Raw genomic sequence first — 71,125 nt, 5'->3', positions numbered from 1 at the left:
GAAGAAGAAGAAAAGCTGCTTATGGCGTGCATGGATACTAATCCAAGAAAAGGTGACTTATGGTTTGTTGATAGCGGATGCTCGAACCATATGACAGGCACCAAATCCTTATTCAAAGAGCTGGATGAGACACAAAAAATTAAGGTGCAACTGGGAAACACAAAAGAGATGCAAGTTGAGGGAAAAGGTACGGTGAAAGTCGAAACCAGTCATGGTAAGATAAAACAATTAGACAATGTTCAATTTGTACCTGATTTAGGGTATAACTTATTGAGTGTTGGACAATTGATGACTAGAGGACATTCAGTTCTATTTGATGACAACACATGTGTCATTACACATAAAAAATCAGGTCATAAAGTTCAAATTGCCATGACTTCAAATAAGATGTTTCCACTTGATATTTCTAACATGGAGGATTTTGCTCTTGCTGCTAGCACGAAAGATGACTCAACATTATGGCATCTCAGATATGGACATCTTCATATGAACGGCCTGAAAATACTCAGAAATAAAGGTATGGTTTTCGGATTACCAAGAATTGACTCAACTAATTTATGTGAAGGATGCATTTATGGCAAGCAGACTAGGAAGTCCTTTCCTGTTGGAAAAGCTAGAAGAGCTTCACACTGTCTAGAACTAATTCATGCTGATTTATGTGGGCCAATGCAAACGAATTCCTTGGGTGGGAGTATATATTTTTTACTATTCATTGATGATTATAGTCGCATGAGCTGGGTCTACTTCCTACAACATAAGTCAGAAACTTTTCAGAAGTTCCAGATGTTTAAAGCTTTGGTAGAGAACCAAAGTGGCTGTCACATTAAAGTTCTTCGAACAGACAGAGGTGGCGAGTTCATATCTAAAGAGTTCAATCTGTTTTGTGAAGAAGAGGGCATCCAAAGGGAATTAACAGCTCCCTACACTCCAGAACAAAATGGAATCGCTGAACGGAAAAATCGAACTATTGTGGAGATGGCAAGAAGTATGTTACAAGCAAGGAGACTTCCAGACCAATTTTGGGCAGAAGCCGTAGCAACATCTGTTTATCTATTAAACATCTCACCAACAAAGGCGGTTATGAATCGAACTCCCTATGAAGCATGGCATAGAAGGAAACCATCTGTAAGTCATTTACGAATCTTTGGTTGTGTTACTTATGCTTTGAAACGTCCTCAAGTTCGTCAAAAGCTTGATGAAAAATCTGAAAAATGCATTTTCATTGGCTATTGTACTCAATCAAAGGCATATAAATTATACAACCCCATCAGTGAAAAGATTTTAGATAGAAGGGATGTAATATTTAATGAAAATGTGAGTTGGGATTGGAGTAAAGAACAGGAGCAGCAAAAGATTACAGTTGAAGTTTCCCCAAATGAAGAAACAAGGGTCAACTCCAGTGCATCTCCTAGTGTCTCCACTGCAACACAAAATGTGTCAAATTCATCATCTTCAGCATCACTAAACAGCGATTCTTCTCTTGAAGAACTTTCAGATGAGACACCTCCAAAGAAGTATAAATCTTTAACTGACATATATGCATCATGTCAATTTGCTCTTACTGTTTCAGATCCTATGTGTTATGACGAAGCAGCTGAAAGAGAAGAGTGGAAGAAAGCCATGGTAGAAGAAATGCAGTCCATTGAGAAAAATGGAACATGGGAGATGGTTGACTTACCAAACGGAAAAAATGCAATCAATTTGAAATAGGTGTTCAAGACAAAATTTGCACCAGATGGAAGCATACAAAAGCATAAGGCCCGTCTTGTAGCAAAAGGGTATGCACAACAACAAGGTATAGATTTTGAAGAAACTTTTTCTCCAGTAGCTCGTTTTGAAACTGTAAGAACTATTCTAGCATTAGCAGCAGAATTGCGGTGGCCAGTTTATCAGTTTGATGTTAAGTCAGCATTTCTTAACGGAGATTTACAAGAAGAGGTTTATGTAGCACAACCAGAAGGATTCATAAAGAAGGACAAAGAAACAAAGATATACAAGTTGAGAAAGGCACTATACGGATTAAAGCAGGCCCCTCGAGCTTGGTACAGCAAGATTGATGGGTATTTTCAAAAGAAAGGATACATGAGAAGTGAGAATGAGCCTACTTTATATGTGAAGAAGGAAGGTAAAAGTGATTTCATCATTATTTGCCTCTATGTTGACGATATTATTTACACTAGCTCTTCTAACTCTCTTTTGGATAAATTTAAGTCTCAAATGATGAGTGAATTTGAGATGTCAGATATGGGTCTATTGCACTATTTTCTTGGTCTTGAAGTATATCAAGTTGAAGATGGAATTTTTATTTCACAAAGAAAATATGCCAAAGATATTATGAGTAATTTTGGTATGCTTAATTGTAAGCCTGCAGCTACACCTATGAATATTAATGAGAAATTACAACATGATGATGGAGCAGAAATGACAGATGCTAGAAGGTTCAGGAGCTTGGTTGGGGGACTGATTTACTTAACTCACACACGACCCGACATTGCATTTCCTGTTGGTATTATTTCTAAGTTTATGCAACATCCTTCAAAGGTTCATTATGGAGCAGCAAAAAGAGTCTTACGTTACATTGCCGGAACTATGGAGTATGGAATTTGGTATTCTAAATCCTCTCATTTCAAACTATATGGATTCACTGATAGTGATTGGGCAGGATCATTAGATGATAGACGAAGCATTTCAGCCAATGTTTTCACTTTAGGGTCAGGAGCGATCACTTGGAGCTCAAAGAAACAAGCAACAGTGGCGTTGTCAACATCAGAAGCAGAATATGTTGCAGCAACTTCAGCAGCGTGTCAAGCCATTTGGCTAAGAAGAATGTTAGCTGACCTTCAACAAGAGCAAAAAGGGGCAACAAAGATATTTTGTGATAATAAAGCAACTATTTCTATGACAAAGAACCCAGCGTTTCACAGTAGAACAAAACATATTGAACTTCGACATCACTATATTCGTGATCTTGTTGCAGACGAAGAAATTGTCTTGGAATATTGTAACACCGATGAACAGCTAGCAGACATACTTACCAAGGCTTTGTCAAAAGAAAAGTTTTGCTACTTCAGACGATTACTTGGCATTTGCAACTTTGAATCAAGGGGGAGTGTTGAGATATGATTCAAAATGAAGATATGATTCAGAGTAGTAGAGATATGATTCAAATATTCAAACTATGAGATTTTTAGGAGATTGTTAGTAGATTTAAATTCTTTCTAGATTTCGATGATTTACTATTTCTGGTCCAGTGTATAAGCTATAAATACTGGAATTGTGTAAGCCTCTTAGCATTGAGTCGGTAGACAATAATAGAGCATCGCAGCATTCATCTATTCTTATCTCTTTCACTATCCCTCTTTCCAACACTAGGGAGATCCAAAAATCTGAGGTTCTGTCTTTCTCTTCCGACGGCGTACAACGTGTGAGAAGCGCCGGAGTTCGTTCCCGGCATGTAGGTAAGCTTTTGGGAGGTATTCCGTGGCGTAAGTCGAGGTTTCAACGTCGGGTTCGTATGGTTTAGCTTCACCGGAGTTTCATCGATTTTCTCATTGTCTTTCTTTCTTGCAGGTAGGTGGTTTGGAGATGGCTGAGGATCGAGTTTTGGCATTGCGGTCATCCACAAGTCGGGCTGAGTTCGTGGGTCGTGTGAGAATGAAAACTCCAACGTTCACCCGAGTTTTTGAGTCTCGCGGGCGACCACAGACGCCTCTGACTTTTTTTTTTTTTTTTTTTTCTTCTTCATAGGATTAGTGAAAGTTTGATTTAAACTAACCTGGAAAAATACAACTCAACTTAAATTAACCTATACTACTAAAGAAAATGCAAATCTATCCTATGCATATGCCACGGTCTCGAGGTTACGATGCATCCGACAGCCTTACAAGGGTGCCTTACCTTTATCTGAAAAATGTAGTAGCACGAGACTTGAGTAATTTAAAAATACTCAGTAAGCGACCCCCTATCAGGGTTATAATGCAAGAACATGTGAATGCAATGAAGGGACCTATCATAACAATCTATTTTCCTACAGTACTATCATAACGAACAACTTGGATGTTTAATTCATTTTCTACACACAGTCCATACGTGTGAGTATGGACCCACCAGTTGGTTCGCACACCGCTGGGTTCCTTTCCTTGCCGGGCGAGCATACTCTAGGTGCTCTCTATACCGAACACTCGTTAGAAGTAGTAGCCATCACAACAGCATTATGTAAAACATAATGGTCGCTCCTCCAGCCTAGTAGTGTACACATCCGTACCATCGTGAAAAAATAGGGATATCCCCCAATGCATGAGTACACATTAATGCCTGAGGTCCCAACATTTTTCAATTTTCATCATAATTAAATATAACCCCCGCTATCATTTTATTCATATGATAACGTTTCTCGTATAATTCATCATATCATTCATGCATCTTCATGTTGGGATTTATGTCCTAAAGCCTTGTAATTAATTATTTAGTTTCTAACACTAATTTTTATTATTTTATTTGTAATTTAATTGTTATCCATGGTATGAAAATCCAAAGTTATTAATGTAATCTTGAACCGTATGTGTTGACATACAAGAAGATCATGTTCAAATAATAACCTAAAGCGTCTATAGTATATGGATAAGGTTGGGTGTCTTATCCTGGTAACACTGTTAATACGGCCCACTTTGTAATTGTTACAAATGATTTGATCCAAATCACTCATGTGAAGACATGTAAGTGGGGTATCCTGTACAATGAGTTTGTATAAGACAGGACAAAAAAATATTTAAACTCTCTTTATAAATCCGTTAATTGAGAAGATTAATATTTCACATGGTGATCATATGCGACTCGATTTTAATCTTGAGTGAGTTATGAATTCCTGTTTGTGATGGCTTGTCCTTTAATTTACATGGGTGAGAATTGCTTTTTTAGCCGATTCAATATGCCTACCATTATAAGGAATTGACGAAACAGAGAGTTGCGAACATAATACCATGAGATGAAATTCACTACTTTCCATATAAGGAAAGTAGATGAGTTGTTCAAGTATTGATATCGGGACTTGAATAATGGGGCTTCACCGTCTCATTGGCCCAAGAGGGACTTATTTTATGATTGGATTATAAACAAATTTTTCATTAGAGAATTCGTGGTACTTTGAGGTGAAAGATGTAATTATAAGGGTAAAACAGACTTTTGATCTAACTGTAATTATGAGCAACTTGCCACTTACTTGTAATAATTATATCAATGGACATAACTTGTCCTGCAGTGCATAAGAGTGCAACTCTAGGTCTATAATGGTGGATTGGGTCACGGGTTATTCCGACCCGTCATCTTCTTCACCCGTTTTCCAATTATTTTTCGACATTTTCTCTCTCCACAATCTGACAACGTTTTCGGCAATTTCCTTGATTGTTGTGGCTCAATTTTGACGTATTTCGCACCCTGACGATGTCATTGATTTGGTTGAATGGTTAAGGACGTAAATCCGCCCCATTTCCTCAACCTCTCTAACTCTCGAATCTCGCCGACATTAACGCAGTTTTTTCTCTCTCCTTCTCGTTCTCTGTCTCTCGTACTTTTCTCTTATTTTTTCGCATATAAGTTCTAGGGCATGTGGTAGGAGGTTTGGTGGTTGTTTGGGGCGGTGTAAGCGTCGAATTTCTCTGGTTTGGGCTAGTTGGAGTTTCGTCGATTTCGTTTTTTTCTCTCTCTCTCTCGTTTCTGTGTTTTCCCCTCTTTTGCAGGTCGTTGGCGTTATGACAGAGGCTGGGATGGAGCGTGGGTGAGGAGCGACGATTCGTGAAGGTCGGGACGCGTTGGACCGAAAATAGACTGATAGGATAGTGTCGTAGGAAAAGAGTCAGATATGATAGGTCCCGTCATTGCATTCACATGTTCTTGCATTTAACCACTAATAGTAGGGTCACTTACTGAGTATTTCTTAAAATACTCGAGCCATGTGATACCTCTATTTTAGGTTAAGGCAAGACATTTATGCATGGCTGGCGACGACATCACAACTCAAGACCATGACACATGCATAGGGTAGTCGTATTTATTTCTTTAGACTTAGGCTAGGATAGGATGTTTTTAATTTAAACATTTATTTATTTTATTTAATCTTTTGTTGTGTCGTTTTTAAAGATGTTTTCAAAACACGTAAGTCCATAGTTGTGTTTTAAGCTAAAGGTTATATTTTATGAAAGTTTAAATAAAGTATTTCTACATTCAATAATTATGATATATATACAGTAGCGACCTTAAATTAAGTAGAAAATTTCGAATCGTTACACATATACCGCTCAAGCTCTTGAGACCCACCATGAAAGTTTCTATATAAAACTCGTACTCTGTAAACCCACCGTGAGAGGAGTGGGGAAACCACATGGACACGTAGAAACTGAACGGATCAATATTGTCCGTGAAAATGGGCATGGACTTCCATATACCTCTCAAGCTCTCTAGATCCACCCCGAGAAGGGTGAGGGACTATGGTACATAAAACTAGGATTTAGGTATAGGCATATATCTCAAGTCAAGGATTGTGGTACTTTAGCTATACTCATGAGTACGATCAAGATCGTACAAGTAGACTATTTATTTATACTCACCTTATTTAGTCTTGTTTTTGTGCGTTGTGTTCCATGATATAATACATATTCAGTTATATTTAAATATTATAAAATATCTCTTTATGTTCTAACTAATTTGAATTTCATTCAAAATTTAAATATATATTTTTATTTAATATATTTAATCCATATTAATTATTTAAATATTTAAGGTAAAATACAATTAGCATCTTTTATATTAAATATTAATTTTTATCTCTCAAATTAAATAAATAAATAAATAAATAATCTCTTTTTTATATTTAATATTAAATAATTTTCTTTTGAACCATGTATATATTTCTCATTTATATTTAATAAAACTAATATATTAAATATTAATTTAAACACTTCAATTTTTATTTCAACTTTTTTTAAAATCAATTTTTATTCATAAATTATAGGTTTGTTCACTGTGAACATAGAGTTGCACTTTTATGTACGGTAGATAAGTTGTGTCCATGAATGTAACCATTACAAGCAAGTCAATTTTTTACGAGTTATTCATAATTACAATAGAGTCAAAAATATGTTTTATCTCTATACTTACATCTGAAACCTTATGTACCATTGATTTTATAATGAAAAATTTCTCTATAATCATATCATAAATTAAGTTCATCTCGAGTTAGTGAGAGGGCAGGGTTCTATTGTTCAAGTCTCGACCATAGATTTATACTTAATCTAAAGTCGTTACTATATACATATCATAGACCTTTTAAGCAAAAATACTTCATTCAAAACTTTATCGTAAAAACATAATCTTCGCCTTACATGTTTTTTAGAAAGCTTTTAAATAAAATAATAAAAATTGAAAATAACATAAGGTAAAAATGCCTTATACTAACCTACGTGCTTCTAAATGGAAATGCAACTAACTTATACTAACCTATATACTAAATTCAAATTGAAACTATCCTATGCATGCGCCATGATCTCTTAAGTTGCGATGCGGGTCAATCGTACATGGGAGCCTTGCCTTTACCTGGAAAATAAGAATAGCATAAGGCCTGAATATTTTGAAAAAAATACTTAGTACGTGACCTCGATATTGGAGTTAGATGCAAGCACATACAATCATGAGTGAGACCTATCACTCCTATGGTGGCTACCTTAAGCGGGTAATTGGATGTGTATTTACTATTCTACACACGATTCATATGTGCGAGTATGGACCCACTAGTCAGTTTGCATACCTCCTATACCTCTTTCTTGTTGGGCAAGCATTCTATGGTAGCTGTTGATGCCGGACACCTGTTAGGAATAGCGGCCATCATAGCAACATTATAGTAAACATAATGATCGTTTTCCTGTCTCGTAACGTACGCGTCCTTTCCATCGTAAAAGGAATAAGGGTATCCCCCAATGCATGAACACACAATGATGCATGAGGTCCCAACATTTTTCCTTTCATTTTCATGTATAACAATCCCTTAACATCTTCCTCTATATCATATCATTTTACCATAACTTCCATGTGTATATCGGGGGGTCAATTCATCACATTGCATGTCAATCATATCATATATTGTCATGTCGAACATATATCATATTATAAACTTATCATGTCTTCTGACGTACCAAATCATATCATGTATCATTAACAGGAGTAGGTCTTCAAACATATCCTATCTTAACACATCATATTGTAAACATACCATTTCATCACATACAATACGTCATGAACATATCATAACGTACACATATCATCTCATAACCGTTTAACTATATGAGCATATGACACATGCGAAGTCATGGACACGTGTCATCATACAACACACAATTATAACCTAACCAATAGTAAGACCACTTACTTGGTTGGCCTAGAAGCTACTACGACCCCTTGATACTAGCTTAACATTGCTCTCTGAAATTTAATTCTACTTAAGGAGTTCCACAATTATAAATTAAGGAGTTCCACAATTATAAATTAGCATTCTACTGTGGGAATTGGCTCACCTAATCTAGCATAAGATAATTTAAACTTAATTTTGCATAAATAATTTAAACTAACTCCAAAAATTTAAAATAGCTAAGAGGGGATCATACTGAGCTTAAACACTTCTGAAGAGTTGAAACTAGAGAAAAGGGCCCGAGCATATCAGAACCAAGTCAGATCAGCCAAAATGTTGGCCTTGAGCCATCAAAAGAGTGTACTCTCCAATTGGCTCAAACAGTTTAAGTGGGATGATAAAATGAAGTTAGCCTCCCTTTTATAGCGGAGACAAACTCTCCACTTCTCAACTTAAGGCAATGTTGGACAATTTCCCTTTTTTCTTCTTCTAATTTTTAGGTTATTATAGCCTGTGGCACGTCTTTTCAGGAAGAAACAATATGTTGTCTTTCTACGCCATTATTGGGTAGAACAGTATAAAGCCATGACTCACTACTAGGCATAACTAAAGTTACCTAAATCGTATATCCTATGTGATTTTTGGGACTCCATTTGGGTGGTAATTGAACTCTTTGTATCAAATAGATCCTAACTCCTCTTTACTAGTTCACGAATAAGGGTTACGACCTAAATGTCTCTATGAGATACTTGGTCAACCCGATGTTCTATGAATCTAAAACTAGGTTCTATGACCATAATAACGTAAAACAGTAGCTTATAGTCTATTATAAACATAACATGCATTCCAGGGCAATATCATCCTCCAATAACATAATTGACTATATACAAGTTTCTAATCCTAAATCAAGCATTTATAAATGTGAATATACATACAACATGCTCAAACAATAGATGATAAATCAACCAAGGTATGTCGGAAAACTTATAAGTATTTCTTGAAACTTTCTCCATTTGGCTACTTACTTGTTCTGGTGTGTTCGAGATCACTATTCACAACCTTTCCCAAACTAATTTTTTTTCAAATTCTTTAAGTAGGTGCCAAATTGAGTCTATTTTTTTGAACAATGAACATTTTTATGAAAACCGATTTAAAAATATGTAAACCAGCCCAAACATTGAGCAAAGGTCATTCTATTAGATGCTTACATGTTCGAACGTGTTTGGGTTCACTTTTCACGACCTTCCCAAAGTTGATGTTTCCTCAAATTTCTTGAGTAGGTTAGAAATTGAGTATATTCCTTGGAACACAAAAAATTATTATGAGAACCAGTCTAAGCCTAGGTGAACCGATCCAAATAGTGAGCATAGGTCTAGAAAATCTAAAGGGGACGACGTGGCCAATATTGGAGTTACCACATCATCTTTATCTACCTCTAGCCAACAAATGACTCGCAAAGATGGTTCTCGACCCCTCTAAAACTCACATCTTTTTCACTGATCTAGGGACTATATCAACTAAGTTTCTTTATGAATATTATAGTCTTACACACCATGAATCATTTGAGATAGGTTTAAGCTATTATGGTTAAAAAATGACTAAGGTAGGTTGAGCGAAAATAGGCTACTCGATACTGACCTACCCAGAAAATCCAACTCCAAGTTGTTCTCGATTTGGGCAATTGAGAGTTTATCTCCTCTCAACTTCTTCACCAACCTTGTTCCTTGATTTAATCTAAAGTTAATGGTATAAGACCCATATCGAACTTGACCCATATCAACTTTTTTGGTTCTTGGGTTCTGGCTACTTCTAGCCTTCGGTTTCTTCACCAAAGTTGCTCCTCTCCTTGCTATGAAACTTTACAAATAAGCTTTAAGGAATGAGATTCACAGTGGAGGAGAAATTTCTCAATTTTCGGAAACTTAGATCGAAACTTGCCTAAAGAAATTGAGAACCCCTTTGCTTATTTTTATTCGAGCTATTTATGAAAAACTTCCTATTTGTGTCCCGTAAACTTTTGAGACCGATAAACATGCTAATTCTTCCTCAATAAAAAAAAATGCCCTTGCTAAGTGGATCGAATTTACCACCTTTAGGCCATTTTTACAATTTGCCACTTTTTAGGATTATCTTGGTAAATTTAGTTTATTACAAGATACCTTTTGCAAATTGTATTTCATGTGGTTTAAATTTCCAATTAACTCTTTTAGGGTTATTTTTCCACAAATACCCTTTTCGGGTTATTTTTCTAATTTACACATATTAAATATTTAATTTCAATTTTTACCTTTAACCCTTTTTCATTCCTTACCTCATTTGTATTTTGTACCTAATGTAGGTGCTATATTGAGTCGCATATAATAATCCTGTGAAATGTTAATCTTCTCGAATTATAAAGAGAAATGAAATATTTTATATTTCAGTATTATACAAATTTATTGTATAAAATATCCTCACTCACATATCTCCACATTAACGAATTTGAATTAAATTATTTGTAACAATTATAAAGTTGACTGTATAAATAGTGTTAGCAGAATAAAGAACCAAACTTTATCATAACTCCTTTGTTATTATCATTTTATTTGTCAACCACGTAGGTTAATATATATTTTTAAAATCAAATAATAATATTCATAGTCTCATTCATTTTCAGTAACTGAACCTCCGGCATAGACGAGCCAGAGAAGGGAGAGAGAAATGGAGATGGAGATGAGAGCAATGGAAGACATAGAAATGGCGGAAGACATTACTCCGCCGTTGCCTCCTCTCACCGCCGCTCTCCACGATGCCTTCTTCCTCACTCACTGCTCCTCCTGTTTCTCCCCTCTCCCAAATTCCTCAATTTCTCACTCTAATCTCCTCCGCTACTGCTCCCCTATATGCTCCCGTTCCGATTCCCTCACCGCCGCCGTCTTCTCCACCGATCACTTCCCCTTCTCCGACACATCCGACCTCCGCGCCTCCCTCCGCCTCCTCCACCTCCTCCTCTCCGATTCCTCCGCTTGGCGCTCTGCTCCTCCCGAGCGTATCTTTGGCCTTCTCACCAATCGGGAGAAATTGATGCTTGCTGAAGACGATTCCGAGGTTTTCGTCAAGATTCGGAAAGGGGCCGACGCCATGGCCGCTTCCAGACGGACGAACTCTGCCGATATTCGCTATGACAACGCCTTGGAAGAGGCTATCCTGTGCCTCGTATTGACCAACGCCGTCGAGGTTCAGGATTCGGTTGGCCAAACCATTGGGATTGCTGTGTACCATCCAACCTTCTGCTGGATCAATCACAGTTGTTCTCCCAATGCTTGTTACAGATTTGAAACTCCGTCGGATTCCATCAATACGAGGCTACGGATTTCCCCCTTCTGTACTGACATTGGGACTGGTGAAGGAAGTTGTAATCAAGTAATTGTTTCAACTACGAATGATTTTCCTTCTCTTTATGGGCGTTTCTCTCCCTTTCTCGTGAAATTAGTGAGAGCTTTTGCATGATTGTTTATGGCAGATGAGTACTGTTCGTAGAAACTTTTCGCATTTCATTACAAAAGGTGTGTTTCTTCACGTTTGCAATCAATTAAGTGCTGTTGTTGTTGTCCCTGTTTGTATATATTCATGTGAATTTTGATGAAGATTTTCAGGGTTATGGTCCAAGAGTCATGGTTAGGAGTATAAAGAGTATGAGGAAAGGAGAAGCAGTCACGATTGCATACTGTGACTTGTTGCAACCTAAGGTATTATATATTATTTTTGTTATCTTCCCTTCATAATATTTCACAAGTAACTCACGTATGGAACAAAATGGTATGCAAAGTTTGCCTTTTTGAAACAAAAATCCATCTAACAACGAGTAATTATCCACAATGAGTCTTTTTTCACAAGATTCAACAAAAGGAGCAATGTCATGTTGGTACAAATCCTTTATGTGTTCAAAACCCAACAACTTAGCATTCAAAGTATCGAGGAGGACATACCTTCGTGATAAAAGCATCTGCAACAATGTTCTCCTTACCTTGTTTATATTTTATGATGTGAGAGAATGTTTCAATAAATTCCAACCACTTAGCATGTGGTCTATTGAGTTTATTTTGTGCTCTCAAATGCTTTAAACTTTCATGATCCGTATGAATAATGAACTCCTCAGGCTAAAGATAATGTTGCCAGGTTTGCATTGCACGCAACAAAGAATAAAGCTCTTTGTCATAAATTGGATACCTCAAAGATGCACCTGTCAACTTCTCATAAGTTCTACATAAGCATGCCAAATTTCATTATGACCTTGGTATATATTTCAACTCAAAGATTTGCAGAGTAAATGAATGTGGTGCTTGTGGAATATCGTTGTTAATTTCATCTTCTTGTTGAGGGATTATGCTGAAATGACTAGCTATAGATTTGTGAGAAATTTGTTGATTTTGTCTCAGGCAGTGAGGCAGTCAGAGTTGCTGTCAAGATATAAATTTGTCTGTAGTTGCCAGCGATGTAGTGCCAAGCCCCCAACTTATGTGGACCATGCTTTGCAAGTAAGAAAAACTATCAAAATATATACATAAACTTGCTTTTGTTTTGGAAATTTGGTTATGAATTAAAATTTTTCTTTTAACAAAGATTAAAACAATGTAAAGAACATGTGAGAAAACAAGCACATTTTTCAAAAACCAAAAATCAAAAGCTAAAAAACTATGTAGTTATCCTTAGCGATTAGGAGGAGTTTGGTATCACTTTCAAGATGTTTATGTAAGGTATCTCCTTGTAGTGATATGCGAAGGAAGAAAAGCCTTAAGGCAATATAAAATAATCCCTACCTATTTGACAGGGTTGGTAATCACTCCTTCCTCAGCTTCTTTGCTAAGAAATACGATTCGAAAAACATATAAAGAAAGCTATCGTCCTTTCCAAACAAGTATACTACTCAACATTCCCCCAATGGTCCCCTTTCCTTGTGTAACAAACTCGTAAACTGCCCTCATGTGACTAACTTGCAGGCTCCGTGTCTTTCTTGCCCCTCCTAGTGTACTAATTAGTAATTGGTGGCCTAATGTCACCCGCCGGGTCGGAGACATTGTTGAGTTGCTCCCATGTTGCTCCCAAGTTGCTTCATGATCTAGCAAGTTCTTCCAACTGACTAATAACTTAGTCATGCCCGTGGTGCTATTCTTTTGATAACTGAAAATTTCCTCACGGTCAACTTTCCATTCAAAATCACTGGTCTACACAGGCAGCTTGGGCTGTACTTGATGGTTTTGTTCCCAGAGCCTTCTCATCTGAGAATCATGGAATACTTGATGTATTGTTGCCCCAAGTGGAAGTTGGAGTTTATAAGCCACTGTCCCAATCTTGTATTCGATGAAATAAGGTTCAAAAAACTTCAGGGCTAACTTCTCATTACATTTCTTTGCTAGTGATGCCTGTCTATAAGGACGAATTTTGAAGAAAATCCAATCACCTACTGCAAATTCCACTTCCCTTTGTTTCATCCGAGGAGTTGTTAGGTGTTTTTTTGGATTCCATACAATAGCTAAGGAGGAGGTGCCCTGCCATTCACCACTTTGAAGATATGGAACGTGGTGTTATGCCTGCCCAACACAACTATTGTATAACGTTCACCATGAAAACACCTTAGGTAATTTTCTACACATTTATTTTATTTATTTTCCTTTGTTCATTTGCCTGAGGGTGGTATGGAGTGCTTTGCCAGAGTTGAGTCCCCTGTATCTGAAGAAGTTCAGTCCAGAAATGACTGATAAAGATCTTATCATAGTCTGAAATGATTGAGTTTGGAAACCTATGTAACTCTACTACCTTTCTAATAAATAGGGATGCTTATGTCTTAGCTGTAAATCGATGTTTGATGGCAAAAAAGTGAGCATATTTACCGAAATGGTCCACGACTACTAAGATGGTATCATGTCCTTCTGATCGTAGTAATCCTTCAATGAACCCCATAGCTGATTTGTTTCGTTGACAGACTACACAATCCTTCAATAAACCGCATGCCTTAACAATACAACTCACTAGTCAAATGTTTGTAGGACTGTAGGAAACCAGAGTGTCCTTCAATTACAGAGTCATGGTACATGTGTAGAGTAGATGGGATCAAAGTGGAAGTGTTTGATAATGGTAACCTCCCCTTGCATTTCAATGTTCCTTGATGAAAGGAGAATTTGGATAGCTTTTCCCTTTCGTCTTGCAACTGTTGGATGATCTTGCCGAGCTCGGGGTCATTTGCAACCTCTTCTTTAATCGTATCTATATCCAATATGGCAGGGGACAAATGGGTGAGACTCACTAATACGAGCTGAGATTTAGTGTTGGGAACTCAGTGGGTTGCATACGATCATGAAGAGGCCCAATTGGTGAAGGGACCGGAACAATCCTAAGCTGATGCAGGTAAGCAACCACTAAAATGGCCTGGTGTGTTAACCCTAAGGGGAACTCATCTTCATCAAAGGATAATAGCTAGGTGGCGAACTTGATCCCCACATGTACCATCACGATACAGAGTGAAGCAATGTAGCAATAGATACGTCAAGAATAGCCAACGAAAAGATTGCCGAAATTGAAATTTTTAGCTCAAAAGAAAAAGGACCTAGTTTTCAGTCGCATTAGTCATGCTAGGGTATTGTAAGTACTAAGCCTTTGCCATGGTATAGAGAGCCAAATTAGTGAGGGAAGAGGAGTATTCAAATCTCTAAGAATCAAAGCCAAATTAGTGAGGGAAGAGGAGTATTCAATCTCTAAGAATCAAAGGTTGAATGCAGGAAGAAGATGAGAAATTAAGAGGAATTTGGAGTATGTGATGACTGGGAGAATAACCCTTGTGTTTCAGGTGGTAAGACGCGGGAAATGCAGTAAGTCCATTGACAAGTTTGGGTGCTTAATCATACAAAAGATTCCAAAGAAAATTTTATATCAACAACCTGACGTCTTTATTAAAGACACTCTAATAATGAATAAAATGACAAACGAAGATTGACAACTTGTCGGCCACACAATGAAGGCTCACATGTGAATTATTAATCTTTTGTCTGGGTGAATTATTAGTCTTTTGTCCTTATGAATTATTAGTTTGCTTTAGGTCTTTTCTTAATTTTAGACTTTTGGAAAAACAAATCTGAAGTCTATAAAAAGACTTCTTGAAGGTATAGAGAGACATTGGTCGATAGCTATCTCTAAAATCAATCAGAAACCAAGAGAAGAAACCTTTCTACTCCACTTATCTTTTTTATTTTCGACATTTTAATGAATGAGTTCTTAAAAAAGTTTACCAAATCAAATCGTTTCAAATGTTCTAACCAAGCAGAAGAAAGTTCAGATGGGAGAGGGAAACCTCCACCATCTTGAATACTGTCAATCTAGAATACCATACTTCAAGAATTGAAGAAAAACTTCAAAATTGGACTCTTCCGAAGGTAGATCCTAATACTATTTGCCAATTTTCAACTTCAATTTTGCTTAAAGATCATGCATCAAATTTTCGGAGAAAAATATCTCAATTTATAGCAATAGGGAATCTCTGAATCTTTTTTCAAAATCTCTTGTACTGACTTGGGCTAGATAGCCCTGTCCTTATCTCCTTTCGAGATAAGAGACATGAAGATTTCTCAAATTCCTTCCTGGGAATGGTTCAATCTAATTTAGAGAATGTACCTGTCTATTTCAATTGCTATCTAAATTTTACTTTGTCACTCAAAGATTCGCATATATTATCATCCCTTATGCTGGACCTATAATAAAAAAAACTTGAACATCAAGGCTGAAACACATTCTTCAGTCGTTATATTCAGAGTTTATTACAAGTTCATGAATACAAATATCTCTCCAAGAGCATTAAGATCCTCACCAAAAGGATCAACTATGCTCATAGAAGCAAATATTGGAAAGTCGTGACTGTTCCAAAACCCTCCCTTAGGATCAAATAACTAAAAATAATCTCTGGAAAATAGAAGATGCCCATTTTTTCAAAAGAAAAGAGTCTCGAAACCCTGTTCAAATCATCGAACATGATAACGGAAGCGTTGAAATAAAGTTCAGCGAAGAACCTTCGTCAAATCCAAAAGTGAAAAAATTCCTAAGTTCGAGACCGAGTATTTCAGGAATTTCAAGCTCAATATATGACCCTTTAAAAGTAAAGGATGTCAACTACGATCAAAGAAGAGCCTCGATCCACTATGAAGATGGCTCAAGATCTCCAACTCATACTGATATGGATACTCAATCTGTCTACAAAAGTCGCTAAACGTCATTAGATTGAATGATTGAACCATTCCCAGTAAGGAATTTGAGAAATCTTCATGTCTCTTGTCTTGAAAGGAGATAAAGACGGGGATATCTTCAGAGATTCCCTATTGCTATGAATTGGGATATTTTTCTCCGAGAATTTGATGCATGATCTTTGAGTAAAATTGAAGGTTGAAAATTGGTAAATAGTTTTAGTATCTACTTTCGGAATAGTCCAATTTGAAGTTTTTCTTCAATTCTGGCCATATGGTATTCTTGATTGACAGTATGGTGAGGCCTTTGTGCCCACTCTGTGTCCATCTGAACTTTCTTCTGCTGGGTTCGAAGATTTGAGACGATTTTATTTGGGGAACATTTTTAAGAACTTGTTCATTAAAGTGTCAAAAATAAGAAAGATAAGGGGAGTAGAGAGGTTTATTCTCTTGGTTTCTGATTGGTTTTAGAGAGACCTATCGACCAATGCCTCTCTATACATTCAAGAAGTCTTTTTATAGACTTCAGATTTGAAAATAAACGTAAACTAAGAGATAAAGATTAAACCTACCAGGATAGGACCCCTGCGAGATTTGTTTTTCTAAAAGTCTTAAATTAAGAAAAAACCTAAAACAAACTAATAATTTATCGAGACAAAAGACTAATAATTCACAAAGACGAGATTAATAATTCACATGTGAGCCTTTACTGTGTGGCCTGTTGTCAATCTTCGTTTGTCATTTTCTTCTTTATTGAAGTGTCTTTAATAAAAATGTCAGGTTGTTGATATAAAATTTTCTTTGAAATCTTTCGTATGATTGAGTACCCAAACTTGCCAACGACTTACTGCACTTCCCGCGTCTTACCATATGGAACACAAGGGTTATTCTCTCAGCTATCACATACTCCAAATTCCTCTAAATTTCTCTTATCTTCTTCCTACATTCAACCTTGACTCTCAGCTATCACATACTCCAAATTCCTCTAAATTTCTCTTATCTTCTTCCTACATTCAACCTTGATTCTTAGAGATTGAATACTCCTCTTCCTTTCACTAATTTGGCTCTGATACCACAGCGAAGGCTTAGTATTTACAATACCCTAGCATAACTAATGCGATTGAACATGACTTAAACTTGCCAACGACTTACTGCACTTCCCGCGTCTTACCATATGGAACACAAGATTGAACATGACTTAAACTTGCCAACGACTTACTGCACTTCCCGCGTCTTACCATATGGAACACAAGGGTTATTCTCTCAGCTATCACATACTCCAAATTCCTCTAAATTTCTCTTATCTTCTTCCTACATTCAACCTTGACTCTCAGCTATCACATACTCCAAATTCCTCTAAATTTCTCTTATCTTCTTCCTACATTCAACCTTGATTCTTAGAGATTGAATACTCCTCTTCCTTTCACTAATTTGGCTCTGATACCACAGCGAAGGCTTAGTATTTACAATACCCTAGCATAACTAATGCGATTGAACATGACTTAAACTTGCCAACGACTTACTGCACTTCCCGCGTCTTACCATATGGAACACAAGATTGAACATGACTTAAACTTGCCAACGACTTACTGCACTTCCCGCGTCTTACCATATGGAACACAAGGTTCTCTCAGCTATCACATACTCCAAATTCCTCTAAATTTCTCTTATCTTCTTCCTACATTCAACCTTGACTCTCAGCTATCACATACTCCAAATTCCTCTAAATTTCTCTTATCTTCTTCCTACATTCAACCTTGATTCTTAGAGATTGAATACTCCTCTTCCTTTCACTAATTTGGCTCTGATACCACAGCGAAGGCTTAGTATTTACAATACCCTAGCATAACTAATGCGATTGAACATGACTTAAACTTGCCAACGACTTACTGCACTTCCCGCGTCTTACCATATGGAACACAAGATTGAACATGACTTAAACTTGCCAACGACTTACTGCACTTCCCGCGTCTTACCATATGGAACACAAGGGTTATTCTCTCAGCTATCACATACTCCAAATTCCTCTAAATTTCTCTTATCTTCTTCCTACATTCAACCTTGATTCTTAGAGATTGAATACTCCTCTTCCTTTCACTAATTTGGCTCTGATACCACAGCGAAGGCTTAGTATTTACAATACCCTAGCATAACTAATGCGATTGAACATGACTTAAACTTGCCAACGACTTACTGCACTTCCCGCGTCTTACCATATGGAACACAAAGGTTATTCTCTCAGCTATCACATACTTCAAATTCCTCTAAATTTCTCTTATCTTCTTCCTACATTCAACCTTGATTTTTAGAGATTGAATACTCCTCTTCCTTTCACTAATTTGGCTCTTATACCACAGCGAAGGCTTAGTATTTACAATACCCTAGCATAACTAATGCAATTGAACATGACTTAAACTTGCCAACGACTTACTGCACTTCCCGCGTCTTACCATATGGAACACAAGGTTCTCTCAGCTATCACATACTCCAAATTCCTCTAAATTTCTTTTATCTTCTTCCTACATTCAACCTTGATTCTTAGAGATTGAATACTCCTCTTCCTTTCACTAATTTGGCTCTGATACCACAGCGAAGGCCTAGTATTTACAATACCCTAGCATAACTAATGCGATTGAACATGACTTAAGCTTAGTATTTACATTACCCTAATTCTTACAGATTGAATACTCCTATTGCGCTTCCCGCTTCTTACCACTTGGAACACAAGCGTAGTATTTACATTACCCTAATTCTTACAGATTGAATACTCCTACTGCGCTTCCCGCTTCTTACCACCTGGAACACAAGCGCTACTCTCTCAGCTATCACATACTCCAAATTCCTCTGAATTTCTCCTATCTTCTTCCTTCAACCTTGATTTTTAGAGATTGAATACTCCCAAAGCTTGCCATGAAATTGTTCCATTATACTTTGTCTTAAGACCATCTTTGATCCTTCTTGAGAAGTGTTTTAGCAGTCCATTGACAAAATTCTCCTTCCAGAATTCCAGCGAATTGCTTGTCCTAATGAGGACTTTGCTGAAGTACATGGCTTTGACCACCTAAAATCGCCTAAGGTTATATAGCATGCAAGCAAAAAGACGACAACAACGGCTTAAACAGTGTATAACTTTTCTGATAGGGAGAATTCGACAACTGGTCGCATCTCCCTTATAGTACATTCTGAGGCATTTCATGTCTACCAGACATAGTCATGATTTCGCCGAAACGTTACTCTTAGAAAAAACAAGGAAATAATACAACATGAAAGCAGCAAAAGAAAGCGATAAAGTAGTACAAGGCAAGAGTTTCAGCGTGTAACGGGCATGCGGCCATGGGCAACACGCTTTGAACAAGCATGACCATGACACTAAACAAATATATGAAAAACATTAAAAGAGCGCTATCGTCCTTCCCTAACACGTATACCGTGCAACATTCCCTCAGTGGTCTCATAATAATTGGTGGGTGATTCGATTTCTTGTGATTTCTGTTGTTCTTTCGAATAGTGTCGTAGTAAAATGATATGCATTTTAAATTTCTTCAGGAAATCTCTGCTTTCAATGTGGAATTGCTTGATTCAACTTCGATTAGCAACTTTGATTATGACACTGCAATGAGAAGAATAGATGATTATGTTAACAATGCCATCGCTGAGTACCTGTCTATTGGTTCCCCTGAATCATGTTGTGAGAAGCTTCAAAACTTGCTTACTTTAGGTTTCTACGACGAGCAAGCAGAAGACGGGGACGGAAAACAGCTTCTTAACTTAAGGCTGCATCCCGTGCACTTCCTGTTGCTGAACACGTACACTGCTCTAGCATCGGCTTACAAAGTCCGTTCATGGAATGACGATGAAAATCAATGCAACGCTACGATGAGCAAAACAAGTGCAGCATACTCCTTGTTCCTTGCAGGTGCTACTCATCATCTTTTTCTTAATGAACCATCTTTGATTGCTTCTGCTGCAAATTGTTGGGTTGTTGCTGGAGAGTCTTTGCTCATTCTTGTTAAACACAGCTCATTATGGGGCTCCAACACTTCAAAATCGAGCTCCCCTATGGGCGAAATAACGTGTTTAAACTGCTCATGGGTCGATAAGTTCAATACGAATAGAATACATGGTCGATCTATAGAAGCAGATTTTCGGGAGTTTTCTATTGGTATTTCTAATTGCATTGCTGATATTTCACACAAATATTGGAGCTTTCTGGCTCATGAATGCTCATATTTGAAGGCTTTCACTGACCCCTTTGATTTCAGCTGGCCGAAGACGATCACGACATGTTTGAATTACCATGGTCGTTCGTGTGATTGTAGTAAAATTCAAGATGTTTCTGAGCAAGACAGGCAATCTATCTTTGAGCTTGGTATCCATTGCTTATTCTATGGAGGTTATTTAGCAAGTATTTGTTATGGTCACGATTCACATTTGGCATCCCAGATTGAATGTATTTTACATGACATGAACTGATACAGTTATTTAGTAGATATGTAAGTTATTCTGCGACTGAAATCTTGTACTCTCCCCTCCCCACCCATTGTACAAAATCGGCCATTTTTTACACATTATCTTTATTTTAATAGCAAATGAGTGATGAGTGATATGAAGATTTTCAATTCTCTGCTCTGCCAATTGAATTATATCGGTCATTTCTGACACATTAGACTTATTTTAATACTAGATTTAAACTGATGACACGAAAATTCAGTTCTTTTCTTTACTAATTGAGCTATATCGGCCATTTCATTTCCGACACATTAGACTTATTTTAATAGCAGACTTGAACCTCTCTATATATATATTTACAAATATTTTCAAGTTTTTTACTTTTGGAATTTATATTTGTTTTCTTGTCATTTCTTTACCATGATTTCTATCTTTTGAATTGTTAGATGGAATTCATTCATTTCCATATAAGGAAAGTAGATATAGAATTTACTCGTTGCAAGATAGAACTCACTCATTTTCATATATGAAAAGTGGATGAATAGTTTTCTCAAATGCTTATTTCGAGACTTGAATAATGGGGTCCTACCTTCTCTACTCCGAATTTAGTTTATGGTTGGATCATAAACAAATTATTTATTAGAGAATAAGTAGTACTTAAGTGAAAGATGTAATTCCACGGGTAAAATGAACTTTTGATCTAGTTATAATTTAACAACCCTATTTTGCTACTAAAATAGAGCTACTACAATATGCATGACGTGACCTTTTTATGCAGAAACATTCGTTTAAAATAATGTCATGGAGTTACACGTTAAAAATAAAATTCTTAAATCAATCCAAAACATATAAAAAACAAGATTAAACACAATATGTCCAGATGAAATGCAACTACCCTAACATCGGTTCCATAGTCTTTACGTGTCGCTACCATCATCTGTACAGGGCTGTCTTGCCTTTACCTGAAATGTAAGAGTAGCACATGACTTGAGTATTTTAAAAAATACTTACTAATGACCCCACTATTGAGGTAGTGAAATGTAAACACATGCATGAGACTTATCATTTAAATCATCATTCCATTCTCTTAAGCGGCTTTCTAGTCTGAACTAAATTGGATGTGTAGTACTTCTTTACACACGACTACATGTGCAAACGTGGACCCACGTTCATGCACGTATAGGTCGTGTGTAGAATAGTAAATATACATTCAATGACCCGCTTAGGATAGTCACCTAAGAAAATACGACTTTAAAATGATAAGTCTAACTCATGATGCATGTCTCTGCATTTACTAACCCCAATAATGAGGTCACTTACTGAGTATTCCTAAAAATATTCAAGCCACGTGCTGCTTCTACTTTTTAGGTAAAGGCAAGACACCCGTACACGGTTAACAGCATCATCACAACTTTAAAGACCATAACACATGCATAGGGTAGTTGTATTTAACTTCGTAGACTATAGGTTAATACAGGGTATTATTGTTTTTGTCTTAATTTATTATATCTTTAAGATTGTTTTAAAATATGTAGGTCCATGACATTATTTTATGAAGATGTTTTAAATGATTATTTTCACATAAGAAGTCGTGTTATGAAAACGGTGATGACTTTAGGTTAATAAAAAACTAGGGTTGCTACAAAGCATGGGCTTTACTTGCCCTTTCGTCAAACCTTTAAGATGTCTTTCATCGGGAACACCTTCAAGAATATCTTGTTGCCTACTTTAAAAAATTCAAGTCTTTACGCCTCATGTTGGCATAAATTTTCTGTCTATTCCAAGTCATGCACATTCTTGCCTTGATCTTTTGGGCCTCATTGGTAACCTAGACTAACAACTCTAGTCCCAATAATTCATGTTTGCCTACCTAGTCCCAACACATTGGGGCCTTCGTTGTGTCAATATCAAGTTTCAAATAGTATCACACTAATAGCCTTATATGTGTGGCGTAAATGAATGATTTCCAATAGGTCTAATTTGAAATCCCTAACTGTTTATTCTATTGCTAATATTGGCATCACATAGTCTCATCTATTCTTCATAGGATTGAGACTTTATCCAAAGTAGCATGTGTAAGCTTGTGAGTGCAACAACCCACCACTGCTCGAATGACGACGTGACTTTTTGGATATCTTAGATAAACTTAGAAAGAATTCCATGACATAACCTCTCAAGTGTTGGACCTTTTGATACCCCTCGTATTCACTCACTAGTGGTTTGGACATATCCTTTAACAACTCTCCACCGACCTACCATCTTCAAGAGCTTAACCAGTATGAGATTCACTCACTTTGCACCAGTAATTTAGTATAAAATCTAAATTAAGAACGAGACAAACAATCTCATGTTCTTTTTGTAAATATGAGGTACGATGCTAACCTTTTGAGTTGCCTTAGTAATCTAACTAGTTACCTCTTCATAATATCGTTAAACTTTAATAACTTTCATATATCATCGGCGAAATATTCCTTTAACTTCTAAATTTCTTCTCATAGACTCATTTTAAAGCTATAGGAATAAGAATCCTAAATTGATTCTATATGTAGATGGAGAAATTCAAATGTGAATGCCTCCCAATCCCTAGTTCGGTTAAACAAAGACCCTCAAAATTCTAGCCCCAACGTCCTTTAAAACTCTATTGGTATGAGACCTCAAAATTCTAGCCCCCACGTCATCTATTTTCCTGATTAAAGATTGTTGGGAGGTAGTCTCAAATGAACTAATTTAGAGAATGATCATAGGTTTATATGTAAAAGAATACATCTCTATTGGTATGAGACCTTTTAGAGAAGCCCAAAAGCAAAGACAGGATAGTTTATGTTCAAAGTGGACAATATCATACCAATGTAGAGATTCGTGATTCCTAACAGCTCCGATAAGACCTCCGGTGACGTTGAAAATCTCTAGTTATATTCTTTTTCTTACTTACACCAATTTCTCCTTCTTCCATATCTTCTTTTTAAGGGCTAATAAGATATGGTGATGGGGAATCGTTAAGTGAGCGTAGGCCTCACACGACCTATATGGTTGGATAACCACATCGTGAGAGGAAGTTATGAAGGAATGAACAATTCAACACCTAAACACCTAAATCAAGTTTGAATCATGAAGCGTATGAATTTTGCTAAGTAGAATTGAAGGTCGTGACAAAGGTCATGTATCCCTCCCACAAACACCCTTAAGGGATATTAAGCTGATAATGAAGAAAGTTTAGCATAAATATATTGTCTCAATGGATGAATCAACAACACGAACTTCTAGGTGCATGATGCTGAGGGAGAATTTGTAATGTTTGACAAGAAGAGGAAAAAAGAGAAAAAAATGATGAAATTAACGTAAAAGATATATATATCATGTCTTTTAAATAATGCACGTTTGTACGTGACCGTTGTAATTCTAAGCCTCGAAAGCGGGTCGTACAAGTATCCTATTTCGTAAATAGATGACGTGTTTGATCAATTGTAAGGAGCAATAGTATTCTAAAAAATTTAACTACGATCAAGCTATCATCAATCAATTGAGGATAAATGAAGGAGGCATATATGAGTATTATGAGTTTAGAGTGATGTCGGCTGATAATCTTTTTGGATCTAATGAACATAGTATTCAAGGAGATTTTAATCACTCTTGTAATTATGTTCATTGACGATATCTTAGTATGTTCCAAGTTTGAGGAGGAACTCGAGATGCATCTCATGAAGGTATTGATGACTCTCGCATCAGTTGTATGTCGAATTCTATAAATTCCATAAGTGTAAATTTTGGCTAGCTCAGCCTGCAAACATAGATGCAATCACTAAGCTGCCTAACCCAGTCACTGTCATAAGGTACGTAGTTTTTTTATGGTCTAGCATGCTATTACCATCAATTTGTGTAGGATTTTTGAAAGATAGCCATATACCTTACTCAAGTGACTAAGGAAAAGTCATTTACCTAGATTGTGAGACCAAATTTCCGAAGCCAAAGCCGAGGTTAATTTCAACACTTGTGCTTATCGTATTGACAAGAGCAAGAGATTTTGTGGTGTACAACGACGCTTAGAATAATAATTGGGTTGTGTCCAACGCAATAAAACACTACTATTGTTAATTCTAGGTCATGCATCGAGTAATCTTGCTCATAATTCTTCAATCTTTGAAGAGTTATGAGCAAGATTACTCAATGCATGACCTAAAATTAACAATAGTGGTGTTTTATTTAAAGATTTAAAGACACTATGAGAATCTAAATCTTCACAAATCTAGGCATTTAATATAAGATAGCGCGTGTGGCTAGAATTAATCAAAGATTGCAATGTGGAGATATCATACAACCTAGGTAAGAAAAATGGAGTAACAAAACTTTGAGAAGGAACTAGACCCACATGTCAACATAGGTCACCAAATAGAGTACCATATGCGTTTCGAATGTAATGAAATAGATGCTCGGAGTGGTTACAACTGTGTTGGTTAGATTGTCGATCCATTGATTTGCATCAGATTGAGATGTGATGTTTGTTAGGGACCAAGCGAGAAAAAAATTTAAATAGGATATAAGCTACCAACTAACTCATGTAAATAAGATAAAATATACAAAATATACTACTAACCAATTCTTAAAAAAAAAAGAGAATAAAATCACAAGTTACAGATATATAAAATATATTTCACAACTAACTTTATATCTTAAATCAAATTTTATAATACTCTCCTTAAGTTATGGAGTGTAGGTTAATCACACCCAACTTGTCTTTCAGAAAATCAAATTAATGTCTTCCCAAAACTTTAGTTGAAACATAACATGGTTTGATGATTCCAACTTGTAACTTTTCCCGAACTATATGGAAATCTATTTCAATGTGCTTTGTACGTTCATGAAAAAATGGATTGGCTGCTATATGCAATGCTGCTTGATTATCAACATACAAAAATGTTGGTTCGGACAACGAAGCTTTCAAGTCTTGAAGAATGTATCTCAGCCATGTTAACTCTAAACAAGTATTTGTCATAGCTCGATACTCAGCTTTTGCTGATGATCTGGACACATTGGTTTTCTTTTTAGACTTACAAGAAATAATTGAATTTCCAAAAAAGATGCAAAACCCAGAAATAGACTTGTAGTTCAACAACTATCCTAATCAGAATCGCAATATACTTGTAATCTTAAGTTGTTTTCAAATGGTAGTCGGAGTCTTTGACCAGGAGTACCTTTGATGTATCTTAGAACTCGAAGAGCTACCTCCCAATGTGGTTTTCTTAGTTCATGCATAAATGATTTACTTCAGGATTGGTAATTTGTCCCATTTAATTTTATTAGAACAAGTGAATATCCTCACTGATCACTTCTTGGTTCATGCATAAATAATTTACTTCAGGATTGGTAATTTGTCCCATTTAATTTGCTTGGAACAATTGAATATATTGACAATGGTGAATGTAATAAGGATGTGTTAAATCAACATTTGAAATTTTGAAGCTGGATTTGGCTGATTTCACCAAAAATGAAATTTTGATATTTAAGAACATCTTTTCCCCTCGAATCTCTCGAGAGGTTTATGTGCATTGGCTACTCTAAGCATCCATTATTGATTCCTTTAAAGAAGTGTTAGAGGATAACCCAAACGAGGATATCTCATCACTTTGGCCACCAATCTTATATTGCCTTCATGAAGATCTTGTTTACGGTTAAGTAGGAGCAGTTGGAAGGGAAAATAGGTCGACAGGTTCTTCTAATGAGGGGCATGAGCCAAAGATCGTTGTTAGTGATAATGGAGAGAGATTATTTAACTTGAGAACTTTCTCATATCTAATCATTCCATCCTTGAATCCTGTAATCATTCCATCCTTGAATCCTGATATGAAAGAAAATACAAACATCTTGAGCATGCACCTTTGAGCTTTGGTGAGAAATTTGAAGATGCTTATAACGTAGTCTTGATATTGGATGATCGAGAATAGTTTGTCAACCACAATTCTCGATCTACGAGAATGATTTGAGAATATATGTAACCAATTCAAGACCCAGATTGAGATTAAGATTCGTGATGGAATTTGGATAGCTCACCACAAATATCATGATAGGGAACATTTTCTTGATTTTATTGGTGAGAGGAAAAATATTGATGATTTGCCGTGCTCAATCAAGGACAATCGCTATAGAGATTAGAAATTAAAACTTTTGAGACGTGGGCTTAAAATGATGATATATATTGTGGAAGGTGATCTCAATTCATCCATCGTCCTCTTTTTCGATCTTTGTCACTTTTCTTTTATTCCAAAAGTTCAGCGAGTATTTCTTAACTTTGGGATTATTAAGTATAGATATGTTAAGTATCACCCTCATACTTTTCTTAGGATAAACTTTAAAGGGAACTTAAGCTCCGTTTCTATGTTTCATCTAATTTTACGGATTTATCGAATCTTAAGCTAGGTTTCCCTAGCAGATATTGTCCTCTTTGAGTTTTTTTTCGTCTAGCTCTTATACCATTTGTAATAGCTTAAACTTACCGCTAGCAAATATTGTACTCTTTGGACTTTCCCTTTCGAGCTTCCCCTCAAAGTTTTAAAAACGCGTATGCTAGGGAGAGGTTTCTACACCCTTATAAAGAATGTTTCGTTCTCCTCCCCAACCGATGCGGGATTGCACAATTCACCTCCTTCATGGCCCAGCGTCCTCTCTGGCACTCGTTTCCTTCTCCAATCTATATGGATCCCCAAATCCACCCCCTTGGGGGCCAAGCATCCTTGTTGACACACCGTCTCGTGTACACCCCCTTCGGAGCTTAGTCTCTTCATTGGCACATCGCCCAGTGTCTACCTCTAATATCATTTGTAACGACTCAAGCCCACTGCTAGCCGATATTGTCCTGTTTGGAGTTTCCTTTTTGTGTTTCACCTCAAGGTTTTTAACACGTCTTCTAGAGAGAGGTTTCCACATCCTAATAAAGAATGTTTCATTCTCCTACGTAATTGATGTAGAATCTCACCATTCTTTTAAGTGTAAGTTTGTTCGATCTATATATGAATTCTAATTTGCTAAACACGAGTTTATTAACCGTGTATTTGGTTTGTCATTTTTGAATTTTGTAATAAATGATACTTTTTATATATATATATATATAGTTAAAAGTAATATATTAATTGTATATTTTTTAAGTAGTTACCAAGTGTGAATAAACCTATACCATTTCTATTATATAATATATACAATATAATTCTTTTTTTTAAATGGTATAATGGGGAGAGCTCACTCCACCGATTGAGTTGAGCCCAATATTCTTGTACCGTATTTGGTTTTAATACAATTTGTACCAACTCAAGCCCACCACGAGTAAATATTGTCCGTTTTTGCCAAAAATTTGATTCCTCAAACCTCTCACAACCCTCTCCCCATATAACTCTCTATCCAACCTATTGCGCAAAGCTCCAATCCCTCACCCAAAACTCTCTAGAGAATCCTATTTAATGTAAAAACTTCAATAGATGCCGGTAGAAATTCAAGGAAGGATTGGACAGTTACAATAAGTCGATTCTCTAAAACTTTTATATTTGTTGTTTTGTGGAGTTGCACCAACGTAAACAGTATTTAGATTATATGATTCAAGTAACGAAATAGTATTGACATATTTTTTTATTTAATATATACATAAATATTATTTTTATCAAAAATCTCATTTTCTATTATTACAATTTTATTGTTACTCTTTTACGAAAGAATTTGATGAAGTTATTTTAAGTTATCTGTATTTTCTTTTTACCCTCTAGCATTTCAAAATTAAGTTCATTTTTCATGCCAATCCTATGTAATTCTTATTCCTTAAAATTAAGTTGGGTTCTATGCTTCATTGTTTCTAAATTGTGTTGGGCAATAAATATTAAATAAACTTAGAATTTGATTGTATTTCATTTGTTTCCTTTTGAACAAAATATATATATGCAAAATCTCTAATGCTGGCATGAAGTCTAATACATCAACGAAGGTAAAATTCAGAGAATTGAACTTGAAATTGATGTCATGAATTCAATTCAGGAAAAAATAGAATTTTCATTAATGATAAATTAGTGAAAACAATGTATACTTAAACTGATTTGTGATTTACACAAGTGCCTTCAACGAAAACTAAGTTTTGAAAGTAGTGAGACGTAGAAAACCCATTGCTTTAACACTAATTTTAAAATTTTGAATCTAAGTTTGAGAACAACCGCAAGTATGAAAGTTATGAAATGATTTAAAAGTATCGAGCCACAGTTTGAATAAGGAATTACGATTATGATCAAAATTTTAAGGGTATGTATGGAGATGGACGGGAATCTTATATTTTCAAGATATCTTAAATCTAGGAAACATGATTTAAAGATTGATTTAGGGAGGATTCACTCTAATTAAAAATGTAAAAGAAAATTATAATTCAACTAATTTTTCTAATACCTCTGCACGAATATATTTCAATAGTGCAATATGAACATTTAACGCTGGAATGAGAGTTATTTTAACCTTCCTTCTTAATATTACAAGAGTTGGAAGAAACAACCGTCTGGTTATGATGCTTTTTCGTATGGTTATAAAGAGAAAAAAATTGTTACAACGAGGCTTAGAGAATTTGATGGAAGGAAGCAAGTCATCAAGAAAGTTGAGATTAATGTTGAGATAAGTATTTAAGGGTTTCTGACATGAGTGTCCACAATAACGTTGATTTCAATGAAACGCTTGTCATGAACCTACTAAATGGACGATGTTGCTCATGAAATTTTAGGAGAATACTCAATATGATATGATAAGATTATGTATGAAATTTGGTGATCATTAGATTATGATAAGGGGCTAAACCAATGATAGGTGTAAAATGACTAAAATATCCCTACAAAGTGACCTCTAAATAACATGAAATTTGACGAGGAGCCTTATGACATGGTTTAAAGAGATTATAAAAAGTTACAAGGCCATTGGAATATGTTGAGGATTTAGACAAAGATTTAGGGTGGTAAATGACCAAAATATCCCTATGCGAGTTTTAAGATATTTTCAAGATCATGTAAGACTCAAAATACTACAAAAATTTATATGAGACTCATTTATCAAGGGTAAGTATGTAAGATATTAAGAGGATGGGACAACTTTGGAATATGAATCAGGAGGAAAAGTACGTAACTACCCTTCAAGACAGTTTATAAGAAATCAAGGTTATGACTCATATGGATTAGGGCGTAATTGTTTAAAAAAAAAAATCCTTAGTTTTGCTTCAAGAATTAACAAAGAAGTCTTAGAACGAGAATCCAAGATATCCTAAATACTTCCCGATGCGCAGTGCAACATGGTCTAATAATACATACTACGTCACAAGAAACGCATGAAGCCCTGGGCTAGGTATTTAGACTATGTCGCCAGAAACGCATGAAGCCTTGGACATAGATACGCAGATTGTATCACATGGAACGCACGAAGCTGTGGATGCAAGTATTGGACTATGTCGCGGGGAACGCATGAAGCCTCGGGCATAAGTCAGGATTGAGTTTTTAACTGAGCATAGGACCCCACAGGTAATGACCTTAGATTTCTACTCACCTAGAGTCGCTACCATTATTATAACGTAATCATTTTGTGCTAAAATAAGCATTTAAACTTCATCTTAAAACATAAACTTCATCTTAAACACTGTCACAGACTGACATGTTCGAAAACATCTTTAAAATGACACAACGAAATACTAAATGAAACACCCTATTCTAACCGAACTCTAAGGAAATAAATACAACTACCCTATGCAAGTGCATTGGTCTCGAGCTGTGATGCTGTCGTCAGTCGTACAGGTTTGCCTTGCCTTCATCTGAAATAGAAGTAGCACGTGATTTTAAAATTTTAAAAAATACTTAGTAAGTGACCCCACTGTTGGGGTTAGATACAAACATATACAATCATGAGTAGAACCTATCATATCAGTCTATATTCCTTAGACAACTATCCTAAACGAGCTAATTGGATGTGTATTTATTATTCTACACACGGTCCACATGTCCAAAATTAACCATAAGAGCGATATAATTAAAATTTTGTAAAGTTTAGAAATATTTTTTTAAAACAAAATATAAGATATTTTTATATTAATTTAGCCAAAAATAAATAATATATATATAATTTGGGTGGGACAAATTATTGAAGAAAGTTTTATTTATTTATTTATTGGATGGGAAAAATGGATGGAAGTAGTTAGTAATTAGTATAGCATAAGCTGTGACTAATGAAAGAGTGCCATCTGGAGCTGATAGAATATGCCGTTGCCGACATAAACTTCCAACGGTCACAATTCATATCGTGTCCCATCGCAACCAAATCCTCATATCAGTTCTATTTAAAATCCACTTTAATTATTGACACGTGTCAACTCCTTTTTTTTTTCTTTCAAGAAATTAATTAACAAATTAAGTAGGCAAAGACTTTATCCATCCACTCATTCATCACTAGATTCACAAGTTCTCTAAGGTCGCTTTTTCTAAATGTGAAATGAAAAATCGAGAAATCGAAATTTAAAAACAAAAAAAAGTGTGACCCACTGTATTTCTATAAATGTTTCGGTATTAAAACATGGGACCCACTCTGAATTTGGCAGTTCTATTCTAATTTCTAATTTGCAACATTCAGTATAAAAAAGAGGAAAATAAATTCCTGATAGTCAGTTCTCTAATTATATAAGTTCGGGAGGAGATGACTTGATGAAATCTCTATCCAATTAGATCTTAGAACCTGTATGAATATACGAGTACAAAATGCTAAAATTTATAAATCTCTATTGTAGTTTCTATGGAAAGGTCGCGAGTTAAACTTACACAGAGATGTTCAGAATGAGATACCATACTGTTCAATGATATGTAATGAGGTTACGTCTTAACTCAGGATACCAACGTTCATTGCCAAGGTAAAATAAGCGTACTAAGTATGAGAATATAAAAGAGAATTCCCCCAAGAGTTGAGTTACATCGTCCACGATGCCAAAAATTGGTGAACAATGTCTAGACCTAGAGTGTGTTTTTGACAAGTAAAAAAACCCACTTGAAACATCGAAAAACTTGTGGTAATTTACTAGGAACTGGAAGCAATGACGGCTTATTGAGTACTTTCATACTCACTGTGAATGTTTGCTGAATCCACCACACCTAAATGGGGGTGAGAGTTCTGTTATTTATAATCATTTACAGAATACAGAAATATGGTAAATTACAAATAATATGGAAATAGCAATAAAAAGAAAGAATAACAAATGAATACAATATATTTGCCTTTAATAAAAGAACAAATATGGTAACCCGTAATGTAAGGCAAATATAGATATTTGTCTTATAATGAACGGTCAACTATCCTTAACACCCCCTCGCAAGCTGAGCGTCGGATTTGAACGAACGTGAAGCTTGGATCTGAAAAATTCAAAGAGAAGTCGAGAAATACTCTTTGTGAAGATGTCAGCAACTTGGAGATGAGAGGGTACATATTGTGTGCGAAGTTTGCTAGCGATAACAAGTTCTCAAAGGAAATGATAATCTAGTTCAACATGTTTGGCCCGCTTGTGAGAAACGGGATTAGAGCTCAAAAAAATAGCACTTTTGTTGTCACATAAGAGTAAGAGCTGCTGTGAAATAAGGACCTTGAGGTCATGCAAAAGATGCGTAACCCAAAGAAGTTCAGCAGCAGTTGTGGCAAGAGCACAATACTCAGATTCAGCACTTGCTCAAAGTGAACAATATCAAAAAGGAAACACGACTCTCCATAATGATATGATATTGTTCACTTTGAGCATAAGCTCTCATGACTTTCCCAAAAGGTCTCGTACAAATGGAGAGAGTATTCATCGATTATAAACCCATGATCATTCCCTAAATTAACCGATGTGAGACTTTCATCCAACACATATAACACAAGAATCCGACTAACTCGAACTAAGATTTCTTTCGGTTTGGATTGAATTGAAATTTTTAAAAATCGAAAGTTTGGATCCATTTGCAAATTAACATTTTTTGTCAGGTCAAATAAAAGAATAAGTTTACAATCTAACCCATTTCTACCAAGTTTTAAAATTATTATAAAAAATTAAGGGTATTGTGACTCATAAAACAAAACAACCTGACAATTCGACCGGTTCACGTCACCAATCCAACCAACCTGAAATTTTGGATTGATCTAAAAGATTTTTCCAATGTGAGATATTATAATCATTAGACGAGCGTCGCCCAAATTTTATGTTTTTTCATTGGAAGATAACTATATTATTATTATTATTATTATTATTATTATTATTATTATTATTATTTGCTTTATTCAATAATTTCTTCGTGTATCGGGCGCGTTCCCTTGTTTTTTGGGATGATGTTGTACAGGAGTCAAATTCATTACGAAGGATAAAGACGATATGTCGAACTTTGTAGGTTCCATACCCGTTACGTCATGTCGACATTGCATGGATAGGGGTTCAGTTTTAGTGGTCCCTAGGCTTATCAGAAATCTACGTGGACCTCCAAATTAATCCCAACCGTCCATTACTTAAATCCTTTCTTGATTTAAATGCCACCTAACCTAACAGCTTTTATTCACTCCCATTTATCTCAAAAATAATTTCCAAATATCAATAATACTGTTCATGATATTAATTTCTTTTTCCAATTAGATAAATATATTGTCGGTACAGATTTTTACTGGTTTCTTTATTGTATTTATTTCGTTATATTATAAATTTTATATTTGGAATGTTAAATAGTTCCACACGAATAAAATAGATTATTAATGTTATTTGTTCAAATAAACAAATATATATATATATATATATATATATATATATATATATATATATGTGTGTGTGTGTTCAAAATACCCGAATATATTTGCCTTGAATTTGATTCAAATAAATGAAAATTTTATGAATTGAATGGGTGGATAGGTTTGAGTTAATTTTAATTTATTATTAATTTTGAAATATATATATATATATATATTCGTTTTTGCGTCACCTATGACTAAGTGACGTATGCTCGAGCCTCTGGCCCTAGTTCAAGAAGAAAGTTTTAGAAAACAGGTTCTGAAAGATTTCGAACGAGAGTTTTGAAAGCAAGATTTGAGACGAGAGTTTTGAAACCAAGATTTGAGAAATTAAAATTGATGTTATATGGGAATGTAAACAATGTATATAATTATCGGATATATATATATATATATATATATATATATAGATATTTATTTTATTTTTTAATTAAATTTTTTTATTATTTATTCTCTACCCACCTTAAAAATAATTTTTAATTATTTAAAAAATATTAAAATTAAGTGACAAATTTTAATTAAATATAATGAAATTAAATAAATCACTTAAATAACTTAACTCGGTGTATCCACCTCCCAATTCCCCTATAAATACTTGGACCATTCCTGGCTCAAACCATAGCAAGACATCAAATTTAGAAATACAATACAATCAACTAGAAACCACCATGTCGGAGGAGAACCACCAGCGCCACCACCACCACCACGGCCTTTTCCACCGCCACAAGGAGGAGGAAGAAAATATCCCCTCCGAAACCACCCCATATTCCGAATCTCAATTCTCCAAAAATTCCACTTATTCTTCTGACCTCTCTGAAAATAAAACCGCCAGTTATGGCGGTGGCTACGGTGTATCAAAAAATAAGGCCGACGAATATGACGGTGGAGGTTACGGTGAGTTAAAAGATATTATAATAATTAGTTATAAAAGATTTATAAGATATTCAGATAATATTTTTTCATTTAATTGATAGTGTATTTTATTTTATTCTTTAATATTTTCTTTTATATATATATATATATATTTTTTCTTTACATTAATGAAAATTGGACTTTAGATTTGATAGTCACTTCTATTTCTCATTCTTAACAGAAGATAAAGCAAGTGAATACGGTGGTGACTTTGGTAAGTCCGGAAATAAGGTTGCCGCTGAGTACGGTGGTGGCTATAGTGAGTCAGAAAATAAGGCCACCGAGTACGGTGGTGGGTACGGCGAGTCGGAAGAGAAGGTAGGCGAATATGGTGGAGGCTTCGGTAAGTCTGAAAATAAAGTCGCCGCCGCGTACGGCGGCTATAGTGAGTCGGGAAATAAGGCTACTGAGTACGAGGGTGGGTTCGGTGAGTCGGAAGATAAGGGAGACGAATACAGTGGTGGCTATGGTAAGTCTGGAAAAAAGGCTGCCGCTGAGTACGGGGGTGGCTATGGTGAGTCGGAAAATAAGGACACCGAGTACGGTGGTGGATACGGTGAGATAGAAGGTAAGTCTGGACATAAATCCGGGGAGTACGGTGGTGGGTACGGCGGGTTGGAAGATCAGGGCGGCGAGTACGGTGGTGGGGATAGGACAGATAACAAAAAGGAAGTGGAACACCACAAGCACCTTGAGCACCTCGGCGAGATCGGTGCTGCAGCCGCTGGTGCCTTCGCCTTGGTATATAATATATTTAATATATAATTTTCATGCATAAATCTTCTTTCTTATTTTCTTCTTTATTTTATTTATTTTTATTTAAAGTTCAAATTTTCAAAATAGTTTAAATTAATTTTCAAAATATATATTTTTTTAATTAACAAGCCTTTTGCTAAAATTGTATGAAAATAATAATTTACTTTAAATTCAAAAATCTTTGGCATGTAATTTCAACTATGAGATTTTATGAGATTTTATGTTGGCTAGAGAGAGAATGTGAAACATTTTTTAGGAAGGTGGGAAAATCTTTTCCTAATAGAAGTGTTTTAAAATCGTGAAGTTGATGACGATAAGTAATGGGCTAAAGTGGACAATATCTACTAACGGTGGGCTTGGGTTATTACAAATGGAATTAGATCCAGACACCGGGCGGTGTGCCAGAGAGAACGCTGGTCCCTAAAAGTGTTGATTGTGAGATTCCACATTAGATGAGGAGTGAAATGAAACATTCCTTACAAGGGTGTGAAAATCTCTCTTTAGTAGACGCGTTTTAAAATCATGAGGTTGATGACGATACGTAACGGGCTAAAGTGGACAATATCTGCTGACGGTGATCTTGGGCTATTACAAATGGAATCGAATCTAGAACCAGGCGGTGTGCCAGAGAGAAAGCTAGCCTCTACAAGGGTGGATTGTCAGATTTCACATCGGTTGGAGAGGGAAACAAAACATTCCTTATAAGGGTGTGAAAACCTCTCTTTAGTAGATGCGTTTTAAACTCGTAAGGCTGACGGCGATACGTAACAAGCTAAAGTGGACAATATCTGCTAACAGTGGGCTTGAGCTATTACAAATGGTATTAAAGCCAGACACGGGGCAGTGTGTCAGAGAGAACGCTGGCCCCTAAAAGGGTGGATTGTGAGATTCCAAATCGGTTGGAGAGTGGAACGAAACATTTCTTATGAGGGTGTGAAAACCTCTCCTTAGTAGACAGGTTTTAAAATCGTGAGGCTGACGATGATACGTCACGGGCCAAAGCGGACAATATCGGCTAATTTAGTTCAAATACTTTTAAATTTATAGCAATTTTTTTTTTTTGGTCAATTTTATTATTACATGGGTAGACATGATTAAATTAAATTATTTTAAACTTTTATTTCCATGGCCACCAAATGTATGAACAGCATGAGAAGCACGAGGCAAAGGAAGATTCCGAGCATGGACACAGGCACAAGGTAGAGGAGGAGGTAGCGGCAGCGGCGGCCGTGGGGGCCGGTGGGTATGCATTTCACGAGCACCACGAAAAGGAAGAGGCAAGAAACCAATATGAATAGACCCATGGAAGAAAGATCAAATAATGTCCATTTTAAAGGTTTCTATCAAATATATGGGTTTTTAAAGCTTATAAAATAAGAAATGTTGTGTATTTATCATAGAAATGTTATGGCCAATGTTTTATATGTATGTTGTATAATGTGTGGTTTTAATATTTTTTAGTGGGTGGAGTTGTAATGGACAAGGTGTGCAATAATACTTAATTTAATACTCGAAATAGCTTGTGTTCATGTAACTATTCGGTTGATTGTTAATTAAAAACTCATAAAAGAATAATAAAGGAGCGTATAAAATAAACAATCGAGGTAGAATGATTAAAATTTACTCGGTGTTCGGTGTTCGATTAAGAATATTGGAAATGTATAATAATTAATAAGTTTCAAAACATTTTCATCAAATTTCGGAAGCAAAAAGAGAAAATAGAATAGGATGATTCAGATTTCGTGGCATAATTAAAGAATCTAGCCACCTGCCTTGTACGTTCTTGTTCGTTCGTATATGAAAAAATGTGTTTGAAAATATTGAGTATTAAAATCCACGACAAGTAATCATATATTGAGGGTTAGATATCTACTCACAATCAATAATATGCAATGTGCAACCGTGAGACCTGAAACTTAAAAACGTATATGATCTAGTAGTCAATTAGCACATCAACTAAATATGTCAATTCTTAGAGATACACACGAGGGAATCAGTGAATCCGAATCACTCCAATTTATGAGTGTCATGACAAAATACGGCAAGTACCGATTCTCTAAGGTATATGTGAAGGATGCTCGATGAACTTTACTCCAACGGATAGAATTAACACATAGTTAGTAAAGTCGAGCCACTTCAACACATGAATTTTTTCTTTATACAACAACACATGCCAAACAATAATGCGTTAGATCCTAATGTCATGCAGCTATGCACAACTATCACATGAATCACCTACAACACAATTATGACAAATGCATACAAATGTAACCTAGGTTTACATGATTGATGGCGTTCATGTAGTGTCTGCAATGCATGCAAGTGGCGACAATGACTTTGAGCAAGCAGTTTGTAGAATCGAGAAAGTGGCTAAGGTGCTGCGACGGACCAATCCAAGGTTAAAAATAGGATATCAAACAAAACTTAAAACGAAATTAAGAAAGGTATTCATTTATGGGTACTGATCCATGCAAGGGTACCACGATAGAGGGTGGAGGAGATCTTCGACGTGAAGTACGAGGAAGATCAAAGACATGCGATGATCATGGAGAAAGGCAAGCTGTGAATGAGCCGATCGAAGCCTAAGAGAGGCGTAAAAAACTGAAACAATCGCATAGACTACGATGTTGGATGTGGCCCTTGATCGAAGTACACTAAATCAAATAAATTGAAGTAGAAATAAGAACTTGAGGGAAGAGTTTCTTGAAACAGAAGAATCTTAAACCCTGTACTTCTCAATTCTCTCTGTTGTTTTCAATAGAGCATACATACATCTATGAGTATTTATAGAGAAAACACTAACAAATTTAGCCAACTTTCTTTGGAAGTTAAACACCACTAAATAAATCACTAAATTTGCTCCACAATTTGACCATCACTAACAATTCTCATTGCTCAATAAATTAGTAACTCATTTTTTTAAGTCCAGTTTATGTGCTCACAATCTTCCTCGAAAACTAGACTTTGTTCGAGATTCTTCATTCTTAGCAACTTCTACATCTCTGAAAATTTAATCCTTGCTTGGGCCTTGGTAAGAATAGCCACATATTGCTCTCCGATGCATATGAACTCCACAAAAACCTGTCTTTTCTCGACATACTCACGAATGAAGTAGAAGTGAGTGTCAATGTGTTTGCTACGTTCGTGAAATATTGGTTTCTTTATCAATGCAATCACAGATTTGTTGTCAACGTAGAGTGTGATCGGATTTAGTTCACGTTCGGTCACTTTGGTCAACAAATTTCTTAGCCACAATGTTTGGCACGATGTCGTAGTTGCTACCATGAACTCAACCTCACAACAAGATAGTGCCACATTTTGCTGCTTCTGAGATTTCCAAGAGATCAAATTTTCGTTGAGATAACATTATCCCTATAATAATCACTCCAGCTAAATCATTATCAATAAAATTGACTAGTTCTTTAGAACCTTGTTCTCTTTGTTACTTCAGCCCGTAACTTGTGGTTCTCTTCACATAGTGGAGAATGTGCTTAACCGCTTGATGATGCATCATAGTAGGATTTTTCATGTACCTATTTACCATTTCAACATCATATGAAAGGTTCAGACGAGTACGAGTCAAGTACATCAGACTTCCAATGAGTTAGTGTTGTTGATAGAATGGTGAATAAGTTGTAATTTTGCTTCCATGCAATACTTTGTCGAGTTGCACTCTGCCATCTTAAATTGCTGAAACACTTTCTTAGCATAGTCCAATTGCTTTAGCATGATGCAATCTTTCCTTTGGTTCACTTCAATGCCAAGGTAGTATGTGAGTAACTCAAGATCAGTCTTCTTAAGTTCTTTTATCATTTGTTGCTTGAACTCTTAGATGTCTTCCACATTTGTACTAGTATTGATCAAGTCATTAACGTGCACGTCAACTATGAGTGTTTTGTCTCCATTGTTTCTTGTATACATTTCTTGTTCTTGCGAGCACTTCATGAAGTTTAGATTCTTAAGCTCTTGTCCAGACGTATATTTCATACTCTTGGTAACTCTCACAAAGTAGAGTTATATCAAGTCTTTTTGTAGTTAATTTTGCACTCATACAAACTATTTTCTCATTAATTGCTCCATTTATTCTAATTAGTAAGCATGAAATAGGACATTGTGGTTCACCATGAAAAGAATATCAAATTCCATGAATCGAGGCTAATTGTACATTTAATTGAGTTATTTGGTAAAATTCCAGAACATTTATGCTGAACCATGATGCTATAGTAAATTTGGAAATAACCATAGTGGCAAATCTAGAAACAAATTGCTGACCCTGATGCTGAAGCAATTCAGAAAGAAATTTTTTTAGGGATTGACATGGAAATTTTAATCCACATTAACAATCCATGTGGATCAATGACTACCCAACTAAGAACATCGTAGGTCAACAAGTTATCTTTTCTCAACCCTAAATGGGAAGAACAAACCATATAAAAGGAAAAATGTGACCTAAAAAGAGGGAGAGCCACCAAATTAAGAACATAGTAGGTGGACAACTTATCTTTTCTCAGCCCAATGGGGAGGAAACAATGAGTATAAAAAGGTGACCTAAAAAGAGGGAGAGCCACCAAATAGAAGAAAAATGAAATAGACGGTAGAGGTGTGAAACCCGAGAGGAAGAAGAAGAACCTAATCTAGTAGCTATTGACAGGCGAAGGAAAAGAAGACTAAGAAAAATAGATTAGGGCAATGAGGTGGACATGAGAGCTGAAAAGAAGGGAACTTTCTTTTAAGGACAACAACCAAGCTTGATAACTCTCTAATTCTTTACTGTCTTTCTTATTCAATCAATTTTACATGATTGAGATGTGGGTTCCTCTGTTTAATTCAGTTTGTATGGAGAGCTAAACTTTATAGGGCGGCAAGAGAATTTTATGTGGTTCAACTATGTTTACGGTGTGATTTTAGTTTATTAAAGAGTTGCTGTTAATAATTTACATGTTTGTTTAATTGGTCACTTTACATACATAATTGTTCTCTTATTCAGAAGAAGAGAGGAGCAAGGAATTTCTCTTTAATACTCTAGTTCCATTGCAAGGATACTTGAAGATAATAGAAGGATTAAAAACAATAATTCTCTTAGAGTCTTGACCAAGAGGCATCAAGCATACAATATACTTCAACGAAGATGTGAAGAAAATGTTGTTGAAATTATCAAAAGATATTTTAATTCATGCCACATTGAAGAAAAATGAGGTTTCATTATTATAAATTTTGAGTCGATTACAATTTAGAGTTATTGTATTTCATTAATATATTTTAAGACTTTTTATTTACTCTAGGTTACATTTACATAATAGTTAAATTTAACTATTATGGCCATAAAATATGAATGTTACAACTCTTATAATGCCTTTAATAGTTTCATATAATGCCATGTATGTTTTATTCGTAAGTAGACTTGGAAAATATAGTAAAAATGCATTTGTGCTTTCTTTAACCAATGACTAAGTTTCTTTGCAATTCTATGTAGTTTAGGTTGCATGTAGAATCATTCAAGCTCGACATGATCAATCTTGCTTGTGGAGTGATTCGAATCTCAAAAAAGTGTTTTTGCCTTGAGATATTTGATCAACAAGAATCATTCAAGCTAGACATGATCGATCTTGCTTGTGGAGTGATTTGAATCTCACACAAGTGTTCTTGCCTTGAGATATTCGATCAACAAGGTAATCCGAATTTTACTCCTCTTGTAGTGATTTCCATATCAACTTATCTATTTAATCTCTTTTAGCCGGACTTTTCTCATTATTGTTGATTTTCTCATTACTTTATGTTTTTTTTTTACACCAGTGTACTTCGCATAATTTTGTTTAATTGATTTGAAATCATCAACATCCATTTGAATGATATCCAAAAAAGTCAATTAATTTCTAGCAATAAAAGTAACGAAAAAGATAAGTTCTATGTGCAATTGATAATTTACTTATTACTTACTCATTTTGATAGTGTATACTTGCACTTATTCTTATTAATTTTATATCATTTTATTATATACATCCACAACCGATCAGCCCTCTGTGCTTTCCGTAAATCGTAAAGGACCTTTGACAACTTGTGCACTTTGTGCTCTTCGATTTTGATGACGAAACCTTCAATTTGGGCAATGTACACTTCTTCTTAGAGGTCACCATTGAGGAATGCTGATTTGACATCCAAGTGATGGACCTCTTACCCGTGTTGAGCAATGAGGATAAGAATCAGCCTTATAGTGTTGAGTCTAGCCATAGACGCGAAAACCTCCGCAAAATCAACTCCTTGCCGCTTCATTTATTCCTTCACCTTGAGTCTTGCTTTATGTTTGATGACATTTCCTTTACTATTCTTCTTCAACTTAAACACCCACTTCAAATCAATGAGCTTGTGTCTAGGTGGTAAGCTAGTGAGTGCCCACGTCTTGTTCTTCTCAATGGCTTTAAGCTATTTTTACATGGTCTCCGCCTCACGGTAAGTTGTTGGCAACTCGGCCGCGAGTTACACTAACTTGTTACGATCTAAATCTTCTTCAAGTGTATTTGCATAAATTTTAGCAAGAGAACGAAACATCTTTGGTCCACCCTCTTTTGTGGATTCTCTAATACTCTCGTCTGTGCTCTCTTCTTCTAGAGAATTCATCACGCATTTCGGTTTTATCAATTCATCCATGCACTTTCTAGGTCTGTCTCGTCTCCCTCAATTTCTAAAGCAATGAATTCTGTAATAGTCTACTTAATATCACCGACCCTGCACCTATCCCACTTCTTCTGTTCTTCGAATACAACATCTCTACTTACATAAATTTTCTCATGTTGCGGATTATACCGTCTATGTGCCTTGGTCCCATCCTCTATGCCAAAGTACGCCATCTTTTGACTTCGGTAATCAAGCTTTTTGATATGTGGTTTTGTATTCTTAACATTTGTTGTTCAACTGAAGACTCTTAGATGCTTGAAGTGAGGTGTCTTGTAACACACCAAAATGAAGATAGTTAACTTTAATAAGAATAAGTGGCCCATGTAAGATGTAAAGGATCCAAAGAAAGGAATTAATAGAATGAAGCAAGGACAATAATCTTAAACAAGTCATTTCTAAATCATAAGAAGTAAGTTTAAGGATCTAAGGCCTTTGGAAAAAGATTTGAAAGAAAAAAAAAAAAGTAAGCAAAAAGGACAACATGGTCATTTTTCCAATTTATAAAGAACTTTCTAGATTTTAATTCCTTTATCCAGAAGAAATTTAAAGATACTCCATAATGGAAAAATGACCGGGAAAGAATGAAGAATTTTTAGATTTTTTTTAGACAAATAATAATAAAATATTCAAAAAAAATGGCAAATTACCTAAATACCCCTAAAATATGGGTAATTATGAAAATACCCTTTTCCCCATAATCAAAACTTTCATAGTGACTTGCGCAAAATTTATTCAATCTCAAAAATCCACCCGTTGATCTCCTCCAATATCGGACACAATCTAGAATGTTCACAGATCACCACATTGAACGGTTAGAATTCAAATTTGAAGTTGGTAACTCTATGATCGGAGTGGATATTTCTGAAAGATTATCAAGAAAATTCAATTTCCAAATCAGGAAAATCTTGAGGTTTCAATGTTGGAACAAGAATTGAGTTGAATCGAGCTCTTAATCACAAGTAATAAACGTTTAGATTTTGGATCTCCTACTCTCAGATTTCTTCCAAATTCGAGAGCAATTTTTCACTATTTCCCTTCAAACTTGTTCCTACCGCTTTTAAACCAAACTACCCACAAGTTTTATGAATGAATCGAGCGTTAAGTTCCTAGAAACTATTCCTCCAATCCAATCTACCATCGAAGAACTTCAAAGTAAGCTCGAAAATCCAATTCGAGCCTACATGCAAATTTGTCAAGCAAGGTGTGAATGTTTGCTGAATCACCGTACCTAAATGGGGGTGAGAGTTCTCTTATTTATAATCATTTTCAGGATACAGAAATATGGTAAATTACAAATATTATGGAAATAGTAATAAAAGGAAAGAATAATAAATGAATGCAATATATTTGCCTTTAATAAGAGGGCAAATATGGTAACCCGTAATGTAAGGCAAATATCTAGATATTTGCCTTATAGTGAACGGTCAACTATCCTTAACACCCCCCCGCAAGCTGAGCGTCGGATTTGAACGAACGTAAAGCTTGGATCTGAAAAATTCAAAGAGAGGTCGAGAAATACTCTTTGTGAAGATGTCAGCAACTTGGAGATGAGAGGGTACATATTGTGTGCGAAGTTTGCCAGCGATAACAAGTTCTCGAAGGAAATGATAATCTAGTTCAACATGTTTGGCCCGCTTGTAAGAAACGGGATTAGAGCTAAAAAAAATAGCACTTTTGTTGTCACATAAGAGTAAGGGCTGCTTTGAAATAGGGACCTTAAGGTCATGCAAAAGATGTGTAACCCAAAGAAGTTCAGCAGCGGTTGTGGCAAGAGCACGATACTCAGATTCACAGCTGGAGCGTGAGACATTAGGTTGCTTTTTGGCACTCCAAGAAACTAGATTGTTACCAAGATAAATAGAATAGCTGGATGTAGAACGACGAGTATCGGGACAACCAGCCCAGTCAGCATCCGAATAAGCGACTAGCGTACTAGGAATAGTGGATGGACGAAAGGTAAGACCAAAGTGGAGTGTTTCTTTGACATAGCGAAGAATACGTTTGACAGCAAGAAAGTGATCTGCAGTAGGGGCATGCAAGAATTGACTGACAGAATTGACAGCATAGGCAATATCTGGACGCGTAATAGTCAAGTACTGAAGGGCGCCAAGAAGAGATCTGTAGAGAGTAGGATCAGAGAAAGGAGAACCATCAACAGTCAGGTGTTGAGAAACAACCATGGGAGTGTGAACTGGTTTGCTATCGAGCAACTGAGCACGAGTAAGAATATCTCGAGCATATTTTAACTGACTAATAAAGAGACCATCAGGAGTGGGTGAAGCTTCAAGACCAAGAAAGTAACTGAGAGAACCCAAATCTTTGGTAGCAAACTCAGAATGAAGCTTGCGAGTAAAGCTGTCAATAAGAGATGAGTTGTTGCCGGTAACAATAATGTCATCAACATAAAGAAGCAAATAGATAATGTTAGATTGCTGATGAAAGACAAAAAGGGACGTGTCAGCGCGACTGCAAGAAAACCCAAGTGTGAGAAGAAATGAGCTAAAACGCTGAAACCAAGCACGAGGAGCTTGCTTTAAACCATAGAGGGCTTTCTTTAATAGACAAACATGAGTGGGAAATCGAGGATCAATATACCCAGGAGGTTGTTCCATATGAACACGTTCAATAAGAGTTCCATTGAGAAAAACATTCTTGACATCAAGTTGTCGAAGAGGCCATTTATTTGTGACTGCAATAGAAAGCACAACACGGACAGTGGTAGCTTTGACAACCGGACTGAAAGTGTCAGTGTAGTCAAGACCAGGAACCTGAGTATAACCTTTGGCAACAAGACGAGCCTTGAAACGCTCGACAGATCCATCAGGCAAATATTTAATACGAAACACCCATTTAGAGCCCACGATGTTGGTGTTGGCAGGGCGAGGAACCAAAGTCCAAGTATCATTTTGTTGTAATGCTCGAATTTCTTCATCCATGGCAGCCACCCAAGCAGGATTCTTAGCTGCAAATTTGAATCCTTTTGGCTCAGTGGATGCAAGAAGAGCAGAAAGAAGTCCAGATGAGCCCAAAATACCAAGATTTGCTGGATGACGAGTCTTGAATATACCAGCTTTGGCTCGTGTGATCATAGGATGAGTGCCCAAAGAAGAGAAATCAACAGGAGGTTCAATAGAGGTCGAATTAGAAGTCGAGGGTGGCAAAGTGGAACCTGCAAGAGAAGTATCAACCTGCACAGACTCATCTACAAGGTCAGAACAAATATCACACGGGGATGAACTGGATCGAGGAGTTTGCGGTGATGAAGTGGTAGGGGGGGATGAATCAATATGATGAAAATGTGGTTCTAAGAAATTTGAAATAGGAATAGAGGAAAGAGGTTGGGTCTGGGAGCTAGGGATAACAGGAAAATGGGTTTCATCAAATTGAGCATGACAGGTGATATATAGCTTAGTGGTGGCCGGATCAAGACAGCGAAACCCTTTATGAGCAGGACTATAACCAAAAAAAATACAAGGAATGCTGCGGGGAGAAAGCTTGTTAGGCATATAATCACGCAAATAAGGATAAACACGACAACCAAAGGGATGAAAATTGTCATAATGTGGAGTGTAGCCATAAAGGAGTTCAAAGGGTGACTTACCTCCAAGAAGTGGAGTAGGCAACCGGTTGATAATATAAGCTGCAGTGTTGAAGGCGTCAACCCAAAAACGAGAAGAAAGATGAGAGTGAAAGAGAAGGGCCAAGCCAGTCTTAGTCACATGACGATGTTTTCTCTCAGCACGACCATTTTGAGCAGGTGTATATGGACAAGAGAGTTGATGGTGGATGCCAGAATTACGTAAATGAGTTTTGAAAGAAGTACTAGTAAATTCGATACCACCATCGCTTTGAAATACCTTGATACGAGAAGAATATTGATTTTCCACAAATTTTTGAAATTGAAGAAAAATATCAAAAAAATCAGATTTAAATTTTAAAGGGTAAAACTAAGTGAATCGAGAATAATCATCAATAAAAATAACATAATAAAGGAAACCCGAATTTGATTTGACGGGAGAAGGACCCCAAAGATCACAATGAATAAGATCTAACACATGAGACGACCTACGTTCATTGCGGGAATAAGGCAATCGATGGCTTTTCGCAAGCTGACAGGTATTACATAATGATGGAGAAGGTAATAAAGACGTAAGAGAAAGATGACCTTTTCTATTTAAAAAAGAAATAACAGAATGATTCACATGACCTAGACGAGCATGCCATAAATCATATGAAGCACGTAAAGATTTGTTTCTAAGGGCTGAAATAAAAGTAGAGTTGCCGCGCTCCAGCACATATAGCCCTCCATCTCTTTTACCGGTTGCCACCACCCTTCCTGTTTGACGATTCTGGATAGTAATAAGATTATTAGTAAATGTAACGGAGAGAGGAAAATCAGACGTTAATTTACTTATGGAAAGAAGATTTTTAGTGAGGTGAGAGACAACCAAGACATCTAACAAGTGAATATTTGGAACAGGAGAAAGAGTACCTGTGTGGGTAATGGGTAGGGATGCACCGTTTCCTACAATTACAGAGTCCTTACCCGTGTAATTTTTAGACTGATCCAAAATAGATGGGTCGGCAGTCATATGGGCCGAAGCTCCAGTGTCCAGAAACCAATCAACAGTATCGGGTCCAACAATAGAACATGACGTGTTAAAGGCTTCAGCAAGGTGAGCATGAGAAGAATCAGGTCGAACATACCGTTGGTTGCAGCGGTCAGCATAATGGCCCTCTTTGCGGCATATTTGGCAGTGAGGTGGTCGACGACCTTGACTTGAGTGGGTTCGTCCTCGATTAGAAGAGTTGTTTTTGTGAGAATAAGAACGACCTCGCTGGTTGGTAAAGGAAGCAGGGTGGCTTCCATGGGTGCGACCACGATTAGTGACTGTGAATGCTGTAGGAGTGGAGTTAGAGGACTCAAGGGAGAGCTGAAACAACTCAAAACTTTCAGCTTTAGAGACTAAATCTGCAAAACAGGGTATAGAGGTAAGAGCCATCTGAGCAGTAGAAAAAGCTGAAAATTCGGTGCCGAGTTCACGAAGGAACCAGTGCACTTTATCAATGTCCTCGACCGGTCTGCCAATGGCATGAAGTTGGTCACAAATTTTTTTGAAGGCACGGGCATACTCAGCAACAGGTTTGGTGCCACGTTTCATCAACTGCAAGTCATCCTTGAGTCTCAGTTCATGAGCTTTCGACTGATGGCTGAACGTAGTTTCCAACGCAAGCCAAACATCACGTGCAGTAGGGAGACCAACGACAACAGCCATGGCTTCCTCAGTGAGAGAGGAGAGCAGGAGATAGAGAAGTCGTTGATCGGCTGCTCTCCATGCCAAATATTTGGGGTTGAGTGTTGAAGAGGTTTCTTGTTCAAAGCGAGGTGGTGGAACCATAGTTCCATCGACATAGCCCAGCATGTCTTGACTCTCAAGGAGAGGGAGAAGTTGGCTTTTCCAAAGAAGATAATTGGAGGAAGAAAGTTTGATGGTAATCATATGGATTAGAGTATTGAAAGGAAGAAGATGATAAAAAGATTCGGAAGCCATAGAGAAGAAAGAATCAAGGTTGTTAAACCGAAAGGGCTCTGATACCATGTGAATGTTTGCTGAATCACCACACCTAAATGAGGGTGAGAGTTCTCTTATTTATAATCATTTTCAGGATACAGAAATATGGTAAATTACAAATATTATGGAAATAGTAATAAAAGAAAAGAATAATAAATGAATGCAATATATTTGCCTTTAATAAGAGGGCAAATATGGTAACCCGTAATGTAAGGCAAATATCTAGATATTTGCCTTATAGTGAACGGTCAACTATCCTTAACACAAGGCCAATTCCAATCAATTTATGCTCCTCCAAGGATTGTTTCCATAGAAGAACACGAAGAGAAATAACCTTAGGAACGTGCCCAATCGTAGATCGAGGACAATTTTCAAAATTAAGGTCTCACGCTAAATTATTTTTTCCTCCAAACCAATTCCTTTAGTTTGAGGAAAGGATAAGGAAGAGGTTCCATGAAGAAATTGGACCTTGAAAATCTCTAGAATCAGCTGCCTAATAAGAAATCCCCTGTTTTCAGCTCCAACAAGAATACAGATTTTGGATGAACTTTGGAGGCAAATATCTTATGCTACCATCAACGAGAAAGTATGAAATCAATCCCTAGCTCTTCCTTGTAGCACCATCTTTAAGTTTCATGAAGAAATAAAGAGAATAAAATGCATAAATATAATTGTGGAAAATGGGAAGGGAATGAACCTTTTATCCATGTAGTAGAAGCATTGAGAACCGTAGGAAAGTAATAACTCATACATTTGTAGAAACCATAGATTATGATTCTCGATCTTAACAACGAAGCTTTTCCACAAAGTCTTCCGTGCTATGACTCTAACGCGAGTAAATTGGCTTGTGGGAACCTTTTAGAATAATAAGAGAATTCTAACCGAGATTGTGTAAAAACTATATTTTTTTTGGCTCAATACTAGAGTCTTATTTATAAGGACTTTGTAAGAATATTTTGCCAAATATATATCCCAATATCTTACATATTAGGAAACAATATTTTATTTAAATCATATTTAAATAGCACAATCTATCTCAGTATATACGTGATCTCAGTCCATTTTCGAATATATATTTTATTTAATGTATCTAATATACATTAATATATTTTTAATATTTAAGGTATCAAATATAATTAATATACTTTTTTCTAATTTCAACCTTTCAAATTTATTCTTTCAACTAAATTTGTTATTATGAGCTAGCATGGGACCTTATGAACCTACCGATTATAAGTTCCAATGACATCAAATTAATTAACTAAACTCTTTAATTAATTAATTTTCATTCATTAATTATAGGTCACTCCACTATAGTCTAATAGTTGAACTCTTATACATGGTAAGACAAGTTATGTCCATGGGTTATCATCAAAGACAAGTCAATCCTTCATGAGTTATTCGTAACTACAGGTGGGTCAAAAGTCCGTTTTACCCTCATAATTACATCTTGTACCTTAAGTACCACTGATTCTCTAATAAACAATTTGTTTATGATCCAATTATAAACTGAATCCCTCTCGGGCCAGTGAGAGGGTGGGGCCCCATTGTTCAAATCCTTAAATCCGTACTTCAGAGAATTACTCATCTACTCACCCTATATGGGAAGAAGTGAATTTCATCTTGTGAGGTTATGTTCCGAGCTCCTTGTTTGGTCAAGTCCCCAAAATGGTAGACATATTGAATCGGCTACAAAAGCCATTCTCACCCATGCAAATCAAAAGACAAGTCCTCATAGACAGGAGTTCATAACTCACTCATGATTAAGATCGAGTCGCACATGATCATCCTGTGAAATATTAATCTTCTTAATTTACGGGTTTATAAATAGAGATTAAATATTTCATGGTCCAGTCTTATACAAACACATTGTATAGGATACCTCCACTCACATGTCTCCACATGAATAATTTGGATCAAATCATTTGTAACAATTACAAAGCGGACCGTATTAATAGTGTTACTAGGATAAGGTACCCAACCTTATCCATATACTATAGACCTTTTTGGTTATTACTTGAACATGATCCTCCTGTATGTCAACTACATACTGTTCAAGTTTACCATAATAACCTTGGATCTTATATGATTATTGGATAATGTTTCACATAATATCAAATTACTTAATTCATGAATGAGAAAATGTTCAATTACAAAAAACTACCAGCTTTAGAGCACAAATCCCAACAAGATGAGTTTTAGACGGCAACGCAATACAAAACGCACGTCTTCTTCCTGTCTAGAGGAACAACAGGAAGAAGACGATGACGTGGCCGGTTCAATTGAATTGACCATGTCAAACTACAATCTGACCTTCCCTCATAGTTTTTTTTTTTTTTTTTTTTTTTTTTTTTTTTTTTTTAATTTTAACGCCTTTTCAGATCGGTTCTCATGAAAATTTTTGTTGTTCCAAAAACTAAACACAATAAGAAATCTTTGGAAGAAAATTTGAGGTAATTCGAATGTCGGAAGCTCGAGAATGGAGATTTCGAACGTCATCAACGAGGTAAGTAGTCATATTGAAATTTCTTAAAAAATACTGGTAGAAATCACTTGGATTTCTGTATGAACCTTACCCCAAGTATGAATTAAGAATATATGAAAGAAAAAGACCAAGAATCAAGAGTTAAGGTCTTAATCGATCAAATTGCTCGAAATTTAAATAATGTTAAAATAACCTACTAAATGAACTTTGCTGCCTATAAATTTTTAATACTCAGCATATTATATGTTAAGATTATATATGTCATCAAATAAGGATAAGTAGCTAAACCAAGTAATGGTGTAAAATGATCATAATGCCCCTAAGTTAATCTACCTTTGATCTAGATGACTTCTAAATGCTATGAAACTTTGTAATAGACCTTATTTTATGATTTTTGATGGTGTTGTGAAGTTTGAAAGTTATTGGAATACATTAAGTAGCTAAACCAAGAATTAGGGGTGAAATGACCAAATGCCCCTAAGACTTTTTATGGTACTTCAAGGTCAAAACGTGCTTCTTATAAGGCCTATTCCTAAGGACATGAAGGTATGTTCAAGATTTTAAGTTTCTTAGAGCAAGTTTGGATCCTAAACCAAGTTAGGACTCAAGAAATGCCTAAAGGAAATACCTCAAGACTCACCTATAAATTTATAAGATTGGAGATTTAGTAATTTTCAAAATAGAAGAAACTACACGCTCATATAGTGTGTGTCACATTGGCTTCGATGCCTAGTTCAGGAACGGAGAAAACAGTATATCAATATTTGATATTTAGAATGAGGACTTAGTAGAATTTCGTATTTAGTATTTCGATCGTAATGTTTAATTTAAACTAAAGGTGACCGTAAAATTTTCCGGCTTCTTTTCGAATTAGACAAAAGGAGATTGAATTGTATCAATCAATGTCAACAAGGAGTGAGGGTGTGCGTCAGGTTTGATGCTAAATTCAACCTCGTTCACTTGGGCTATGATCGAGATGAGTTTTTTTTGGTTTTTAGCTACTATTTCTAACATCTTTTTAGATTAACTTCAATTAATAATATCTAATACGTTTTTTTTGCATATCATTTTTGTTAATTAGATTTTGAATGATTGTCATAACTTACTCTTTTTTAATACCTAGTTTTGTCAAAGTAATTATGTTCGTACGGGTAAAGCAAAATAGAGGTTTAACGAGTAATTTTTTTTTTTGAATTTTTAGTTGATTTTCGAAAGTCATTCATATTTTGGCTATAATACATAAATTTGGCATGATTTTTAAAATTTTTAAAAAGTACAAGATTGAGTATTTGAATTCGATATTTGATGATCCCGAACAATTAACTTTAAAGCTTCAATGGTTGAGCCAAAAAAAAAAAAGGTGTATCTTATTGATATGATATAGGTATTAACTATCAATTATGTTAATAATTTATTGACGGTCGTATCCTTAAATCACTATGATATGGATATGTTCTCAAATCATTCATGTACCTTTCTTTTACTTGGGCGTTTCATGCCCATCATTCACGTAGTCTATAAGGTCAAATATCTTCTTCACAAGTTGATGAATGCTTCACTTGTGGTTAAGAATGATTATCCGAAATTGATAGAGCACCTTAATTTAAATCATTAATTAATGAAGTTATATTAGAAAAAACTAGACTTGTTTTTGTATGTGAGGGTTATTATTATAAATATATGGTCAACTTCCTCAGTTCGGTTTGGCTCTAGTTGGCTCGGTTAGCTTGTTTTTACCATTTTGGACCGTCTATAAGCATATTTTACTCAATTGAGATCACAAAAGGGTAGTATAAGTACTTTGTTGGACCATAATAATATTTAACCTTGTTTAAGGCTTATTTTAGGACAATGAAGTGACTTTGGGTCACTTATAGGATCTGTGCCCAATTTTTTTAATAGATGAAATATGATAGGTAAAACTTGGTTATGTGAAACTAAATTTTTAACATTCGGCTAAAGCAAGCTTAGGAACACTAAATTAAGTCTTAACTGTAAGTAAGCTTATTGTTGGAACACCTACAGGTTAGGCGGGATGAAATTGATTGATACATAAATAACACTTTGTGACCCCATTTACGTGTTATTTATCTCTAGTATGATATTTTAGTGAATGTTAGTGAAAAAGGGAGTGATTTAATAGTTGATGAGAAGATTATATTATGAGGAGTAAGAATGCACTATATATATATATATAGAATACAAAAAGATATTTAGAAAATCTACCTAAAAATGTGCGGAAAATTTAGTAACAAACATTATACCAATAAAAAAAAACTAAATCAAATCAAAACTAAATCAAATCAAAACTACTAGCGCAATGTCAGCGAGTCCTTCTACCCGCTTCTTTGACTGCATCTGAAGCAAACCTCGATGATAAAAGTGCCTAAGTCTTTTTGCCAAATCCTAGTGGCACTAGCTCTGGATATAAAGGTCATCTGCTCTTTCTCCATTAGATTTAGAGCAAACCTTTTTCCTTTCATTTTGATATTGAACAAGTCTTTGTCACTAGCATCTTTGATCAAACACTGATTATTCTCAAACAACACTTTATAGCCTTCATCAAGTAACTGACCAACACTTAAAAGAGATTTTGATCAATTTTAGGTACAAATAAAACACTAGAATAAATTTTGTACTTTCATAACTTGTTATAGCTACTGTGCCTTTTCTTTTAACTTCCAAGTGTTCACCATTGTCAATTCTCACTCTCTTGAATTCAATGTCTCTTAATTCCTTAAAAAACTCCTTGCCATATGTCATATGGTTTGTGCACCAACTATCAATCAACCAGCTCTCGCTTGATTCTTTGCCTGAGAAACAAGTGACCACAAACAATTGATCTTCTTCTTCTTGATCAACTACCTATGCATCTACTTCTTTCACCTGTCCTTTGACTTTGCTGATCACAACTTCATGTCCAAGTTGATTGCATTAGGAGCATTTGGCGTCAGATCTTCTCCAACACTTGTATGGTGGATGACCTTTCTTCTCACAATGGCAGCAAGTTGGATAAGATTTTTTGGAACCTTCTCCTTTTGTCATATGATAATTGGCAGATGAATCTTCATTTGTCGATTGGTTTTTGAAAATTTTCTTGTTTTGGTACCTGTTGTTGTCTTGATGCTTAAGAGGTAAGGCACCTTCAATCACCCTTTCTTGCCTCATAGACCTCCTTTGCTCTTGTGCTTGTAAAGCGTTCAAGAACTTTGTAAGAGAAATCTTTGACAGGTCTTTGGTGTTCTCCAAAGTAGTAATGGTGGCTTCAAACTTCTCTAGAACAGTGACTAGCAGCTTTTCAACGATTCTGGAATCATTAACACAGAACCAAGCAATCTCACCTTGTTGGCAACGCTGAGAAGCCTGTCAGAGTACTCTTTCACCGATTCAGACTCCTTCATCTTCTGCAACTCGAAATCCCTACTCAAATTCAGGACTTTCATTCCACGAATCCTCTTATCTCCTCATATTCAACCTTGAGATAATCCCAGATTTCCTCATCTTCTGCAACTCGAAATCCCTACTCAAATTCAGGACTTTCATTCCACGAATCCTCTTATCTCCTTCATGTTCAACCTTGAGATAATCCCAGATTTCCTTTGCTGTTTTAAGGGACATTATTCGCATGAAAATCATCTGAGATACAGCTGCAAATAGGCAAGCTTTTGCCTTTGATTTTCTTGTCTTCTTGTCCTTCTGTATTTTGATTTGTGCTACAGTAGGATTTGCTGGAAGTGGAGGGACCTTGTAATCTTCTTCTAATGCTTCCCAAAGATCCAAAGCCTCCAAATAAGTCTCCATATGAACTGTCCACATTTGATAATTGTCACCATCGAAGACTGGTGATGCAACAGCTGGAAAATTGGATTCTCTTCCCATTTTGATCTCACATATCCCTTAAGAAGATAGCTCTGATACCAATTTGTTAGTGAAAAAAGGAGTAATTGAATAGTTGATGAGAAGATAATATTACGAAGAGCAAGGATGCTTTACATATATACACAGAGAATACAAAAAGATATTTAGAAAATCTACATAAAAATGGAAGAAAATCTGTTAACAAACCCGTAAAAAAATAAAAAACTAAATCAAATCAAAATTAAATCAAATCAAAACTAAATCAAATCAAAATTAAATCAAATCAAAACTAAATTTAACTTCTAAGTAGAAAGGAGATTTAATCAGATACAGCAATCTAAACAAATACGTGATCTTTAATAGTGAACTTTTTTATTCATTTACTTTCTCTCAACTATTTATGATTGGTATGTTAATATGATCATGCTTATGCTTTGTGAGACACCATGATGTACCATGTTTGATAAGCATGAATATGTAAGGATAAGTATGAAAGTATTATGTGCATTGTCTCTTTGAACTACAATATTTTATGTAGGACCTAATGGTACGTTGTATGTCATATGGTCATCGATTACTTCCCAAGCATGTTATGTATGAATATGTACACCATGCTATTATCAAGTTATTTTCCTTTTCGTTGATTTTAAGTGGCGTGAGTGTGCGCTAGGGGTATGTTAATGAGCCCGCCTAATGGGTTCATACGTGTGTCTGTGAATCATACATAGAAAAGTTCTATGCATCCAACTTGAAAAATAAAAATATAGTCCAAGGAACCATCATGAAATTAAGTCCAACTAGTCATGATATATGTTGTATGTGGCTACATTTCCAGATGTCAATAGTTGAGCATCATATGTTTCACATTTTTTAGGTAACCCACAAACTCCTCACCCGATTCTCATGTCGTCCCACTCATCAGCAACCATCCCCTGTTAAGAGCCCTCATAACCTCACAATCACGAGAGAGAGAGAAGGAACTGTAGACTGAGAGCACTTCAGACCTGTCCCCCCAGCCCAAACTTGTAGCACACTCACGTTTTGACCCAACTCCAGTCCAAACTTGCAGCACACTCACGTTTCGACCCAATTCCAGCCCAAACTTGTAGCCCACCCCATTTCGGTAAGCAGGCGACCCGAGGGGCTCGCACCTCGACCTGACTCTGACCAGTGTGCACGCCTACCCTGTAATTGACCTCTCTACCTAGACCGTTAACCTGATTGCGACCCACACCCCTTTAATTTCAGCTTGATTTTGGTTTGGTGCGTTTCGACGATTCTTTTGGTTCGTGTTCGATTAATTGAACTCGTTTGTACATTTTTTACCCTCATGAAGTTGTTTTTGATGTTATTGGACGTAAGTATGACCTTGCTTACTCAATTTAATTTTTTTTAGTTGAAAATTTGAATGATTTGATACCTTTAGGTAAAGTTAGCTTGAAAATATATTCTAATCCAATGTTCTGGGTCCATATGGGTTGAATTGGAGGTTGAGAAACATATTTGGGCCAGCTTTAGGAATATTTAATGACTCTGGCTTAGGCCAACTAGGTAAGTGGATGTACGGTTGACTAGGTTGGACAAATTATATGATGTATGATGACACGTACCCATGACCCATGTATGTATCATAGCATGTGTTTGCATTTTCCGACACCAACAATGGGATTACTTACTAAATATTTCTTAAAATACTCAAGCCACGTACTACTCATATTTTTTAGGTAAGGGTAAGGTACCCTTGTATAGAGGACAACGATATTATAGAGGCTATGGTACCAAAGATAGGGTAGTTGCATATTTTGTTTAAGTTATGGCCCTTAGTTTAGAACGACATTTTCATTTCTTCAAAACTCCTTTGATATTACTTTTATTTGAAATAAATTTCACGAACAATTAAATCCATGACATCGTTCACATGTGAATACTTTCAAATAAATTTCTGCACATATTTGACATGTCATGCACATAATAGCATCTCTCTATTATATAAAAATTAGGATTGTTACATGGACGACGATAGTGACATTCCGTTGATGCATGCTCTCAAATCACATCATTCTCTTCCCATCTCCATTCCTTTTATAGAAATTAAAACCATAAAAGTTCCTAGATCTACAAAAATTTTAGAGAGTTCATTCTTCATCATGACATGACTCATATTTGCGTGCTCAACTATATTCTTTGATGGAATGGATATTGGTATCATCGTTATTCTTCCACCCCATTTTTTGCATTGAACAGTTAAACGTTACATTTTCTTATTTTTTAGGGATGTTTTTGCTTGTAGGCTTGACCTAAGTCTTTATAAATTGTACCCACGCTCTTCTTCTATGCACACTATTTGTTTCTCGTTCTTCCTACTATAATTTTCTCCCAAATTTCGACCATTGTATAACGCTACTGCTTTTCGTTCTCTTTCGGGTGCTTCTTATTATAGGAAATATGTACAAAGGTTGATTTTTCAGCTTAGTAGCCAATTTCTCGACTTTAATATCCAAGTTCTTTTTTTTATTATTATTATTTTTTTTATGGAAGAGGTATTTATCGACAAAGTGATTCTATTGTTGTTGACCACCCTACAAGAAATTACTGTGGTTTCTCCATTCAAGGTTGATCATGTTAGAGTAAAGATTATTTGACCTTGTCCATTCTCGTGTTGCCCAACATAGCGTATTGATACCAAATTTGATGGGTAAAATTCAAATGTATGTTCTTCCTCACACCCTACATGATTTAACCAGATAAAGGTCCTGGAGCCTTGGCTCTTTTATAGGGTTTGAGATGCCAAGTCTCTAGAGAACTTCATCTTCGACCACGAATAGTACTTTCGAGCAAAAAATATCATGGTGGAAGAAGCGAAGGTCACGTTGGCAACTATGCATCTATCCATGATGCAAAGTTGTGGTGGAGATCAAAGTACAAAGACATTCAAGATGGTCGATGTACTGGGATGCTTGGGAGAGCTTCAAACAAGTACTCCGCTCTCATTTCTTCTCAGAGAATATCGATATAATCATAAGAATAAAGTTAAAAGAATTGAGGCATACAAGCAATATCTGAGGCGATGTTAAGCAGTTTTATGGGTTTATGTTAGAGATTAGGGAAATGTCTAAAAAAGACAAGGTCTTCAATTTTGTTGAGGGGCGGAAGTCATGGGTGAAAATCAAGCTCTATGAAAAAATAGTAAGATCTTTCCATGGCTGCTATAGCTGAACGACTTTTTGATCTTGGTATCGATCAACCTTAAGAGAAAAGGCGAAACAAGGTATCTGCAAGTGGTGAAAATAAGAATTACCGACTCAACTCTTTCAAAGGTGGTGGGAGAAGTGACAGGCTTGGGGGTGGAGGCGGGAAATGCAAATCCGGCCAACAGAAAGGTAGAACTCCATGGCAGAGACCTCACATATAGAACATTCATAGTCAAAAACAAGGGCCCACGTCTTGCTTCATGTAAGGGGGGCCAACAAGAATCTAAATGCCCAAAGAATGCGACATTATACGCCTTTCAAGAAAAACTCTGAGTGATTTTAGAAGCCGAGTATTAGATGGTAGAAACAAAAATACCATTAGTTGAGAATGTTGAACACCCCCACGTGGGGATACTAAAGTACTTGTCCACTCTCTAAAAAATTGCAGAAGAGATACAAGAGCTAGTGAAACTCGATCTTATGTATGTCGAGGTTTGGGTTAATCACAAAGCGATCAAGAACACTATTGTCGACTGTGGAGGCACCCACAACTTAATGATAGAGATATAAGCAAAACGTTTAAACATTGTTTGACATCGAGACACATGAAAGATGAACGCTGTCAATTCGACAACTTTACTTGTCTTAGAAGTTTCAAAGAGAACTCCAATCAAGCTGAGGACTTGGACTGGACAAACCTACTTTGTGATAGTTAAGATGGATGACTTCGACATCATATTAGGGATGAGCTTCCTACGAGAAGACAAAATCATTCTCATGCCCCTTGTAAAATGTTTAGTAGTAATGAAGTCCAACCCGACGATTATTCAGACAAATACCCATCAATCCCGAGGGGGGAAAATTATGTTAGCACTATAGTTAAGAAAAGATCTTAGCCAGGATGAACCAACGCTCACTGCCATTGCCGTATTTGAAGATGGGAGCTCAAGTGAGCTCACACCGACAAAAACCTTGCAACCATTGTAGGAACACTGCGACACAGGACTAAAAAGTCATCCAAAGTATTTATCTCTACATAGGCAGATAGTTCACGAGATTGATGTTAGGTCGGGGGTGAGATTGCCTGCCACAAATGAATGTTATATGACTCTACCTAAGCTAGCTGAATTCTATAAATAACTAAATGACTTGCTAAAAGTCGGGTTCAATAGATCCACAAAGACCGTTGTCAATGGTCACCAAAATGCTTGAGAGAGACACCAAGCTAACACCTCTGCTGAAGGATGGAGACAGAGACAAACCTCTAAAGCAACGCCTGTTCATGTAGAGGTACCATCTAAACGGACAAAGAGAGGGGTCGGTTAGAAGCGTTGGCCACAACGATTTTAAAATGGAGAGAGAATTATGATCAAATTGAGGTTAGATCAACTCGAGGTCCAAGCAACAAGAACAAACTTATACAAAAATACTATGGACCATTAGGTGATATCCACAAGGTCGGGAAGACATCATATAGGATCCAATTGCTCCCATGGATGCGGACTAGCCTTGTTGTCCAAGTTAGTATCTTGAAATGTTATTATCCCGACCTAGAGGACATCAAGCACAAGAAAATGACAAGACTTCACACAAAGAAGAAGAATGTTCTATTAAAGGAAGTAGGGGAGACTCCCATGGAGAAAACATGAAGACTCAACGAATTGAGAAGTGGTTTTCAATAATTCCTAGTAGATTGGAAGAAAATCTATAATACCAAGATCAGTTGGAAGCACGTCGAAAGTCCTGAAGTCAGTCCCATCCTACATCGATGAGTTTGCAAATTGTCGGTTGACAAAGATATTAACCAATTGAGTAGGAGAGGATATCATGATCAAGCTTGTCCAAAGCGTGTTGCCTATGGTCGCATATCAAATGTCCGAATCATGCTTGTCCAGGACGTGTTGTCCATAGCCGCATGCCCATTCTAAACTCCTTTTTACTTGCATGGTAGATGGACCTTTACTATTATTGTTGTGTCAATACAAGGGTGATCGGTCACAAAAATTATATCTACACTTGTCAAGGCTAAAATGCCCCAAAATGTACAATAGAGGGACGTGACTAGTTGTCAATTCTTCCTATCCAGGTTATATGCTATCAAAGTCGTTGTGGTCTACTCGCTTTTAACTTAGACAAAGTCTACGACCAGAACTCAGAAGGTGGCGGAAGATCGTTCGAACGCGAGAAACTAAGACCCAATTCGGGGAAAGCATCCAAAGAACAAGGTAGAAAGAAACACAGGATGGTGTTGAAAGTTTATAAGCCAAGCCAAAGGACGGCGACAAGGAAGATGGCAGGCAGCCATTAGGAAGAAGATGGTCAGTATACTGAAAGACAGACTGAAGTATGGAACGCAAGCCCTAGGACCAGGAAAGTCTAGTTGGAGAGGAAAGCTCAAAAAAGAGAATGAGTGCATCGATGTAATGCACATTGCTTTCTTTAAAATTGTTTTCAACGTGTTTTCTTAGTCATGTTTTCTAAAATATTTCTCTCACGTGACCTGAGGCTCGAGTATGCACCCATATTATCCACGAAGTATAAATTTCATGTGGTTGACTTGTCACTAGGTTAGAACAAGTGTCACACAATTTATGCTTTGTTGCCACAAGAGTGTGATTATGATACCATGCGTAGTCGTCATGCATTAACGCCGGTTTTTCCTAGATTTTTATAAAGCCGACACGTGACATCTACTACAAAAATCCGCGCCGCACTTCGCATCCCACTATGTTCAACGGTTTTGATTTTCTTTTAGTTTATGTCAGGCCACCACATGTCCTCCCCTATGCATGTGTTCTCACCTTCGCTTCCGGCCGTATACACCTCCTCCATTATTTTTTCGATTATTCCTACATCGAGACGTGTATGTCTCTACATGTGTCCCTTTCTTCATTCAATTCTGTGCTTTTTGATGAAAATTTCAGATTCCGTTAAATTTCCTAATTTCTTAATATTTTCGTAACTTCTTGGATATTTAGCCTTGAATGACCATTTATTAGAGGTAAATGTATGGTATGAAATTTAGCCTTCTATTACGTTAGACTATAAGTACAATATTTGACTATTTATTATTGGCAAATACCTAAATATTTGCTTTCCATTCCAGCTTACCATATGAACAAATATATTGTATCTATTTCTTATCCTTTCTATTTATTTCTCTTCCCATATCATTTGTAATTTATTTGATTATGTAAATGATTATAAATAGAGAACTTTTACCATCATTTTGGTGTGGTGGTCTTAGCAAATATTCTCATGATATCAGCGTCCCTTTGGCTTAACAACACTATCCTTTCTTCTCTATGGCTTCCGAATTCTGTTATCATCTTCTTCCTTGCAACACTCTAATTCATATGATCATCATTAAACTTTATTCCTCCAATTATCTTCTTTGGAAAAGACAACTTCTCCCTCTCCTTGAGAGTCAAGACATGCTGGGCTATGTTGATGGAACTATGGTTCCACCACCTCACTTTGAACCAGAAGCCTCCTCAACACTTAACACCAAATATTTGGCGTGGAAAGCAGCCGATCAACGGCTTCTCTGTCTCTTGCTCTCCTATCTCACCGAGAAAGCCATTGTTATCTTCGTTGGTCTCTCCACTACATGTGACGTTTGACTTGCGTTGAAAACTACGTTTAGCCATCATTCGAAAGCTCATCAATTGAGACTTAAAGATGACTTGTAGTTGATGAAACGTGGCACCAAACCTATTGTTGAGTATGCCCGTACCTTCAAAAAAAATTGTGACCAACTTCATTCCATTGGCAGACAAAGCGAAGAACTAGTAAGGGCCAGAATTGAATATAATATGTAGTGTAGAATCGGATCTGAGGCTGTTGAGGACATTGATAAAGTGCACTAGTTCCTTCGTGGACTCAACACCGATTTTTCAACTTTTTCTACTGCTCAGATGGCTCTCACCCCTCTCCCCTATTTTGCAGATTTAGTCTCTAAAGCTGAAAGTTTTGAGTTGTTCTAGTGCTCCCTTGAGTCTTTTGACTCCACTCCTACGACATTCACAGCCACTAATCATGGTCGCACTCGTGGAAGTCACCTTGCTTTCTCTAGTAACCAATGAGGTCGTTCTCATTCCCACACAAAAAACTCTTCCAACTAAGGATGAACCCACTTAGGTCAGGGTCGTCGACCACCTCGCTACCAAATATGCCGCACGGAGGGCCATTATGCTAACCGCTGCAATCAACGGTATGTTCAACCTGATTTTGCTCATGCTCACCTTGCTGAAGCCTTCAACACGTCATGTTCTATTGCTGGACCAGAAGCTTCTAATTGATTTTTGGACACTGGGGCTTCAGCCTACATGACCGCTGATCCATCAATTTTGGATCAGTCTAAAAATTACATGGGTAAGGAGTTTGTGATTGTAGGAAACAATGCATCCCTACCCATTACCTACACTGGTACTCTTTCTCCTGTTCTAAATATTCACTGATTAGATGTCTTGGTTGTCCCTCATCTCACTAAAAATATTCTTTCGATTAAAAAATCTTCTTTCAATTAGTAAATTGATGTTTGATTTTTCTCTCTATTACATTTACTAATAATCTTCTTACTATCAAAAATCATCAAACAAGAAGGGTGGTGGCAACCGGTAAAAGGGATGAAGAGCTATATGTGCTGGAGTGCGGCAACTCTACCTTTATTTCTGTCCTTAGAAACAAATCTTTACGTACTTCATATGATTTATGGCATGCTCGCTTGGGTCACGTGAATTATTCTGTTATTTTCTTTTTAAATAAAAAAGGTCATCTTTCTCTCATGTCTTTATTGCCTTCTCCATCACTATGTAGTACTTGTCAGCTTGCAAAAAGTTATCGATTGTCTTTTTCCCATAATGAACGTAAGTCATCTCATGTGTTAGATCTTATTCATTGTCATCTTTGGGGTCCTTCCCCCGTCAAATCCAATTAGGGTTTTCTTTATTATGTTATTTCTATTGATGATTATTCTCGATTTACATGGTTTTACGCTTTAAAATTTAAACATGAGTTCTTTGATATTTTTCTTCAATTTCAAAAATTTGTAGAAAATCAATATTATGCTTGTATCAAGGTTTTTTAAAGCGATGGAGGTGCCGAATTTACTAGCACCTATTTCAAAACTCACTTACGTACTTCTGGCATCCACCATCAACTCTTTTGTCCATATACACCTACTCAAATGGTCGTGTTGAGAGAAAACATCGCCATGTGACAGAGACTAGCTTGACCCTTCTCTTTCACTCCAACCTTTTTCCTCATTTTTGGGTTGACACCTTTAGAACTGCAGCTTATATTATTAACCGGTTTCCTACTCCACTTCTTAGAGGCAAATCACCATTTGAACTCCTCTATGGCTACTCTCCGCATTATGACAATTTTCATCCCTTTGGTTGTCGTGTTTATCCTTGCTTGCATGATTATATGCCTAAAAAGCTTTCTCCCCACAACATTCTTGATTTTTTTATTTTTTATTTTTTATTTTATTTTTATATTTGTTATAGTCTCGCCTATAAAAGGTTTCGTTGTCTTGATCCCACCATCACTAAGCTATCCATCACCTGTCATGCTCAATTTGATGATTTCCTATCCCTTGCTCCCAAGCCCAACCTCTTTCCTCTGTTCATATTTCAAATTTCTTGGAACTGCATCTTTACAGTATTGATTCATCCCCCTTACCACTTCTTTACCACACATTCCTCAATCCAATTCATCCCTTTGTGTTATGTGTTCTGACCTTGTGGATGAGTCTGCGCAGGTTGATACTTCTCTTGCAGGTTCTTCTTTGCAACATTCGACTTTTGATCCGACCTCTATTATACCTACTGCTGATTCCTCTTCTTCTTTGGGCTCTCATCCTATGATCATACGAGCCATCGCTGGTATCCTTAAGACTCGTCATCCAGCAAATCTTGAGATTTTGGGCTCATCTAGACATCTTTCTGCTCTTCTTGCATCCATTGAGCCAAAATGATTCAAATATGCAGCTGAGAATCCTACTTGGGTTGCTGCCATGGATGAAGAATTTCTAGCTTTACAACAAAATGACATTTGAACTTCGATTCCTCGCCCTACCAACACCAACAACTTGGGCTCTAAATGAGTGGTTTGCATTAAATATTTACCTGATGGATCCGTCGAGTATTTCAAGGCACGTCTTGTAGCTAAAGGTTATACTCAGGTTCCTGGTCTCGAGTACACTGACACTTTTAGTCCAGTTGTCAAAGCTACCACTGTTCGTGTTGTGTTTTCTATTGCAGACACAAATAAATAGTCTATTCAACAACTTGATGTCAAGAATGCTTTCCTCAATGACACTCTTATTGAACATGGTCATATGGAACAACCTCCTGGGTATATTCATCCTCGATTTCCAACTCATGTATGTCTATTAAAAAAAGGCCTCTATGGCTTAAAGCAAGCTCCTCGCGCCTATTTCAGCGTTTTAGCTCATTTCTTCTCACATTTGGTTTTTCTTGCAGTCACGCTGACAAGTCCCTTTTTGTCTTTCATCAGCAATCTAACCTTTTCTATTTGTTCTTTAGGTTGATGATATTATTGTTACTGACAACAACCCATCTCTTATTGATAACTTTACTCACAAGCTTCATTCTAAGTTTGCTACCAAGGATTTGAGTTCTCAATTACTTTCTTGGTCTTGAAGTTTTCCCCACTCCTGATGGCCTCTTTATTAGTCAGTTAAAATATGCTCAAGATATTCTTACTCGTGCTCAGTTTCTCGATGGCAAACCAGTCTACACTTCCATGGTTGTTTCTCAACACCTGATTGCTGATGGTTCTTCTTTCTCTAATCCTACTCTTTATCAATCTCTTGTTGACAACCTTCAGTACTTGACCATTACGCGCCCATATATTATCCATGCTATCAATTCTGTCAGTCAATTTTTCCATGCTCCTACTGCACAACACTTTCTTGCTGTCAAACGTATTCTTCGCTATGTCAAGGGAACACTCCACTTTTGTCTTACCAACACTCCACTTTTGTCTTACCAATCGTCCATCCACTATTCCTAGTGCACTAGTGGCTTATTTGGATGCTGATTGAGCTGGTTGTCTTAATACTCGTCGTTCTACATCTGGCTATTCTATTCATCTTGGTAACAATCTCATTTCTTGGAGTGCCAAAAAAGCAATACTATCTCATGCTCTAGTTGTGAATTCGATTATCGTGCTCTTGCCACGACTGCTACTGAACTTCTTTGGGTTATGCATCTTTTGCATGACCTCAAGATCCCTATTTCACAACACCCCTTACTCTTATGTGAGAACAAAAGTGTTATTTTTGTTTAGCTCTAATCCTATTTCTCACAAGCAGGTCAAACATGTTTTATTAGATTATCATTTCCTTTAGAAACTTGTTATTGCAGGCAAACTTCGCACACAGTATGTACATTCCCATCTCCAAGTTGCTAACATGTTCACAAAAAGTGTTTCTCGATCTCTCTATGATTTTTTAGATCTAAGCTTCATATTCGTTCAAATTCGACGCTTAGCTTGCAGGAGGTGTTAAGGATATTTAGCCTTGAATTATGGTTTATTATACTATCATATTTGACCGTTTATTATAGATAAATATCTAGATTTGTCTTCCAATACGACTTACCATAGGCATCATATTTGTCCTTTCATTGTAGACAAATATTTGTATCTATCTATTGTTATTTCCATCATTGCTCCCTCCCTTTCATTTCTAATTTATTTGATTTTTTTTTTGTGAAGGATTATAAATATAGAATTTTAGTCCGTTAGGTGGGGTGGTTTTAGTCCCTTCTCTCTCCAACTCTCCTTCAACAATCCTTATACCCATTTCTTTTTTTTTTTTTCTCTTATTTATTTATTTATTTTTATTCATTCTTAGTAATCCCGGCTAAAAGGACCAATTTACTCCCCAAGGTTGAGTTGGACCAATTTTTACTATTTTCTTTTATATTTGTCGTGAGTTCTTATTATTTTCTAAGTAATTTTTTCTTCTACATCATTTATAAATTCGATCGGTAAGACTCTTAATAAAATTCAGGAAATTTAAATTTAAAAAGAAAAATCGAATCTTTAATTTTTTTGTCAGGCCCAAGTTGACCGTAAATTAAAAATAGAGTTAAATTGTATAATCGAATAAATTAGATAATATATATTTTTTTTATGGTAAGGACCAATAAATCTAAAAAATATTTGAGGACTAAAAGTGAGACCGTTCTTAAAAGCTAAGTGATAAAGAGTACATTAAAACCTAACACCTAATTTAAACACCCTCGAGGCTAAACTTTCTATAAAATATAATGAAGTTAGTTGATTATTAAAGCTTATGTCGACTTCTTTTAAGTATATGTTGACTTTAAGATACAATAATTTCAAATTTAATGAAATGAAAAGTGTAATTGAAAAATACCTATATCCAATACACCTCCGAATTTTAATTTGTAATTTTCTAAATAACTTTTTAATTCCAATTCAAGGATAAAATACATATTATCATTTAAAGTTTAAAGGTTATTGGGATATTTAAATGATCCAAGAATCTAATTAACCTAGACTATCCACCTCAAATCATAAATGTTGAGTTGGGTTAGATTTTTTTCAGTTGTATTGAATTTTTTGAAAAGTTTAAAATTCGAGTCGATTGACAAATTGACATATTTTTTACTCGACCAATACGAAAATAGAATTATGATCCAACATGATCTTTTAAGATTATTACAAATATTAAGAATATTTTATGTTTATAACTAATGTTTTTTTCTTCGTTTGATATTTGAATTTTAATGATGTACGGTAGACAAGTATGATTTTTTTGTTTAATAGAAATATATATTATAAATTTAAAGGATAAGGATGAGCATCTTTAATTATAATGGTCCTAAATAATCATAATAAAGACTTCATTTTGAATGTATTCACTTTTGAATAATATCAATCAATAATGCATTTATATTGCTAATCCTCTTCACATTTCTTTACCCAATCTTTTTCCTCAACCAATTTCAAGTTTCTTGCTTCTCACCAAGAAGAATCGATACCTAAAGAACTATAGTGGCTAAGAGCTTAAATGATCTTCTTCTCTCCATTATTTTGTATTTGGCTCAATACTCTTCCCAATCCCTCTAAAGATCTATTACCCATGGCTTTATCTAAAATTTTTGGACATTTGTAGTTGAAATCAATCACTAACTATGTTGGAACATGATGAAAAGAGTTCACCCAAGGGAGGTGGAGAAATTTCTCTAGGTTTTTAGTTAGAAGAGAATGATACGTGAATCGGGCCAGGTTGAGTCAATCCAAACCTGCGATCCAACACATCGGAGACAACCCACGTCTTCCACATGTCTAATAGTATAATTCAAGTCTAGTCTAGTGTCACAATCATACTAAGAAAAGAGTAGGTTGTGATTCTCAAGTGGAGCTCATCCGACTACGTGAGGGTCAAGAAAAACAAGTGTCATGATGTGACCGAGGAAGATGGTACATCATCTAACACAACATATAATATGTGCATTGAAGCCAAGATAGGCATAAGCATGATGGAAACAACAAGTTGACAAGAGAAACAAAAATAGGTTTGATGAAGGATCGTGCCAGCGTCTCGAGCCTTAACTTTGAAAGTCAAAGTTCCAAAAGAAGTTTGAGCATGCACCTCTGAAATTAAGTTCGTTCATATAACATATGAATTCTCGCCAAATTGGAGTCAATTAGACACTAGATGAACGCTCAAATAGACCATATGATTGTTCACCAAAATCATGTCTACTCCTACCTAACCAAAAATGCCTCACAGTATACCTTAAAGGAAGGCATGATGTCAACTCTCCACTACTCTGTGCCTTGTGGCCTAAACGAGCTACCAAGGCACATACGTGTGTGATAACGAAGGTGACTATTATGAGACGTTTCTCGAGTGACTTACTTTGAAATGGGTCTTTCAAGGACAGTGTTGGACGACACATGTGTGCTCACATTGCGCTCTCACCCATGTGTTGGAGGTTGGTATCTGCACCCACTATTCGATACAAAGTCATATAAATTATATGACATTGGAGGATCCAATGCCTCGATAGAATCGAAATAGATGTCTAGGAGGCCGACACATGAGTTCGTTCTTGCCGGACATGTTCGAGTAAGCTACAATGGCCAATGACATCTCGTGACTTTGGATGGATCATAAAATGAAGGTCATGGTATTGAGAATCAAGATGAGAATATAAGATGCGACGTTGCACATGAGAAACCTTGAACCTTGAGTAGATGCAAGTCGGTTAGGGTCACAGATGATTGAATATGCTCGCACGGATGACGTGTGTTACTGAACAAGGTTAAACTCTATGAGTTGTGCTCGAATGGCGAAGCAAATTTCGCCTTAGGTTTGACACAGTCACAAAGATATGCAAAAAAGAATATGTGGCTTGGGTTTCCCTTAAGACTTATCATGAGCATGTCAAGATCATGATGATGTACGATTGAAAATGTATGATTGTGACACCCAACACGTGCATCTTCAACCCAAACCACGATTCATCTATAGTCGTCCAACCTTCATGCTTCATCCCAGACACCTCATCCCATCCATGAAGCTCTCTAGCCCACACGAGATGTGAGGCCCACGTAGGGGCAGACGAGATCATGAACATAACATGCCCACGTAGGGGAGATTTCTTTTGAGGCATTTGGCTCAACGCGGATCGAATCGATCTCCCATGTTGATGCCAACATATAGCTCAGACCAACCACTTCCTCCCACACGGCTTAACTAACCTTGTAGCGGTTTAAACAACTTAGATTGCTTTTTTTTTTTTTTGGCTTCGTTGTACCATTTTAGATCATTTCAATACTGTTTCTAATGCAATGCAGTTGTTTCGACCCAATTTTTGAGATTATGAATTTTAAACTGTGAAAAAAATAAGATAAGATGGTGAAAGTAAGTAAAAATAATAAAGATATGGTAAAATTTTGGGCAATTTAAAAATAAAAAATACCCCAATTAAAAAACAAATCTAAATCAATTACAAAATAGGGACAAGGAAACTAGATAAAATTTTAAACATAGTAATGAGGATTCGGAATATCACACATTGATCAATCAAAGATGCTGTCGGAGTAAAGGATCGTCAACAAGGGCGTTCTAGTGCGTATTCTTTCATTTCCATGTAAAGATCATTTCCTTCACGAGTACGCCCTACCATTGTAGCAGGATGTATAAGAGCCGAAATCGGGGTAGGACCAAGAAATTACCCGACCCCGTACATCTGTAACAGTCACAATTGACCCATACCCTTAGCCAATTTAGCTCTTAATACAATAGAAAACTCCAAAATACACAAGGACTTAATGCCCTAGGATCACTCTCCCACCTTGACTAACCGTCACCCATCACCTCAAACAAAACGTAAAAATGGGTGAGGAAGCTACTTTTAGACTCTCATTGTATCCTTATCCTAATAAGTTACTATTGATTTTTCTTTAAGCTCTAAAAAGTTTGAGCCTTGGTTCTACAACCACCTGAGCTTCTAGGAGACCTTAAAGGTCTAAGCAACTTTTTTTATTTTTGTGTGGGTGTGTGTTACAAACCCACCCTTGGTCTAAAGGCTTTTCACACTTTTCTGGTGCTTTGGGTTTAATGGACAACATAACTTAGCTTTGGGTGAACTATCTTCTTTGTTCTTAGACTTAGTTAGCTTGCATTGTGACAATAGTGAAGGATGAGTATCTTGGATTGAGGATTTACCTCATCATATGTGATAGGAAAGTTTGACATTTACTAATCTAAACATCATCTATGGATTGTTAACTTGTGACCCTTCAACAGTGCAATAAAGTCACACGAAATCTAGGGGTCGGGAGTGACCCTGTGTGCTTGCCAATTACTAAGTTACTTGTGTGGTCTCTCGCTCCCTTTGAAAACATATTTCAGCACAGTGGCCCTATTCAGAAGATCTCGGCCCATTTCTATAAAATAAATGTACTTGGTTGCCTCAACTTGTTACACTATCTTACCTAGGCTAAGCTTGACAGTACTTCTCATTTGTTTCCACCACTTGATAGAGAAGATAAGAGGTGGAGGCTTTGGTGACAAATAGACCGTTTAAATCTTGAACTCTCATTTTTAGGACACTCCAAACTAGATCTGTAGTTCAACAAACACTCGAGTCAGAATTGCAATATGCTTGTAATCTCAAGTAGTTTTAGATAGTAGTAGAAGTTCTTAACCAAAAGTACCTTTGATGTATCTCAGAACTCAAAGAGCTGCCTCCCAATGTGATTTTCTTAGTTCATGCAAAATTGACTAAATATACGAATTGAATACACTAGGTAAAGCCTGGTAACATTTAAATATATTAACCTATCAAATCAACTGTTCATATTTGCTTGGATCATTAAACTTCTTTCTTTCTATTAAAGAAAGCTTTAGATTTTGCTCTACAAGAAATTTTTCTTGACGTGCTCCTGTAAGACCTATGTCTTGAAGAAATTTCTATATCATATTTCCTTAGAGACATAAAAATTCCTTTCCTAGATTGAGAAAATTCAATGCCCAGAAAAGATTTCAAATTTCCTAAATCTTTGATAACATTTTTAATAAACAAGTCTTGAGATGTTAGAATTTCTTTGAGATCATTGCTTGTCAACAGAATATCATCAACAATAGAATTTCTTTGAGATCATTGCTTGTCAACTGAATATCATCAACATAGATAAGAACGATAGTAAAAGAAGTACCTCTATTCTTAGTAAATAAAGAATAATTTGCATTTGACTGGGTGTAGCCTGCATTTTGTATAATGGTAGAGAATATGGAGAACCCATTGTGAGAAGCCTGTTTTAACCCACAAAGAGACTTATCTAGCTGACATATTGTATTCAGCCCTAGTCGACAAAGACCTGGTGGTAAAGACATTGTAGACTTCCTTGTCTAGATTACCATGGAGAAAGACATTTTGAACATCCAACTAGTGGGTGAATCATTTTCGAGCAGCAACAATAGTGAGTAAGGAACGAAGTTTAGTAAGCTTCACTGTAGGAGAAAATGTCTCTTTGTAATCAATATCTTCAACTTGAGTGTATCCCTTTGCTACCATTCGAGCTTTATAACATTCAACAAAGCCATCAAAGTTGTATTTAATCTTGTACACCCAACGACAACCAATAGCTTTATGGCCAGATGGTAGAAGAACGAGATACCAAGTATGATTACGTTCCAAAGCTGTAATTTCAACATTCATAGCCTCCTGTCATAATGGGTCACCAACTGCCTCACCATAGATTTTAGATAATGTCTGGGTTGTAATAAGAGCTAGAAAAGCATGTTGAGTAGGAGAAAAATGAGAGAATGAAAGGTAATGATGAAGGGGATACCTGGTGACACTGTTGTTACTTGAGCTAGAGGTTAAATGATTAATGGAAAAAGGCATCTCATAATCATTACGTCAGGCTCAAGGCTGTTGGTATGCATAGAACATCGAAGTAGAATTATTGTATCAGGTGGGATAGGATTAGAATTAGTGGGTGAATCTGGAGAAGGAACAAAAGGTGAAGGAGATGACGAAATAGAAGGAAAAAGGGATGTTTGAATCATGGAGTGGTACAATGGGAGTTGAAGGAGCTAACGTCAAAGTTTATGAAGCGGATGAAATATAAAAAATAATATGCACAAAATTTAACATCACAATTGATAAGAATTTATGAAATTGTATGTCATACAACTTGTAACCTTTGTGATCACTAAGATATCCTATGAAAACACAAGAAATTGCCTGAGATTCAATTTTTTTTTTAGGAGTACTACTATTGCATAACATTTACAACAAAAAAAAAATAAAACTTTAAGATGATGA

General features: G+C 36.1%; 2 protein-coding genes and 1 long non-coding RNA gene across 4 annotated transcripts; 2 read left to right on the top strand and 1 right to left on the bottom strand.

Annotated features, from left to right (window-relative positions):
• Window positions 1-11,078: 11,078 nt before the first annotated feature.
• LOC111439283 (protein SET DOMAIN GROUP 41) lies at window positions 11,079-21,181 on the top strand. 2 transcript variants are annotated; one of them, XM_023077057.1, is made up of 6 exons: window positions 11,079-11,797; window positions 11,898-11,940; window positions 12,023-12,123; window positions 12,814-12,912; window positions 20,149-20,764; window positions 20,865-21,012. In XM_023077057.1, the coding sequence occupies exons 1-6, from the start codon at window positions 11,096-11,098 to the stop codon at window positions 20,891-20,893; spliced, it is 1,590 nt and encodes a 529-aa protein (XP_022932825.1). In that variant the 5' UTR covers window positions 11,079-11,095; the 3' UTR covers window positions 20,894-21,012. The 2 variants fall into 2 exon arrangements, with proteins under 2 accessions (XP_022932825.1, XP_022932824.1); XM_023077056.1 differs by having other exon boundaries at window positions 20,149-21,181.
• LOC111439285 lies at window positions 19,111-27,784 on the bottom strand. Its single transcript, XR_002709784.1, has 3 exons — window positions 27,663-27,784; window positions 23,308-23,310; window positions 19,111-19,121 (listed from the first exon to the last, which is right to left on the bottom strand). It is a non-coding gene; the product is annotated as an uncharacterized LOC111439285 (long non-coding RNA).
• A 6,670-nt stretch (window positions 27,785-34,454) lies between these two features.
• LOC111439263 (keratin, type I cytoskeletal 9-like) lies at window positions 34,455-37,015 on the top strand. Its single transcript, XM_023077035.1, has 3 exons — window positions 34,455-34,725; window positions 34,925-35,484; window positions 36,648-37,015. The coding sequence occupies exons 1-3, from the start codon at window positions 34,500-34,502 to the stop codon at window positions 36,795-36,797; spliced, it is 936 nt and encodes a 311-aa protein (XP_022932803.1). The 5' UTR covers window positions 34,455-34,499; the 3' UTR covers window positions 36,798-37,015.
• Window positions 37,016-71,125: the final 34,110 nt, after the last annotated feature.

Source organism: Cucurbita moschata, unplaced genomic scaffold (assembly GCF_002738365.1).
Source record: "Cucurbita moschata cultivar Rifu unplaced genomic scaffold, Cmos_1.0 Cmo_Scf00089, whole genome shotgun sequence".
Taxonomy (NCBI): domain Eukaryota; kingdom Viridiplantae; phylum Streptophyta; class Magnoliopsida; order Cucurbitales; family Cucurbitaceae; genus Cucurbita; species Cucurbita moschata.
Note: the sequence above shows the minus strand (reverse complement) of the source record. Positions and strands in the feature narration are given on the sequence as shown.

Excerpts from the sequence above, each read along its gene's own strand:
- LOC111439283 (XM_023077056.1), top strand. The coding sequence starts at position 11,096 with ATGGAGATGGAGATGAGAGCAATGGAAGACATAGAAATGGCGGAAGAC. Across the intron at positions 12,124-12,813 it reads GTGACTTGTTGCAACCTAAG|GCAGTGAGGCAGTCAGAGTT; the intron begins GTATTATATATT and ends ATTTTGTCTCAG. Across the intron at positions 12,913-20,148 it reads ATGTGGACCATGCTTTGCAA|GAAATCTCTGCTTTCAATGT; the intron begins GTAAGAAAAACT and ends AAATTTCTTCAG.
- LOC111439263 (XM_023077035.1), top strand. The coding sequence starts at position 34,500 with ATGTCGGAGGAGAACCACCAGCGCCACCACCACCACCACGGCCTTTTC. Across the intron at positions 34,726-34,924 it reads ATATGACGGTGGAGGTTACG|AAGATAAAGCAAGTGAATAC; the intron begins GTGAGTTAAAAG and ends CATTCTTAACAG. Across the intron at positions 35,485-36,647 it reads CCGCTGGTGCCTTCGCCTTG|CATGAGAAGCACGAGGCAAA; the intron begins GTATATAATATA and ends ATGTATGAACAG.